At 36.8% G+C, this 72089-nt stretch overlaps 2 protein-coding genes and 2 long non-coding RNA genes across 11 annotated transcripts; 3 read left to right on the top strand and 1 right to left on the bottom strand.

The window, feature by feature from the left end:
- The first annotated feature begins 24287 nt into the window (after positions 1-24287).
- On the top strand, positions 24288-53063 carry LOC122313858. 7 transcript variants are annotated; one of them, XR_006243527.1, is made up of 8 exons: positions 24288-24445; positions 25412-25653; positions 29849-29951; positions 35513-35681; positions 35914-36040; positions 39439-39528; positions 47221-47382; positions 49355-49634. It is a non-coding gene; the product is annotated as an uncharacterized LOC122313858 (long non-coding RNA). The 7 variants fall into 7 exon arrangements; XR_006243529.1 differs by lacking the exon at positions 49355-49634 and adding an exon at positions 47616-47753; XR_006243528.1 differs by lacking the exons at positions 47221-47382; positions 49355-49634 and adding an exon at positions 52763-53063.
- LOC122313859 lies at positions 35542-36879 on the bottom strand. Its single transcript, XR_006243532.1, has 2 exons — positions 36011-36879; positions 35542-35788 (listed from the first exon to the last, which is right to left on the bottom strand). It is a non-coding gene; the product is annotated as an uncharacterized LOC122313859 (long non-coding RNA).
- A 6977-nt stretch (positions 53064-60040) lies between the features above and the next one.
- LOC122313231 (TOM1-like protein 1) lies at positions 60041-65175 on the top strand. Of its 2 annotated transcripts, none has more exons than XM_043128039.1 (4): positions 60041-60200; positions 61110-61691; positions 62166-62411; positions 64394-65175. In XM_043128039.1, the coding sequence occupies exons 2-4, from the start codon at positions 61173-61175 to the stop codon at positions 64811-64813; spliced, it is 1185 nt and encodes a 394-aa protein (XP_042983973.1). In that variant the 5' UTR covers positions 60041-60200; positions 61110-61172; the 3' UTR covers positions 64814-65175. The 2 variants fall into 2 exon arrangements, with proteins under 2 accessions (XP_042983973.1, XP_042983974.1); XM_043128040.1 differs by having other exon boundaries at positions 60058-60200; positions 61118-61691.
- Positions 65176-65387: 212 nt separating this feature from the next.
- On the top strand, positions 65388-70958 carry LOC122313230 (probable arabinosyltransferase ARAD1). The gene is made up of 9 exons (XM_043128037.1): positions 65388-65938; positions 66102-66275; positions 67109-67266; positions 67363-67510; positions 68761-68876; positions 68964-69102; positions 69521-69631; positions 69980-70048; positions 70693-70958. Exons 1-9 carry the CDS (start codon positions 65477-65479, stop codon positions 70813-70815), a joined length of 1500 nt encoding a protein of 499 aa, XP_042983971.1. The 5' UTR covers positions 65388-65476; the 3' UTR covers positions 70816-70958.
- The last annotated feature ends 1131 nt before the right edge of the window (positions 70959-72089 follow it).

Raw genomic sequence — 72089 nt, 5'->3', positions numbered from 1 at the left:
TTCCAAATCAATAACAAACTCCATTTCACGAACCGGGGGTAGCCCAGGCAAGTCATCCACAAACACGTCCGGAAATTCTTCCACAACTGGGATATCTACCAATGACTTCTTCTCAGACAGCGTAGACACCATTTAGACTAAGAAGGCATCCGCTCCACAAGCAATCTTTCTTTTCGCTTGAATTGTCGATTTAACTACCGGCTTTTCTTTTAGCTTACTCCCCACAAATTCCAAATAATCACCATCTGGGAGCTGAAAGCTAATTACCCGACTTCTGCAATTAATACTCGCAGAATATCGATATAGCCAATCCATCCCAAGGATGATATCAAATCCCAGCAGCTTAAACACAACCAAATCTGCATCCAGAAACCTTTCACCAAAATTCAAAGGGCAACCCAAAGCAACTTTGAAACACCACACCACTTCACCATTTGGTAGAGCCACTACCAATGACTTTGGCAAAGGTCCCGTAACCAAATTACATATCCGAGCAAAAGTGGAAGATACAAATGACTAAGATGCATACCTGTAATTCATATAAACAGACTCTCCCTGAACCAATCACATCAACCAATGAAATCCAAATATAAAGAAGAAACCAAATCACACCCAAAATCAAATCCAAAATTAAATTAGATCCATACCTGTAATCACTCCAGCATCATGGGTCGCTAGCGCCTCATCATCAACATCTCCTGGTGTAACAGCATAAACCCGGGCTTGCACTGTTTGCCTCTGATTTGTTCTTCCACCACATCTACCTCCACGGCTTCCTTGAACTCTAACAGGGCACTCACAGCGAAATGTCCCTCTTGGCCACAACAGTAACAATGGGTTCCACCACTTAGCCGACACTCACCCTCATGAGCTTTATTACATCTTCCACAAATTGGCACTCGTCCTCCCATACGTACACCTGAGGCTTCTTATGGTCGAGTCTCAGTCCGACAAATTTTTGAGGAGAACCAGAGCTACTTCCTTCGCCAGTAAAACTTCGCCTCTTTTGTCCTGGAGGGGAGCCCATACTCAAATTATTCTCTCGCTCTGCAATAGTGGCTAAGTCCACTAAATCCTGAAAAGTGGAAATCCAGTGGCAGACAACCATTCTACATATATCAGGATGCAGACCCTCCTGGAAACACTCAGCCTGCATCTCCTCCGTGGCGATGAGGTGGGGAGTAAATCGCCCAAGCTCTATAAGTCTTCGGGCGTACTGTTCCACGGTCATACTCCCTTGGACCAAGCTTGTGAACTCTCTTGCTTTTTGCCGCCTCACAAAAGCGAGAAAGAACTGATTATTAAACTCTTTCTTAAAGCGCTGCCAGGACACAGTGGCAAAAGACCCCAATTCTAACTCCAGCATTACTCTTTTTGTATCCCACCACTCAGAAGCAGTGCCTTGTAACAGATAGCTGGCATAAAGTACTTGTTGTGCCTCAGTGCAACCACATACTTCAAATGTTCTTTCTAAATCTCTGACCCACTTTCCAGCCCGAAGTGGATCCTCTTCTCCAGAGAAGGGTGGAGTTCTATGCGCTAGAAAGCGCTCATAGGTGCATCCAGCTTGTACCACTCCACACGGCCCTCCTTGTTGTGGCCAAGGACCTCCTTGTTGTGGCCTAAAATTTTGTTGCATGAACTCAGTCATTTGCCTTATCGCTTGGGCTATAGCATCATCTCTCGGCGTATCGTCCCGAGGCTCTTGAGTAGACTTTCTTGGCCTAACCATCTTCCTGCCACAACACAACCTTTGACCCCCTTTAAGAAATGAATAAAACCAACAACATAAAACCAAAACAAAAATCGAAACCACATAACAAGAAAATAAAACATACTGGCATGCAATAACATAACTAAATAAATAAATACAAGCAAACTAGCTCAAATAAATTCAAATCAAATCAAACAAATCAAATAGCAAACTTAATTAAAATAAATTTCAAATCACAACTTAGAAAACTTTCTAGTACTACACCTACGGGACTTGTGGTTTTACCCAGAGCCAAACCGCTCTGATACCACCTGTGACGCCCCCAAATCTCACGTACGGACACGGAAAAATCGAGATATCGGGATGATGACAACACAGGTCACCACCCTATCGCCAAGTGCCAAGTGTATGTACATGCAACAAGTGTGCAAAAGAAAACACGCAGCAGATAAACAAAGTCATATAACTAAGTATCAGAATTTTTCTATGTTTAATACAAACCCGTTCAAAATATGCATAATAAAATATTACAAGTCACAAATATTGTTTCAAACCAAACTACAAGGCATAAAACTTCAAATCAATACTCCAGCGGAGCCGCCTCCTCAGGCTCAGCCTCCTCCTCCTCCTTGACCTCTACATCAAAATCTACAGTACCAAAATTGGTGCTGCAGGTAAGTAAAGATTCAAACGCCACAAGATAAAAACATATTAAACTCAACAATATGCATGAAAGAATGCCAAATGCACATGTCCTATAAACCACATTTTTCCACGCACGCCAAAAACCCATTTTGGATCAAAACATATCCTTTAAAACCAGTCCTTGCCATTATCCCAGATAATGGCCCAAGACAAGAAACCACCATTTTCCTAGAAAATGGATCACAAAACCTCAAACATAACCTCGCCATTTTCCCAAAAAATGGCCCGTATCCGAAATCCAAAACAAAAGATCCAATTATCGCATGCACCATGATGTCTAACGCTATCTTTAGATGTCACACGCGTAGTCGTTACCTGCAGTGTGGTACAGGAACCAAAGTGTGTGGGTGATCCCTAGGGGAGATCATGGTGCATGCAATAATTGGAACGGGTTTTGGATTTTGGATACGGGTCATTTTCTGGAAAAATGGCAAGATTATGTTTGAGGCTTTGTGATCCATTTTTAGGAAAAATGGTAGTTTCTTGATTTGGGTCATTATCTAGGATAATGGCAAGGACTGGTTTTTAAAGGATATGATTTGGGCCAAAATAGGATTTTGACGTGTGTGAAAAAATGTGGATTTATGGGATATGTGCATTTGGCATTGTTTCATACATATTGTTTGAGTTTTAATATATTTTTATCTTGTGATGTTTGGATCTTTACTTACCTGCGGCACCATTTTGGTACCGTAGATTTTGATGCAGAGGTCGAGGAGGAGGAGACTGAGCCCGAGGAGGTGGCTTCGCCAGAGTATTGATTTGGAGTTTCATGCCTTGTAGTTTGGTGTTGAAACAATATTTGTGGCTTATAATATTTTATTATGTATGTTTTGAACGGGTTTGTATTAAACAAAGAAAAAATTCTGGTACTTAGTTATAAGACTTTTGTTATCCACTGCGTGTTTTTATTTACACACTTGTTGCATGTACACACACTTGGCACTTGGCGATAGGGTGGTGACCCGTGTTGTCATCATCCCGACGTCTCAATTTCAATGTGTCCATACGTGGGATTTGGGGGCATCACGTGTTCATATGCTTGTGTGTGATATTCAATTGAAATTGTATATAAGAGGAACTCAGCTTGGACACCCACAACGATGCAAAGGTATTGTGCCTTACTTTTTACCAGACTTTTCTCATTTTCTCTTTCTATTTATCTTTATTTGTGATATTTATTCGGTTAAAACTTTATCTTGGAGGAACTCCAATTAGGTGCATTTCTTTAATACAAGTACTCTACAAGGCAATTGCTTTTTTTTTCTTCATTACTGACAATAATGACAAGGAAAATATTTTTTGGCCTTTGTCCATCATATAAGAAGGTACATGAATTTTGCTAGAGTAGTCGCGTCTAACATTTTGATGGCTTCTTCAACAAGGTATAATTTATTTATCAATATTATTTTTCTCATCTTTTCACATTCTACGCCACCTTCATCGGCAACTCCTTCCTCAACGTCTTCTCTTTCTACTCCTCCTCCACCTCCAACTTCTACTCCTACGTCCACTCCAACTTTGACTCATACGCCTTCTCTTCATCTTCTTCTCATCCTTCTTCTACTTCTCCTCCTCTTGCTCCAACTCCCTACTCTAATTTCTTTGCATTGTCATCCTCCTCTTCATTTTGCTTTGGTTTTGGGTGGGTGTGTGTTCATGTGCGTGTGAGTGGGTGGGTGAGTGTGCATGCTTATTCACGTGTGCACGTGGGTGGTATTTGATGGAAATTGTATGTAGGAGGAACTCAACTTAGACATCTATAAGTTCTACAAACATGCAAAGGTATTATGTCTTTTTACCAGTCTTTTCTTATTTTCTCTTTCTATTTATCTTTAGTTGTGATATTTAATTTGTTGAAACTTTATCTAGGAGGAACTCCAAATAGGTAATTTTTTAATGCAAGTAATACTCTTCAAGGCAATTGTTTTTTTTTTTTTTTCCCTCAATTACTGAGAACAATGACAAGGAACATATTTTTTGGCCTTTGTTCCATCATATAAGAAGGTGCATGAATTTTGCTAATGTAGCCGCTTCCAACATTCTGATGGCTTCTTCAATATTGTATAATTTATTTATCAAGGCTACTTTTGAAATTATGTTCCTTTTTTATATAACGCAGTCTGCTTCAATAATTTTTCATTTATTAGGAATTTTATATTTATGTTATTAATCTAAAAATTCTAATTTTTTCTTCATTTTTTTCAACTTCTCCCATTCTCCACTGTCATCATCATCATCTTCTTCTTCTACTCCTTCCACTATATATTCTCTTTCCGCTCGTCCTCGACCTCATCCACCTCCTCCTCCTATTTAATCTCTAACTCCTACACCTTCTTTTACGTCCTCTCTTCATCTTCGTCTCATCCTTCCTCTACTCCTCTCCTCATCCTCCTCCTCTGACTCCTTTCCTATTCCAACTCCTACTCTCATTTCTTCGCATTTCCATCCTCCTCTTCATTTTGCTTTGGTTTTAGGTGGGTGTGCATGTGGGTGTATGTGCAGGGTTGTGTATTCATGTGCGTGAGTGGGTGGGTGAGCGTGCATGCTTATTCGCGTGTGAATGTGAGTTGTGTGCTTGTGTGTGGTATTCAATTGAAATTGTATGTAGGAGGAACTCAACTTAGACATCTATAAGTTCCACAGCCATGCAAAGGTATTGTGCCTTACTTACTAGTATTTTCTTCTTTTCTCTATCTATTTATCTTTATTTGTGATATTTATTTGTTTGAAACTTTATCTTGGTAGAACTCCAATTAGGTGTTTTTTTTTAATACAAGTAAATACTCTACAAGGCAATTTTTTTCCCCTGCATTACTGACGATAATGACAAGGAACATTTTTGTTTTTTTTTTTTTTTTTGCCTTTGTTCCATCATATAAGAAAGTACATGAATTTTGCTAGAGTAGTCGCATCCAACATTTTGATGGCTTCTTCAATAAGGTATAATTTATTTATCAATGTTATTTTTCTCATCTTTACCCATTCTGCGTCGTCATTGTCGTCATCACTATCTTCTTTGTCAACTCCTTCCTCTACTTCTTCTCTTACCACTCATCCTCATCCTTCCTATCTTCTTTGTCAACTCCTTCCTCTACTTCTTCTCTTTCCACTTCTCCTCATCCTTCTCCTTCCACCTCTGACTCCTACTCCTACTCCTATTTCAACTCCAACTCCAACTCTGACTCATACACCTTCTCTTCATCTTCTTCTCATCCTTCATCTACTTCTCCTCCTCCTCCTCCTCCTTCGACTCCTCTCCTACTCCTACTCCTGCTCCAACTCCCTACTCTCATTTTTTTGCATTCTCATCCTCCTCTTCATTTTGCTTTGATTTTGGGTGGGTGTGGGATCATATGCAGTGGTGTGTGTTCATGTGCGTGTGAGTGGGTAGGGGAGTGTGCATGCTTATTCGCATGCAAAGGTATTAGGTCTTACATTTTACCAGTCTTTTCTCATTTTCTCTTTCTATTTATCTTTAATTGTGAGATTTTTTCAGTTGAAACTTTATCTTGGAAGAACTCCACTTAGGTGCTTTTTTTAAAACAAGTGAGACAATTATAGACAAAAGCGACAAGGAACTTCTTTTTTGGCCTTTATTCCATAGTATAAAAAGGTACATGAATTTTGCTAGAGTAGTCGCATCCAACATTTTGATTGCTTCTTCAATAAGGTATAATTTATTTATTAATGTTAATTTTGAAATTATCTTCTTTTTTAGTATAACATAGTCTGCTTCAATTATTGCACATTTACTTAGAAATGTTTATATTTATGTTATTAAACTAAAAATTCTAATTTTTTCTTCATTTTTTATAAATATTCTCCCATTCTTCGACTCCGTCGTCGTCGTCCTCATCTTCTTCTTCTACTCCTTCCTCAACTTCTTCTCTTTCCACTACTCCTTCTCCTCCCCCTCCTCCAACTCCTTCTCCTACTCCAACTCTGACTCTGACTCCTATGCCTTATCTTCATCTTCTTCTCATCCTTCCTGGAGGGTCCAATTAGTATTTCTAGCCCAACGAAGAAGGGTCTCTAGCAAGCCTCAAGCTGAAGATCCCAGGCCCAATAGGGTTCTGGGTGCCGTCTTGCATGGAAGGATAAAAATACCATGCACGCGTGTGTACATGATCATTCTGGTTACTCAGGGATAATCCAAGTTGATGAACATCACGTGAGATAGGTATCACGTGAGCATGATCTAACTGTAGTGTTGATCTAATTCAACCTAATGCCTCTATATATTCCAAATAATTCCAAAGACAGCCTCAATCTAAATTTTTGCTTGGTCGTGTGTTATTTTTTACTAATTTAAGCATTAGAGTACTTGCAGGTGTACCACACTGACATCCTCTTTCATCTTGAAGGTGAACAGTTACGTTTGGGGTGGCGAGACACATCCTTAATGGTGGCAAGACACGTCCTTAATAGTGGTGATGTCTATGGGATTTGAGTCCAATTTCTCATTGCATACCAACGTGGTTCTCACATGCTAACCGTAACATGTTCCTTAGCAAACCATGAGATGAATATATTACCAATAACCTTGGAAGCACAACTAGCAATGACAGAAGAAAAGCTAAAGAAGACGTTGGATATCATGGAGGCTATGAAGAAAGAAAACGATGACTTGCAATGAAAGAACGTAGAACTCAGTGACACAACCATACCCGGCCACAGTGAACAGGGTGAAGGTGAAGCGCATTTCGATGCAGAATCGAGCCTAGGAGAGGCAGAGAAGAAAAAGAAGCACGGCGAACTGAGAAGTCTAGCAGGAAAATATGAAGAGATGGCAAAGAAAATGGGAGGGTCTTCCTCAATAAAATGCCTGTTAAATCAAACCGATTTGCCATACAGTGAAAAGATTATGGCCCTGCCGCTCCTACTAAAACTCAAGGTACCCCAAATAGATATGTACGATGGGTCCAAAGATCCAATGGATCATCTAGGGAACTTTAAAGCCCACATCACGCTCCATGGTTTTATTGGGGAGATTGTCTACTGAGCTTTCCCCTTGACCCTAAAGAGGACACAGCATGAGGGGTGGTTCGAAACCCTTAGGCCAAGGTAATAAATAGTTTCAAAGAATTGGCTAAGTAGTTCCTGACACAGTTCATGCCTAGCAGGAGACATTGGTTCCCAATCGCCTATCTGCTAATGGTCAAACATACCTTACCCATTTCATCAAAGAAAGGTTAATAACGGATGACTAAGATGAGCAGATTACCCTCACCACCCTCTTGGGTGGGATCTGGCCACGCATTCCCTTCATGGCTGAATTGGCTAGAAAGACTCCTTCTACCCTGATGGAATTTATGGATATGACGGACGATTTTGTTAACGCCAAAGATACATTACAAGCTTTGGAGGATCCAAGGAAGGAGGAAAACAAGACCAAACAGAGAAATGGGAAGGTTGACAAGAAGCCTGGATCAAATCGTCAAGATAGAAGGAAAGAAAGGCTGCTAGACCACAACCCAAATTGATACATAGCAATCTGAACTTTCGAGAAGATGAGAAGGACAACAAGGAACAACATCAAGCTAGGACAAGCAGTCATTACTACAAGTACCATCAAACAAACATTAGACTAAAGAGTGCAAAACTATGAAGAAGAGGGTGATTGAAATAGCAGGAACGGGATAGTTGGAGTGGATGATTGCAAAATGATCAAAGCCCAAAAGGTGCCATGAGTCTGGACACTGTTCTAGAATAAGCAACAGTCCTGACTGGCGACGCCAATACCAAATTGATACCCACAGAGACAATAGGGACAAGGCGCCCCTAATGGGTGATAGGAACAGGGCACCCATAAGGAAAATCCGAATGATAGCTGGAGGTTTCGCTGGAGGTGGTGTGTCCACATCTAGTTGAAATGTGCATGCACAGAAGGCAAGGTATGAGGAAACATATGTGACAAGCAAGGCCCCAAAACATAAAAATTTTGATACTCATGCAGTAATATCCTTCGAGGAGGAAGATCGAGAATGAGTATTATACCCCCACAATGATGTCTTGGTAGTCACTCCTGTAGTAGCCAATTGTATGACAAGGCATATACTAATTAACAACAAAAGCTTGGCAGATATACTATTCTATGAGGCTTTCACTAGGATGGGTATTAACACCAGTAAGCTAAAACTCTACCTGAACACCACTAAAGGTTTTTCTGGAGATACAATACAACCAGTCGGCACTATTACCCTCCCAGTGATCGCCAGGACAGGGACGCGGATGGCCACCACCATGTTGGCCCCGTCCTCCTATAACGCCATATTGGGGAGACCAATGCTCAACCATCTCAAGGCGGTTACATTTACTTACTAACTCAAGATGAAGTTTCCAACCAATGACGAAGTGGGGGAGGCATGAGGCGAACAAGCTCTAGCACGAGAATGTGACATACAAGAACTAAAGAGCAATCAAAATGAAATGTGTGCCATCGCAAGAGGAAATGAAACGCGGCACCACCCTTATCACCACCTTTGGTGGTGTCTCTAGAAAAGAGCGTGAAGGTCAGAGATAAACAGAGTCTGCAGTAGGCCGAAGCCAACAAGCCACTGGAACTTGTAACATTGTACCCTGAGCACCCTAGCACTACCACACTTATTGGGACCCAAGTCCCTCTGGGGGATAGAAAAACTCTAAAGCAATAGTTAATAGAGCACAGGGATGCTTTTGCTTAGAGCCATGAGGAGATGCTTGGGATAGACAATAGTGTCATCAAACATCAACTATGCATAGATCCTTTGCACAAGGTAGTGTGCTAGAAAAGAAGGTCATTTAGTGTAGAAAAGTATGCTACCATTAATGAAGAAATGAGACGTCTGCTCGCCGGTGGATTCATCAAGGAAGTCCATTATCCAGAGTGGTTGTCCAATGTTGTACTAGTGAAAAAGAAAAATGAAAAGCGGAGAATGTACGTGGATTTTACCAACTTGAATAAGGCTTGCCCAAAAGACAGTTTGAATGTTATCGTATTGATGTTATCGTAGACACAATAGCAGAACACATGATGCTGAGTTTTATGGATGCCTATTCAAGCTACAATCAGATCCAAATGCACCCAGCAAACAAGGAAAAGATGTTCATTACAGATTGAGAACTATATTGCTACCAAGTTATGCCATTCAGGTTGAAAAATCCAGGAGTAACGTACCTAAGGTTTGTTAACCGGATGTTTAAGGAGCAGATTGGGAAGCCCATGGGAGTATACGTAGAGGACTTGCTAGTGAAAAGCAAAGAACCTACCTAGCACCTTAGTGACTTGCAAGAGGCGTTCGAAATCCTACACTGTTATAAGATGAAGCTTAACCCCACAAAATGTGCTTTTGGGGTCAAGTCAGGAAAGTTTTTAGGATTTATTGTGTTTGAAAGTGGAATTAAAGCCTCCCCCAAAAAAATAGAGGCCATCCTCATAATAAAGCAGCCAAGAAATCTGAATGACACTCAGTGGCTGGCGGGAAGGATATCCGTCCTGAGCAGATTCATAGTCAGGTCAACAAATAAATGCCTCTGTTTCTTTTGGGTGCTATGCAAGACGCACCCTTGGAATGAAGAATGTCACAAGGCCTTTGAAAAACTAAAGCAACACTTGGCCAACCCACCACTCTTGAAGCAACCAGAGAAAGGATACATACTCTACGCATATCTAGCATTCTCCCTACATGCAGTTTCAACCATCTTAGTAAAAGAAGAAGGAGTCACCTAACTTCCTGTATACTATGTAAGTCACCAAGTGGGGATGTTAGCCTTCACTTTGGTGACCGTGGCCAGAAGGCTCCACCCGAACTTTTAGGCTCATGCAGTAAGGGTGGTTAAGGAGAGCTCGTTAGTAAAGGCACTATGGAGACCTGACTGCTCAGGAAGGTTGGCGAGGTGGTCAATCGAGCTAAGTGAGTTTGACATAGAATATATGCCAAGGAAGGTAGTAAAGGGACAAGCGTTGGTAGATTTTGTCACACTTGGGTTTCCCCCAAGAAGATGCAATAGCTCCGATAGGAAAGCCATGGGTGCTCTACATAGATAGCTCTTTCTGCCAGGCAGGCAGAGGCTTGGGTTGCATTTGCTAAGTCCCGACAGTCAAGAACGACACCACATGGCAACATTAACATTCAAAGTGACCAATAATGAGGTAGAATATGAAGCATTGGTGGAAGGGATTTTGATAGCTGCCGTAATAGGAGAAACTAAGGTAGAGGTGAAATCAAATTCGTAGGTAGTGGTCAATCAAGTGCTAGGTCTATACACCATCAAAGAGAGAGGTTGAAAAAGTACTTGGCCCAGGTTTGGGAAGCACGCAAACTTTTTTCATATTTTAATATATCTCAAATACCTTGGGGGTATAACGAAGTGACAGATAGACTAACACGCACAACATCGGGAATGGAAGAAGCACCCCTCCCATGGCAAGTCAAAAGGAGAGTCATCGAGGTCCTAGCCATTGGGAAGGAAGTGGGCATCCTAGGCTAGAACATTCCATAATGGGTTGGTGATGTGATCAAATATTTAAACATAGGTAAATTGCCCGAAGGAAAGGAAGAGGCGAGGAGAATAAGGAGAAGGGTGGCGAGATTCATGCTTATTGATGGGGTCCTTTACAAAAGGGGCTTTTCAACCCCACTACTGTGATGTATCTCACCACAAGAGACATAGTATATCCTAACAGAAATACACGAAGGAATATGCGGGAACCATTCTAGGGGAAAGGCCCTAGCCAGGAAAGCAATAAGGGCCGAGTACTATTGGCCCAATGCATTAAGGGATGCTCAAGAGTTCACTAAAAAATACACCAAATGCCAAACGTATGCACCAGTGCCTCATGCCCCCCAGAGGAGTTAACCTCCATGACTAAACCCTGGCCCTTTGCCCAGTGGGGCATGGATCTAGTTGGATCTTTCCCTCCAAGGAAAAAAGGCGTGAAGTTCATGATCATCGCAGTGGACTATTTCACAAAGTGAATGAAGGCAGAGCCATTGGCAACTGTGACAAGCAAGCCCATGACAAGGTTTTTGTGAAGAAATGTCGTTTACAGATACGAGATCCCACAAAGCATAGTCACAAACAATGGTGTGCAAGTTTGACTTGGACCATTAGAGGGAATGATGTGCAAAGCTAAAGATAAAAGTGAAATACTACTCTCCAGGTCATCCATAAGCAAATAGACAAGCAAAAGCAACGAATAAAGTGTTACTTTTAATCCTAAGAAAGAGGCTCATGGAGAAGAAGGTAGAGTGGACAGACGAACTGCCAGGAATACTTTGGGCATACAGAACTTCAGTGAAAACCCCTACGGGGATGTCCCTATTCACATTCACATATGAGTGTGAGGCGATCCCCCTAGTCAAAGTAGGGCTGCCAAGCTTTCGAACATGCTACTTCTCAGCGCCCCAAAACGACAAAATAATGGAGGAGTACCTCGACCTATTGGAAGAGGAAAGAGAAATAGCTTAAGCAAGGATGTTGTACGAAAAGATTAAGGCCAAGCAATATTTCAACAAGAGGATAAGACTCGGGACATTTAAGATAAGGGATCTAGTCTTGAAGGAAAGCGGGGTGACCACCAAAGAAGACAGCAAATTGGGGCCCCGATGGGAAGGACCGTATGTGGTGGTAGCAAATAACAGACTAAGGTCCTTCCTGAAGGGTAGTTAGGGCAAGGAGTTACCGCACCTTTTAAATAAAAAGCACTTAAAGAAATTCTACCCGTAGCAGTGTCATTTCTTTTGTTTTATTTATTATTACATTTACATTTGATTATTCTTTATCACTTTTTCGTGTTGTTATCCTTGCCTGTGAGAAAGTACCTCAGGGCAAGCAGTTTTGCTAAATGTAAGGCACATGTAAAAAGGGCATAGAGGTCATCAAATCACACCACCCTTAAACACCTGACAAGCCTTAGCAGCTTGTTGTACCATGTAAAAAGGGTGCAGAGGTTATCAGACTATACCACCCTTAAACACCTATGACAAGCCTTAACAACTTACAGTGCCATGTAAAAAGGGCTCGGAAGTCATCAGACCACGCCACCCTTAAGCACCTATGACAAGCCTTGGCAGCTTGTGATGCCATGTAAAAAGGTATTATGGTGAACCTTAGCGGCTCGCAGAATCGATCAAAGCAGACACGGCAGGCAATAGGGCACCACCCTTTTAAACCAAAATCATTGATAGTGCAAGTAGAACAAGAAGAAAGGGTAATTATGGCTAAAACGAAAAGCCAACGAAAAAAAGAAGAAATCCAAAAGGGTTACACCAGAATCGTCATTACAAAATTGAAAACAAACCAAAGTTATTATTACAAAAGTTTTAAACAAATTGCACAAAGTACAAAATGAAAGGCAAAAGTACATAGGAGATCAGGCAACATCATTTCCAGTAGGCGGTGATAGAGGAAGGATGTCCCTAAAGGCATCTAGCATTTCAACCCGCTCAAAGGTGTTAACGCGACGGCGGGTAGCTGCTTTGGAGTGAAATAAATTATGATCCAAAGCCACGAGGTCGGTAGAGGGGCCAATAATTAGACGAGACCGTAGGCGAATGTGCGATTGGTAGTTGCAGGCACAAAGGTTAATTAGGCGCGCAAGCGTGCAACTTTCACCCAGGCAGCAGCCAACTCATTCTTTTTCTCAGTCAGCTGTTGGTCCTTTGCAATGAGGGCCAACTGCAGTTTCCTGAGCTCCTCGCCAGAGTCCTTACGGCTCTCCTTGTACTGCTCATGTTGTTGCCTAAGTTCTGCCAAAGTCCCCTATGCCTCAAAAATATTAAAAGAGGTAAGGAGGCTCTTTTCCACAGCTACCGCCAACTTCTGGACCAGCACACAATTGCATTCCTGAAAATAGGCTAGCTCCTTGTTGGCAGAGTCTAACTCCCTAGTGCGAGCGAGAAGGTTAGTGCTAAGGTAGGCTCGTTTGGACTCAAAGTCCCTCTAAGGGTAGAAGAGCTGAGCCCTAGCAAAATCTCTTTCCGATTCCAAAAGCCTTGATGCCAAGTCATCCTGACCTATGCCTCTTGGGCACAAAGTACTTCATCGCGAAGCCCAAGGACTTCATTTTCAAGAACTTCTAGGTCACCGTGCAGGGAGTGAGAATATCTTTCTGACTGCTCTAGTAGTATTTCTAGCTCCCTCTTCCTCTTAGAGAACACATCCATCTCCACTTTCTCCACCCTCCATCTCTCAAAGGCGGCCTTGGCAACATAGCACAGCTGCTACCTTTCCCAGACTTCTTCCTCCAGGCGAGCCCGATCAGCCATAATCCAAGTCGTCAGGTCATTGATTCCCTACCAAAAGACACGATGCTCAAGTCAGAATTGCAGACAAACAAACAAGGAAGAAGAACAGGTCAAACTATGACATTACCTTATAAAGCCAGTCCTTTAGCTGGCTAGCCATCTTGGCGGTGGCCTCAGCTTGGGCCTTGGCAGAAAAGGAGGAAGCACCACCATGAATTTCCCCAAGATCATGGATGCCCCCCAGTAGAAAACTCCCGTCAGGTCCTGGGGTTGAGTCCGCCCCTCCCTCTAGGGAGGACTCGAGACCCTTAGATTGGCGGGTGGTGCTGGTATACACTAAGCCTGCATTAATCAAATGGGCACCTTTGCCCATCAGGCCACCCAAGCCCTCAAGAAAAAGGGATTCAGTCTCTCCACATAAAGAATGGGTGAAGGGAGAAGGGATGAAAAGGCACTCACCGTTGACATTCAAAGAAGGGGTAGTGCCCTTAGAAACTGTAGGTGGTGAGGCCTCGAGTAGGGGGTCGCTGGCCTTGGCCTCCTTATGTACTTCCTCATGATGAGGAGGAATGCTGCCACTCAAGCCACCTAGGCTTTCTCTCACATCGCCAAGGCTTTCTATGCTCGTAGGGACAGTATCCACCCCTCCACCTGTGCCAATACTTGTCTCTCCACCGTGCACATCCTCAGTTGAGGGTTGTGCAAGATCTTCTGTCACGGTAGGGCGGACTCCCTCACCCATGACAAGATCCAAGTTAAGGACGGCAGTGACTTTAGCATCCAACTCACCCTCCCCTACTAAGTCCTCGAACACAAGAAACTCAAAGATGGGGTTGGACATCATTATGTGCGTCTATTGGAGGGTCTAGAGGGTTAAACTAGCCAGACCCTTAGCATCTCCCCGGCCTAGGGAGTGCGACCACACAGGAGGGGCACCAAGGACAAAGGGTGGACTAACAAATGGCAGGTGGATATTTGTGAATGTTCACCCACTAGGGACGTCAAAACTCTTCTTTGCTTTAGGGCAACGGAAGGGGTGTCTTCGGAGCGGGCCCTCTTCTTCTCCTCTTTTCTTTTGTTTCTTTTTTCTCCTTCTCTTCTCTCGTCTTTCTTCTCGGACTTTTCCTGCATATCTTGGCCATCCTTCTTGTCTTTCTTTAGGGATTTTTTTGGCAGAAAGGGTGAACATGGGAGCAATTGGGGACAACAGGAAATGATCAATGTGGGCAGGAGTCAGCAAGAAATTAGTCCAAAGTCTTTCAGGGTGAGCCTCAGCCCAAGCACAAACAGTCTCAATTCGAGCCAGTTCCCAATCAAATAGGGGCTCCATACTCACCCACAAACTTTCTCCTCGGGGATTATGCTCCAATTAGCCCTAATGGGGAAATCTCATGGGGGGTGTTTGAGGTGAGGAAACCCAGCCTTTACTAGTAATATAGAAGAATTTACTTGTCCAGTTCTTTGCATTGGAATATTGAGTTTCGAACCAGGCCAACGTTTGTCCTGTCTTTCTTGCAGAAACTTAGAACGTTACCCTTGGTAGCTGGCCGCAAGTTGTAAAAAGATAAAAATTCTTGAGTAGTGAGGTCAGGGTAAAACTTCCCAAGGGGCTCCAGGGCCATGCCGAACACTATACAGACGCAGAGAAAGGCCCTCTATGCGAAGGGGTGGAATTCAGCTAGGGTTAAACGAAGGAGGTCCAAAATGTCACACAAATGGCGACAAAAAGGAAGCCTTAACTGGTGGGCTAGCAGGGCCACAATCAAGGTAACCTTGCCTGTGAAAACCTTGTCGTTAACACATCCTTAAGAGGGAATTTCCAATAGCGCAGCATTGGGAATGTGGTACTCTTCCTAAATTGCTGCCAAATCCCTTTGCCTGAGGGCTGAGTGCCACCCAAACCCTTCGAAAGTTGGGACATCTAAAACATAGGATGATTGCACATCAGTAAGATGAGCAGAAATGCCATTGTACTCAACCATGGGAAAGAAAGGCGAAGAGCAGTAAACAGTTAAAGAATGAGGTACAAGCTAGAAAGAGAGAGTCAGAAAGAAAGCACAAGCAAGGAGGCACATGCAAGAGGAAATTGTACTGAAAGAAGGAACAGTGAAAAGGTCAAGAGCAATATATTTGAATATTGAATATGAAGGGCCAATCGCCATAGGCATCATGACCTAACAGAGGAGCGGAATGGTAACCATTGCACATAATTCCATAACTATCGCCACATCAACCATAAGTCATCAGTATCCCTATTTCTCAAAAACTAGAAGTGGCGGGATGAGAAATATGATGGGAAAGTGGGGTAACCGTCGGGTTCAAAAATGGGCACGTGGGTGATTAAAAGGGCTTGAAATTCCCAATGCTAACCTATAACAGTGACAGAGTTCATATTTCAAAATCTGGTCTGCACAAAATCAATATCGTGAGGCAAAATTTACATCAATGAAAAAAATAGAAAGAAATTCCCCAAGCTTTGGAGTGAAGTGAATTAACAGGGTAACTGGAGGGTCCGTTTAGTATTTCTAGCCCAACGCAGCCCAATGGAGAAGGGTCTATATCACACGGCCCAAGCTGGAGATCCCAGGCCTAGTAGGGTTCTGGGTATCATCTTGCATGGAAGGATAAGAATACCTTGCACGTGTGTGTACATGATCATTCTAGTTACTCATAGATAATCCAAGTTGATGAATATCACGTGAGATAGGTATCACGTGAGCATGATCTAATTGTAGTGTTGATCTAATTCAACCTAATGCCTTTATATATACCAGGTAATTTCAAAGACAATTTCAATCAAAGTACTTGAAGGCATACCATGCTAATGTCCTATTACATATTGCAGGTGATCAGTTATGTTTAGGGTGGTGGGACATGTCTTTAACACTTCCTCTACTTCTCCTCCTCCTCTGACTCCTCTCTTACTCCTACTCATACTCCAACTCCCTACTCTCATTTCTTCGCATTCTCATCCTCCTCTTCATTTTGTTTTGGTTTTGGGTGGGTGTGGGTGTATGTGCAAGGGTGTGTTCATGTGCGTGTGAATGGGTGTGTGAGTGTGCATGCTTATTCGCGTGTGCACGTAGGTTGTGTGCTTGTATGTGGTGTTTCTACAAGCATGTAAAGGTATTATGTCTTACCTTTTTACCAGTCTTTTTTAATTTTTCCTTTCAATTTATCTTTATTTGTGATATTTATTCAGTTGAAACTTTATCTTGGAGGAACACTATTTAGGTACATTTTTTTTAATACAAGTGATACTCTACAAGGAAATTGTTTTTTTTTTTTTTTTCTCCATTATAGAGAATAATGACAAGGAACAAATTTTTTAGCCTTAGTTTCATCATATAAGAAGGTGTATGAATTTTGCTAATTGAAAGGTCACATCCTAAGCTGGTCTACAAGAGAGGGTACAACTGGTAGGTCATATCACCTGAATCTAAAGGTATGGCTCAATGCCACATACGAGACCCTTATTCAAGGAAGGATTGAGGATTGAGGATTGAGCATGCAAACATGCCCTGGCTATCTGTCTCTATCATACTTCAATATGACAATTAAGGTTAAAGGACTCCTATCCAAGCATATATAGAGTTAGAAGTATGTTAGAAGAAAGTTTAACAGTCTTGCCCTGTAAAAGGGATTTGAACATAGGACAAAATCTCACTTTTGAGATCTTAAACACTCGAAATATAGTGGAGCAAAATCCTTCAAAAGAAACAAGGAAGAAGCGGCGTAGCAACAAAGTGATCTCAACGTTGAAAGGTAGGTTAACTTCTAAGACAGTACTGGAAGATATTGGGTGAATGTTGTATGTAAAAGGCATATACGTATTATGTAATCTTTCCTCTTTTTGATCATGAATAAATCTATTTTTTCATTATTTTTATTCTTATATTTACTCCTTGATTTTTGAGACTTTGAATGTGTTTTCTGTTTTCATTGATTCATATATCTGTGTGAGAACATTATCTTTGTGGGAGAATGTGTAAGAACCTTATCTCTGTGTGAGAACATTATCTCTTTGTGAGAATATTATCTCTATGTGAGAACTCCTTAACGTGTGTAATATCATCATGGGATGTGATTGAGAATTCTCCTAACCATTCCTACAAAACATTGCCACAAGTTTCATGCGAGAATGAGAAATCCCCATGATGATTGGAGTGGAGTGATATCGTGTTGGTCTCACTTGATAGGCAGGAAGGAGAATCCCTTGGACATATCACGTATGGTGTCTTAAAGTTGGTTGGCTAGGTCGACGTTTCCCTAGTGCAATATGTTGCCTCTATGTGAGACATATGTGTGATGACAACTGTGCTTGACAACTTTACATACTATAGCAGAGGTAGATTCCTTGCCTTCATAATACCTATGTTTTACAATACATTGTGTAGAGGGTAACTCCTCAGATAGTGATTGCTCATCATGCTTATATGTGTGTATGTGTCACAAAGTGGGTGATTCCATGCATATGTATATGTGTCCTTTCATTGATACATGAAACTGGTCATTACATCTTCAGAAGCATTATCTCATTAGCAGTCTTCTCATAGTTGTCTAACCTACCTATGGTTTCATTCTCATAACCATAGACTTTTGATGCAAAATTAGATCCAGGGGTGGAGCCAAAGGAAGAACAATCTTCCCCTAAGCCTAAGTCTGTATTTTATAAGGATGGAACTTAAAAGGAATGATTTTGCTTATTTCTATGATGTGATTTAGAATTCTAATACTGCAAATTCTTAGTTTACTGATTAAATGCTATTCTTTATCATTTTTCATATATGTAACCTCACACGTGCACTCCACCTAAATGAGGCATGCCAAATCTAGACCAAACCCTGGGTGATGACCGTTAGGCTAGCACCCTTGACACCAAGAATCCACACCAGCTTCCATACCAAGGAACAGAGTGCCATAACTTGGTAGCAAAACGCACTTATACACATCTTTGGATGAACCTATATGTTATGTAGGATTAAGGGTGAAAGTTTAAACCGGAAAATCAAATTATCAGCCCGAACTAGACAGGACCGAACCGGACCAAGTGGCTTAGTTTTGAACCGGCCTGGTCCAAAACTGGTTCTTACATTTTAAAAATTGGCTAAACTTGGTCCAGTTTTAGTTCGTGGCTTTCCAGCACTAGACCAGACTAGTTTATAAAATATATATATAATTACTTTTTTTAATATTATATAAAATATTTTATATATGTATATATAATTTTTATATATGATATATAATTACACTGGCACTTGATTAAAACTAAAAAATTGGAAGTACCAATTTATGAGGGTAACCAATCCAAGATCAGTTCTTGAAAATGTAAAACCGGTGTATGCCAGTTCGGTCCTAAAATTTGTACAAACTCGGACCGAACTGGACCCGTTACACCCCTACATAGGATGGTACCATAAAAGTAGGAAATTTTAGTATTTTAGCTTGAAATTTTAAGGATCTTAGGTTTAGTCTGGATTTATAAACGAATGATGGGATAGAAAGTGATTTGTTTAGGTTATGTGGCAAGATTTGAGTATGGTGCGATCGAGAGCCCCATGGGGAGAGCAACCACCGAGTGGTCTTGAGGGACGATTGTCTAGTGAGAGAAGAGAGCTAACGAGAGCTTAAATTATATTTTGGATGTGTTGGAGCAGTAACATGAACAATATTCATGTCACCTGCAAGTTCAGTCACTAGGATCCCCCAAGGAGAAGCAGAAGGGATGTACATATGGATGATTCTTAACTTATCGCTACCCTAGATTTCCCAGTAACGAGGATCAGATGAAGATGTAAAGGTGGATAACATATATCGAAAAGGACTTTCAAGGTATGTGGGTGCACCAAGAGTTAGAAGGTATTCTATACAAGCTATTTGCTATTAGGAGAGACAGCACTGTGGTGGATTGCCAAGAGGCAATTACTTACCATGGAGATGGGAGCCATAGAAAGGATTTTGTGGGGGAGATTTAATAGAGAATTTGAAAATCGATACTTTCCTACTATAGTGAGGTAGAAGAAGTTAGAAAACTTCGCTAACTTGGTTCAGGGTAATATGATGGTAGAACAGTACGCTGCTAAATTTATGGATTTAGGAAGATTTGTCCCTCAACTTATCTCTATAGCGAGTATAAGGACAAAACTATTTTGGGACAGATTGCAAACTTGAATCTGGACCAAAGCAACTTATCCAGAAATTAGTGCACATAGCCTCCATTACCAAGCGTGAGCAGCGGAATTTGATGGTTGTGCCCATAGGTCTGAAAAGGATGACATTTTCTAGTGAGGGAAGAAGCTCAAGTGTCTCCCAAAAGTTTGTGTCAAGGACTGCCAACTGGTCCTAGAGTACGCATGGGAGGAAGGATGCCAGTTTGTGATAGTTGACATAATCACGAAGGGGATTGCCAACATATCTTGATCTCATGTTATTGCTAGAGAAATTATGCCAAGGAGATCATGGATAAGTTGTGCAAGCTAGGGTGCATACCCTTACTCTAGGAGAAGTCAACGAGGATGCCTCATAGATGCGATGTACGAAACTGTAACTTACAATTAATTGATTGTGTTCATAGAACTTAGTATAAGTAGTATGTCGAAGTTGGTCATTATAGGATGACTTTGGATGTCGTATATTTATGCGAGTATGCTATTTGACTTAGGAGCTTCCTAGTCCTTTGTGTCTACTACTTTCGTTAGGATAATTAGTCTTCAGACAAAACCAATGAGTCAAGGAGTCTCATTACCGCTACCCAATAGAGGAACATTGTTTTGCATAAAGGTAGTTAAAAAGTATTCTTCGGAGATAGATGGGATCCCTTGGGAAGTGGATCTAATAGTGTTCAACACATGGGGGTTCAATGTCATTTGGGAATGGACTGGTTCTTTAGGAACTTTGCGAGCATAGATTGTCGGTCGAGGACAATAACATTTTGCATACTGAGAAAGGAAGATAGGAAAATGGCCTGGTAGACACATCCCAACACGAGGTGGAGATGAACGTCTCGTTATGTGATAGGCGAGTTTGGAAAATGGCCTATTGTGAAGGCGAGAATGAGAAGCTGAAAAGGTCGGTGTCTCTAATGAGACAAGGGTTACCTACCCAAGGTGATTAACAATTACTCGCCCCAGGCAAGCAATGGTCTAGGAAAGACTGAAGCAGGTATGAAAGCCTTTTGGAACAAATAGAAATGCTTATAAGAGTTGTCTCATTCCATGATGATAGACAACTGTTAAAGATTTCTCACACAGAGATAATGTTCTCACACAGAGATAAGGTTCTCATACAGAGATACATTCTGAATAGAGATAATGGGAATTCCCATGATTATTGGGGTGATATGGTATTGTTTTGGCCTCACTTGATAGATATGAAGGAGAATCTCACATAAATATCATGTGTGGTGTCTTCGAGTTGGTTGATCGAGTAGACGTTTCTCCAGTGCAACATGTTACCTCTGTGTGAGACATCTGTGTGATGAAAAATGTGCCTAAGAAATCAATATTCATGTGATGATTTTATGAACTTTACATAATATACCAGTGGTAGATTCCTCACTTTGGTGATACCTGTGTTTTAAAATAGACGTAAAAGGTAACAACTTGGAGGGCGATTTCTCACCATACTTATGTCTATATATATGTGTGTGTGTGTATGTGTTTCACAAAGAGGGTGATCCCTTAACATGTTTTGCAGATCCAAGTATCTATGCTAGAGAAGGTGATTCTTCGTCATGCATATGTATATGTGTCCTTTCATTGTTACATGAAACTATTCATTGCATCTTCAAGAGCATTATCACTCATTAGCAGTCTTGTCTTCATATAGAAGCCCTGTATCATTTTGAATTATACATATTTGTTTCAAAATGGGTGACCACTTGTATTCCGTCTGCCGCCCTTTGGTGACATAAAAAGTATTTGGATTGTTTGTATTTCTAATGATGGAATTAATGAGGAATGATGTTGTTTATTTCTATGATGTGATATAGAATTCTGGCACTACAAGGTCTTAGTTTACCAACTAAACCGCTATGTTTTTTGTTGTCATTTCATATCTATAACCTCACATGTGCACTTCCACTTAGATGAGGCAAGCCAAATTCCAATGAAACTTTGGGTGTTGAGCATTAAGGCTAGCACCTTTGGCACCACAGATTCTCATCAAGTCCCTTACTAAGGAATAGGATGCCACATAAATATTGTATATTCATGTATTAGACATATTATACATTACATATAGTAAATTTGTCCAATAAATGCATCTAACCAATTTACACATTTACCCTATCCTATATCACCTAAAATCAACATACAGATCACCAATATTGATATATTCAACTCTACACATACTGCACTTAAAATCCAACCCATGACATCATACACCACTTCACATATAATTACAACTTCTTTTAATCCCAACACTTCACACGACCACATAACAAGTACACATCACTTCTTCTCAATTATCACAATCAACACAATCACATAAATATAATATTCTGTGAGATAAGAGGGAGGGATTTATACCACATCTCAAGGGACTAAGCAAAGAGGGAGGCACACGGCTTGCTCTATTTTAGGTGTGAAAAATAGGGACTACATGTGACAATTGGCAGTGGCAGTGATGTTCCCTAGGTGACTTACGGTGGTGTTTAAGCAAAGGATGTGATGGCAGTGAGACAACGTGATCGATTGATGGGATATAAAACCATGAATAGTGATTTTGCAAATGGGTGGTGCTTGACTTTTGTAGGAGCAATGGTGGTGTAGGTGATGGACATGCATGGTTGAACATCAATCTAGGTTGTTTGAGGCGCTTTCAACTTCTTTGACAGTGGCCAATGCTCCACTTAACCATCCTTTGTTGTTGCTTGCATTGATGACCAGTTCTTAGATGGCAGCAATTAGATCTCATGACAGTAGGCTTGGCAATGGCTGGCGGTGATGGACGAGAAAGAGATGGAAGAAACAAAGAAATAGGGAAAGAGGGGCGTCGTGGCTAGATGCACAATGGTGGGTTTAGGGTGGCTACGAGGCTAAGCTTTCATCGATGATTGGTCCTTAGCGACGGTTGCTAGGTTTCTTGGCCACTTCAATGGTGGTCAAGACTGGATTAGTTGGTGGATAACCCAATTCGGAACACCCTCATTCATGTTATTTGCCTTTTAGACATTAATACCTACACTTTAATTTTGAGCTTTTTATTTCATGATCTTTCAACTTTAATTAAATTAGTTTTTTATTAATACATCTTTAAAAATTCTTTGAAATATCACTTCATCAACAATAAATGGATGTCACTTGTTTTGTGAAAAATTAAAATGTTTAAAAATCAAACATTGTAAACTAAAAAAAGTGTGAAACTTGGCATTAGTGCAGCCCAGCATCAATCTCAGCCCTCTCTACTTGAATCACAAGTCTAGGTTCCACCACATTGCGTGGAAGAGATTTTTTATCACTAACCTCAATACAAAATAAGATTAATGTGCTTAATCAAAATTTTAAAGATCAAAATGTTAATATCGACACTCTCTTGAAAGTTATATTTATTGACATTATTGTATAATGACTAGCGAATATTGTACACGGCACGGACTAATACTAGTTCAAAAGAATTTTTAAGTTAAAGTTTATTTTTTTAATATGTGGAGCTCTTAAATTGTATTTTGATAATATATTTAACAACAATTCACAAAATAATAGTATTAAACAAACTTCAAACCTCAAAGCCCTTTTAGACCTAAATTTCAAATAAATAAACCCCTTATACTTTTGGCAATTTGAGATTCACTAGGCGTATTTTTTAGACTTAGTCCCTTATACTTTTAAATTATTTGAATCATACCCTTTTGTCCATCTTAATTAACGAATAACATTTGTCATCTTTTGAGTCGGCACTTGTTAATTATTTTTCTTATTTTCAAAATTAGAATAAAAACAGATAATTTGTAGAAGGGTTCCCTCTTCATCGGCCACCACATGTTTGGCCATTCCGGTGGTGGCTAAATTCAGCCATCTTCTTGTGGTTGGCCACTTTTGGCAAAGCAGACTCAGCCCACATTGTCGTGACCAGATATGGCCAGACACTAGCTATCATATGTGCTTTCTCGTGGGGAGGCTCCCCTCCTACAAACCACCTGTTATTTATTTATTTATTTTAATTTTTTATTAAAGAAATTATTAAAATTTATTTTTATTTTTTATTTAAATTTTAAAATATGAAAAAGATAGTTTAATTTGTGATGACCTCAGAAGTGATCAATAAGTTTTATCTGTTAATTAAAACAAACAAAAATGCGATGGAAGCACGTGAAAAAGAAAATTAGGTTCGTTTGGTGTTTAAAAATTTTCATCAACTCAAAATTCTTATTTTATCATTATAACTTTACTAAATCTTCATACAAAATATAATAAATAATTCAATTTTTTTTTTAATTTTTATAAATTTTAAAATAATTATAATATTAAAATCATTTTAATATTTCATCTTAAAATCCAAAATTCTCATTTACCAAACCTAACCTAATGACACTACAGTTTAATAGATTTATATATATATATAATTTATTTTAATTATAAGATAATTTATAAAAATAAACTAACAAAATTAATCAAAGTCAAAATATCAGAATTAATTTTCGTAGCTTGTAGGTAATGTATGAGACAGAGGCAGAGACAGAGGCAGAGACAGAGTGAGAGTGAGAGTGAAATTCCAATAAAGATCAAACTTTAGTACTTTACCTGTAGTCGTTGCGCGTCTTCGTCTCAACCAAAACCACCACTCGATCTCAATGGTACTCTCTCTATTTTTCAGTTTCCATTTTAAAATTGAAGCCTCCGTTTGGTATCCGAGAAAAAGGAAAAAGGAAAGTGGAATTGAACAAAATGTGCACTTATGATGTTTTGTGCTGTTAGTTTAAATTAATCAACCAAGACTAGGAGTTGGATGCTTAATTTTCTGTTTGACCGTTAGGAATTGATGTTATAATTTCTTTAGAAACTCATTTATGAAATTCTCTCTTCCGAATCTGTTTGTTTTACTGTGAAAGTCGAGAGAAAGGAAAAAAAATTACAAGTAATTGATGTTCGCGGTTTAGGTGTTACTGTTTTAGTATTGGTTTCTGATATCCGTAAAACTTATATGTGGTCAATGGCAGTACGTAGATGTTCAGCTGTGTTAAGTGCTTCTTCCTTGCCCTTGGTCTTAACTCTTCCAATTTATGGTAAAATTCAGGGCTCCTATTAACTGCTGTGTTTGATCTTCAGTGTATTTTATTTTGCATTTTCCAGAAAGCCATTTTTAGAGGGAGTTGAATGTATGAATTTTGTACATTTTTTTTTTTTTTGGTGAGTTGTATGAATTTCTTACCAGCATGTGGCAATATAATAAGAATTTAGTTACAATGGCTGATTCTGTTTGGTCGGTGTTCTCATATCATGAGTAAAAACTTATGTAAACTTTGAAATGGAAAAGCTTAAATAAATTTTTGTATAATTACAATTAAATGAAGTAAAAAAAGATTTAAAGGGATCGCATAAAGTTCCAGAACAGATAAGAAAACTTGTGTCCTAACCATGTTCCCATTAAGGAATTGTATGTACAATTTTGGTTCACGGGCAAGCAAGTCAATGCAATAGTTTTACCAAAAAAAAAATTTATTTATCAAAAAAAAAAGTTTTACCAAAAAAATCAAGTTTGTACTATCTCAGTGCAAGATTCTTGTCTTTAAATGTTTTCTTCTGGTGTCTTTCTTCTTCAGAGTTTAATATCAAGGGGGATTCAATTCCCCGGCCGAGACAATGAGAGTTTGGCAGCTATCTTTACTCCTTGTTCAGTATCAGATTCCGATTATGATGCTTGTCTTCCCCAGTAGATTCTGCGTGATTTTCCTGTGCAAAGCTTTACAGCTGAACAAACAAAGGAAGTCTTGATGTTACAAGAAACATTATTGAGCTTCTTACAACAGTCTTACACACTTCACCCCAACAAGATTCTTTGAAGGTGACTTTTTTCTTTTTTAATCTCCTTCTTTATTTTTAATTTTTTTTCCCTTAAGTGGACAATCTCCCGTAAACTTTGTTCAAAACCCTCACTTGTGGCGGAGGGATACTATGGTTACATGCATATTTAGTACATGACCAAGATGCACACACCTATACCATTTCCTATGTGTTCCTGTATGGAGATCAAAATTACCATTCATTTACCACGTATAATAATATAATCGGCAGCCCCACATTAGCCAAAAAGGCTAAGGCCTTGTTTGGGTAATAATATAATCTCAGATATTATCAAAACTTCTCATAATTTCCTTCCCATGCATCACTTAAAACACAAAACGCCTTTCAATTTCAAATCTTCAACTTTTTATCCAATCATTACCTAATCATTATCGAAACACAAAAGCCAAAAGAATTTCCCAAACTTCCAAGCAAAAAACAAAAAGCAATACAACGTTTTCAAATTTCAAAACAAAAAATTATATTAAACAATTTTTTAACTTCATAATATTTTTATTTAATTTTTTCTCTCTCCATTTTCAAAACTCAATAAAACATCTTAACTCAAACCATTTTACCAGTATTCATAGAATTCTAAGATATTCTAAGTGTCCAAATGAGCCCTTAGGGTTCTGGGTTAATTGAAAGGAGTCCATCTAGATTGTAATGTTATTTAAGGTTGAACATTTTGCTGATGCTCATCTAGAGTTTGGGGTTATTGAGGAATGGTTCTCAAACATTGTATGAACTTACTTTTGTACCTGAATTTAAAAATGTCATGGAGTAATGGAAAATATGTCACTTTTCTCCTGAAACATATTCAACACACACAATTGGATGGATTCTTGTAAAACCAAATGCCTGTGGTATTGGACATTTTAATTATTGGCAGCCGAAGAACCTAGTAGATCAAGCCATGGGGCAGCTCAGGTTACTGTTATACTAAACCCTTGTACAATTTGTCTGAAGAAACAAGAAGGAAGCTTAGAGCAATAAGATGTTTTGTTATGTTATTTGTGTGGAATAAGATCAAGACTTAGTTGTTTGAAGCCTCCTGGTATGAAGTGCTTGCTACTTGACCCTCTCTATAAACTCCACAAGACAATATTCAAAAATCTCAGAATATATATGTGACAGTGAACATGCGTGAGAGTGGACATCTAGTTAGATACTCTGGAACAGCCCCTATGGATTATAAAAATGTATATAAGATATGCCATGTTCCAGTTATATGTATAATGAATGCATTACATAATTCATGAACCACACCATTGCATAATGATCCGGTCTTTTATCGCTAAACATTTTACGTTATTATGTAAACTTTATCAGAGTTGAGAAAGACATCAAAAGATTTTATTTGGCATTAAATTTTTCACATACACAAAGTATCCCAAAAAAAAATAAAAAATGGTACATCTCCAATTTCAATGAGTTCATAAACTTCAAATGGCATACTAAAATAAATGAATATATCATCTCAAAGGTTTGTTTTTTGATGCATAATTGTTGTATTTGGGGCATATTATACTAATAAGAGACATCCGTACACAGATCTATGAAAGCATAATCCAAAAGCCAGCACAAAAACAAAGAGTGAAAAGCATGCAATTGATTTAGAACTAATGACAAGGAGAACAGCACAATGACTTTCCAAATATTAAACATGAAAAGTGCAAAGATAACAAAAGAACATTGATATCGAGAAAGGAACATTTTTTATTAATAAATTGTAAGATTTGCAACAATAATTGACATAGAAAAATGGAGCAAGAAAAATGTCATGATTCCCCATTTCTAACCACTTAATTCCCAATGCTGAACCCACTGTGAGTTCCAAATGCTATGGGAACTGCATCCAGAAAACACCTTGTGAAATAATTTTATCATCATGTATAGAGATCTATGCTAATAGAAACATGCATGTAGAGAATAATGTAACATGATTGGAGAGTAAGAGAGACATTACATTTCTCAGGTAATCCACTGATTCGATGAGACCATGAACCTTTTATTCGCTGATCTTGACTTTTGATTCTCTTCCTATTTGAGAATTTGAGAATCTCTAGATTCTCCTCCATTTTGTAGTTTAGATGTCAAGGGACAACTATACAATGCACAAGCTGTAGTGTGGCAGGTCATGAAGAGTGATCGAACGTTGGATCATCGAATTTGTATGCAGAGAGCTTCTTAGCCCTTTAAATTGTGCCTTCTGCTAAGTGCATAGAGGCCTTGAATAGAGCCAAAAAGAAGTTTCAAACCACGAATATCGTGTGAGACCAAAAAATGCCAAACGCCATGTGCCGTTTATAGATCAGATTTTTTCTAAGTAAATCTCATTATCCTTATCTTCACCTGCCTTTTATAACCAAACGATATAAATGAATATATTTTCCACTGATTTTTTATTTAATTATTTTACTTTATCCTAGGAATTAGAACCTAGGAGAAAGTCTAGAAATGCATGTACGTCTAAATGTCCAGACATGCACATACTCTAGACATGTACATGCATGTCTAGGCATGCACATACAATGCACATACATAAATGAACTATTAAGACAGAGAAACTGCTACTCATCCAAAATAGTGAGACAGCATATAAGACTCCAAATCATGACCACCATCAGAAGATCCAGCCACGACTCCTGTACCAATCAAACCAGTACACGTGGATATTGTCACATGAGGACCAAATATTCCAATGCTAATCAGATCTCACTAACTAAGGACATGTAGTTATTATAAATGGACTAAAGAACAATAATAAGTTTTAGTACTACTTTCCACCATGAAGACGGATACTTTCAAAACTTCAGATCTCATTCCCAACAGTTTTGGCTCTTCACAATACCAAGTGATATGATAGGTGCAAATACTTATTGTCAAATATGACAATAAATGAGAAATGAACTTGATAGCTTATCCATGCAGCCTCCTTGTTTAATGTCATTAATCAATTGCTCTCAACCTAATTGCTATCAAGTTGAAATGTTACATGACTATGACAATTTTTTTTTTTTAAAGGTAACTATGACAATTAATTGATCCAGGCTAAACCATCACTCCATGAATATTGAGTTAAGTATAGCTAGCATTAGCTGATAGTCTATTTGCAGTAATGCAAGATGACTATTAAAAAAACTTGTTTACACTAAATGAAAGAGAGTTAAGAAATGAGTGAGATTTACCAATTCCCCAATGAAGTGACAGCAAGTGACCTCAGTATGCCACTACAGCCTTCTTGACCTGAATTTCTGAGAGAAGTCATCTATGTCAAATTTTGCACAATGCAGCTGAGGGAAGCTACCTTGCCAAAAAGTTCTTGAACTTTCATTGGGACTAGTACTAGAGATTTTAAAGCTTCTAAACAATGAGAGAACCACACTTGAGAGTCTTGGTTAGTTTTAACAATCGGTAACAGCCAATGAGGGACCTGGTAAATATTCATCTTTTTCTTAATAGGTGTTTTTTTTTTTTTTTTTTTTTTTTTGCGTACATTATGCATGCTTGTAAAATCTATTGCTTGTAAAAAAAAAAGTAGCTGCTAGATTAACAATCCCTTTTCTTATGTGGAGGTTTGTAATACAAATGAATCCATATATAACACATGAAGCTTCGCCTTCATCTCTCAAAACAATAATAAATATTCTGCACCTATCTCTATTGACAATATAAACAAAGCAGTTACAATTTTCTTCCTTCTTGAATGCTCTAAAGAAATTGATCTGCCTATGCTTGCACTTGAGTTGGCTGCTTACTTCTTAGATCATGAAACCCATCTTTTTAGCCCATGGGCTGGATCCATAGCTGCCCCATAGAGGAGGGCAGACTGGCATTGCTGCACCTGATTGGAAAGCCCTAAACTTTAAATGTTCATGATGGCAAGACTTCGGTTAAGAAAGAGGAGCTTGACCAACTTAGACCAAGTTATTTGACTTGGCTTGCTAAAAAGCTGGTTGAACCTTATTTATCAAAAAAAAAAAAAAAAAGAAGCTGGTTGAACCTCTAAGCCTTCTATGAATTGGAGGAATTTCAAGCTGATACTGCAGGCTGGTTGAGAAAAGATTGCAAAATCAGTCAAGAGACCTAGCTAAAATATATGCATATAATGCAAACTGCTTAGATAATGGAAACAGTATTATGACATTGAAATAATGTTATATCATCTCATTCGAGCTATTAAAATGCTGTAGAGAATTGTCAGAATCGAACGGGGGCAACTTCATAGATCAGAGAGTAAGATGAGGGCAGAGGTGGGCTACTTACTTTCTCCAATAGGCACAACATTACATTCTGGTAACTCACTGACTCGATTTGATATTGATATGCAAAAGATTTGAACCAAATATTTTGGAACTCTTGTTTATTTTCCTCCATCAGTGTACAACTCCATTCTTCCATAAAATATAGGTAAAGAAAACCCTCAATGAGTATGAAGAAGATGAGAAGGTACCAAAGGAGCTAGTAATTATAAGTATGAGGGGCTAGAATTTTGCATATTGAAGAATTCCAGACACCCTCTAGAGAGAGAAACTAGGGTTTCTTTTCTATGCCTACTCAACTGCTCTGAAGAGCGAATTTATAGAGCTTGTAGGTGAGTGTAACTCCCATGGTTTCTCCTCAGCAGATCATATTTTCATAATTTCCATATTTAATATTGTATTGAATGTGGAGAGAGACACAAAACAAGTAATGCTTAATACAACATTTAATATAACGTTTAATTAGTACAATAATTAAACTCAATTTCCATTTCCATAACAAGGATACTCAATTGGTACAATAATTTAATGTCTTATGAACCTATTATTGCATATAAAAATTGTTGATTTCCTATTCAATTTTGAATTAATCATACAAAAAATTATAAATTTCATACCAATCTTAATAGGGTTTCATTCCAAATGTGCACATCCCATCCAAAATAAACAAACATTAAAGTCTTCCTCATTAATTTTTATCATTATCTCCACCTGCCTTTTAAATCCAAACGATATAAATGAATATATTCTCCATAGATTTTTATTTAATTATTTCACTTTCTCCCAGAAATTACAAATCTAATGGGATTTTTGTTTTTCATGTTGCATTAATTGGGCTGAATATTTTCATTTAAGCTAGCCAATCATATATCATTTGGGTTCCTATCACTCACTAGCTTGTTAAATGTGAACACCGAAAAGATAAACCACAAAAAAATCTTAGTAATCATGATACAACACATGATTAAAGTAAAATATAACAATGAGGTCTGTTGATACCAAAATAACATGCTGCAACTAGGGGTGTAACCGATCCGGTTTTGAACAAAATTTGGGACTAAACCGGTATACACCGGTTTTGCATTTTCGAAAACCGATTACACAGTGGTTACCCTCCTAAACCGGTACCTTCAGCTTTACTGGTTCTGGTCTGGTTTGGTCCTGTTTTTTTATTTTAATAGTATTAGTATAAATATTAGTATTAGTTATAGTGATTAGAATAACTGTATATTAGTATTTGTTATAGTGATTTTAAATTTATTATAACTATATAATTTGTAGTGATTTAGTATTACGATATCATGTTTCATATATAATTATTTAGTATAGTGATTTATATAGTAATTTATATATAGGCTTAAAATATATTATTAATAGTAATATAGTATTAGACTATTAGTATTAGGCCATGAAATGTAAATTGTAATTAATATGCATTATATACTAATATTAGTATAACTAATTTACTAATGTACTTATCAAACAGAATATATTGAGAATTTATTAGGCCATAAAATGTTATTAATATATATATTTTTTGATCAAAGCATATGATCAAATAAATTTTCATCTTTAAGTTTCAAGTTTACGTTATAAATTTTAATAACATTATCTTATATATAATTATAATTGATATTATTATATATATAAATTATATATAATATTAAAAAAAAATAATTTAAAATATATAATATAGCGAATCAGTCCAGTCCTAAAAAGCATAGAACCGGAACGGGAACCGTACCAGCTGGTTTTGAAACTAAGGGAATGGGTCCTGGATTGGACCAGTTCTACCTATTCAAGCCAGTCCGGTCCGGTTTTCCATTTCCTTGGTTAATTTTTACACCCCTAGCTACAACCTTTTTTGGGTGGAGGGAAGAGGCTTGTAATCATTCACAATAACACCATACATCATTACATAGTTCTAGAATTTCCTCCCGAATCTACAAGGATCCTCTCCATTTCAAGTTAAATTAATAATATCCACTAGACAAAACTTGGGATGTTTTCGCCATTTTGTTCTTCAACATAATGTGAAAGGATCAAAATAGCCATTATTTTATATTAAATGAAATACTCTCCCTTCACTTGAAAACTGAAATTGATAGGATCAAAATCTCTAAACTCTTTGAACGAAAATACATCCAATGACCATACTTCTAAAACCCGCATACCCAACTTCTGTAAGTGTACAAATCCGGCTTTAACACAGAAACCAGCAGCTTCATACACATCTACTCAGCAACACATCATTGGTCAAAAACCCAGCTTCCATCCAGCAAACTTATACCCAGCACATAGGAATAGTACCAAAACCACAACGGAAAGGCAGCCAGCACACTAAATTCCAATAGATACAAAACAGGCACCACAGAACAATAAATGCCATGAGCCAATAACCGTACCATTAGGCTGGCTGCACAATATAGTCAAAACCAAGACCGCCATGCAGCCAGTGGTTCGTTTGTTGTCAAGCTTGTAAACTTTTGCCCTTGAAGGTGCTGATCATCCACTGCATGCTATCATCCATGCTCCTTTGCACCCCAAGTAATGTTGCACCCGTTGCAAAGAGTTTGCTAGAGTCACTGAGAACATCAGCATTTAACCTTTTAAATGGTTAAAGAGGGTCATTCAAAAAGGATCTGAACTTATATGTTTGTTTGTGCATGTGCGCAAGCAGTGGACACCCATACAATCAATAGAGTAAATGGAAATTCTATTGAGCATCAAAGAAGTTTCCTTGTATCCTCTATGAAAGAAATGTTGTGTCTAATTGGGTAAGATCAAGACTAAGCTAGTGAGAAGCTAACCTTCACCAATAGTTGTAACCATGGGCCAAAGGTTCTTCCACTGCCAGATTGATCACCTGCTTTCCAAGAATTGTGATCTCGAAGCATGTCCTGACTTGGTGGTGTGTTTGCTACACTTTCCTAAACTAGCATCTCAACTTCAACAAACAATCGTGACAAAAGAAGAAAAAATCAACCCATCATTTATGAAACTATTCCCATTCAGCAATTAAAAGCAAGAATATTTGACTGAAGATAATTTTACGATGTATGGTAACAGATTTAAACGTATACGTGAAAGTTATTAGATTTGTGTTCACACATGCATACCTATGTGCGAGCGTGTGTGCTTGATTGTAGGTAAATCTTTAGGCATGCACGTACATCTAAATGTCTAGACATGCACGTACATAAATGAACTATTAAGACAGAGAAACTGATACTCATCCAAAATAGTGAGACAATATATATATATTTTTTTATAAGTAATAATCTTTATTGAATATGAAGAAACTAGGCAATGCCCAAGTGCACAGGGAGTATACAAAGTGAGACACCTAGTTACATTCGAGTGGACTATAAAGAAAATAGAAACTCATGAACATTCCCTCCCTTTAGAACAATAGCAGAAAACCATTGAAACAAAGAGAATACAAAAAAGTTCCAGATTTCCCCCACTCCACGCTCCTTAGCATTAAAACACCTCTCATTCCTTTCCGACCATAAACACCACATTAAGCACAAGGGCATCATCCGCCACACTGCTGCCAGTTGAGCGCTGTTGTGTGGTCTGTTCCAGCATGCAAGTACCTCCTCCACACTCCTAGGCATAACCCAATTTAGCCCGGTTCTACTAAGTATTCCAGCCCATAACTCCCCAGCCACCTCACAATGTAAAAGCAGGTAATCTATTGATTTCCCACTCTTTTTGCACATATAGCACCACTCCATGACAACCATACCTCGCTTTCTAAGATTATCAATCGTTAAAATCTTCCCCTGAGCAGCTGTCCAAGTAAAGAAAGCAACTTTAGAAGGTACTAACACCTTCCATATACTCTTCCACGGAAAGAAAGTTTGCTGTTGGATTGTCAAGGCCTTATAAAAAGATTTAACAGTAAACTTTTTACTCCCCGTGTGAGTCCACAACAGTCGGTCAATAGTGAGACAATATATAAGACACCAAGTCATGAACAACATCAGAAGATCCAGCCACGACTCCTATACCAATCAAACCAGTACATGTGGATATTGTCACATGAGGACCAAATATTCCAATGCTAATCAGATATCACTCACTGAGGACATGTGATATGATAGGAGCAAAACATTATTGTCAAATATTACAATAAATGTCAATTGATTAATGACATTAAAGAAAGGAGGCTGCATGGATAGGCTCTCAACCTAATTGCTATCAAGTTGAAATGTTACATGAAAATTCCAATTAATTAATCCCAACTAAACAATCACTCGAAACATGAATATACAGTTAAGTATAGGATTAGCTAATAGTCTATTTCCGGTAGTGCAAGATGATGCCTAAAAAAACTCGTATACACTAAATGAAAAAGACTTAATAAATGAGTGAGATTTACCTCTTATTGCATAGAGTATTAGGCTTAAGTGCCCAACAATGGACCAAAGAAAATTAAAAATTTACAGTTAGTAAAACTTTCTACCATTTACTTTTAAGTAAATATATATTGTCTTACCTATCAAAAAAAATTTAAGGTAAATATACAAGGGTCTAAAAGTATCAATAACATCCCATGCAAAGCACTAAATCAATCATTGTGGCTCTGAGAAAGCTTATATGCACAAGTGTGATACAATTCATAAAAACGAAAAGACAAGACTCAACTCTTCTCTTCTAAGGTATGCATCTCCAAAATTCTATAAACGCAAGTACATGAGATGATAAATTTGACAAATATCATACATCAAGAGTCAATGGCATTGCGATCAACATAAAAATGTATGGCTCTGAACATGTGTGCTGGGAAATTTAGTGAAAACCCACAGTTCTTTCTCGAAGTACATAAGAGAAGTCACAAAAGTCTTTTTTCCTTAATCAGGATGGGAAAACCTGTTTTTGAGTGTGCCTATAGCAAGCACATGAGCATATAATCCAGATTTAATTGACTATGTTGACTAAATAAGATTTAGAAACTTTAAAACAAAAACAGTATGTGTTCAGGTCAAATATCTTCTTCCTCTTTTCTTCAAGAAACAGTAAAGAATTTTATGTTTAGCTGTGTAACATTAAAGGATCTAATACTTGGACTCTCAGTGTTGCTTTAGAGCTGGAGATTTTAAAGGTTCTCAACAATGAGAGAAACAAACTTGAGAATGTTCGTAAGTTTTAACAATCGGTTTAGTTCAAACAGCCACTGAGAGACCTTGTAAATATTCATCTTTTTTTTAATAGATGTTTCTTTTGGTACATTATGAGTGCTTGGTTGCACCCTTGGTGATTTTTAATCAAATCTGTTGCTTGTAAAAAATAAAAATAAAGGTTAGCTGCTAGAATAACAATCCCATTTGTTATTGTGGAGGTTTGTACCACAAATGAATCCATATGTAACACATGAAGCATCATGTTCATCTCTCAACACAATAATATATATTATGCACATATCTCTATTGACAATATAAACAAAGCAGTTACAATGTTCTTCCTCCTTGAATTCTCTAAAGAAATTGCTCTGCCTATACTTGCACTTGAGATGGGTTCTATTTTATTTTCCAAGATTAATATTCTAGCTGCAGAACCAGTAACAAGTCACTTCATATGGCTGCATAGTTTGTAGGTCATGAAACCCATCCCTTTTCCCCATGGGATGGAGCCATAGCTACCCCATCAAGGAGGACAGATTGGCGTTGCTGCACCCAATTGGAAAGCCATCAATTTTGAATGTTCCTAATGAAGACTACGGCTAACAACAATGAACACCATGACTTGCTTAGACCAGGTAATTTGACTTAGCTTGCTGAAAGGCTGATCAAACCTCTAAACCCTAGTATGCAGTTTCATCTTGCCCTTCTGCGAACTGGAGGAATTTCAAGTTGATAATACGGGCTGGTTGAGAAAAGATTGCAAAATCAGTCACTGACCTAGCTAAAATATATGCATATAATGCAAACTGCATAGATAATGAAAACAATATTATGAAATTGAAATAATTTGATATCATCTTGTTCCAGTTATTGCAAATGCTGTAGAGAATAGTCAGAATCAAATGGACGCAACTTCATATGTATATAGCAGAGAACAAGATAAGGGCGGAGGTTGGCTACTTACTTTCTCTGTCCGGCGCAACATTACATTCTGGTAATTCATTGACTCAATGTGATATTGATATGCAAGAGATTTGAACCAAATATTTTGGAACTCTTGTTTATTTTCCTCGATACATTCATTTGGATTTCCTCCATCAGTGTACAACTCCATACCTCCATAAAATATAGGTAAAGAAAACCCTCAATGAGTATGAAGAAGACGAAAAAGTATCAAAGAAGCAAGTAATTATAACTAGGCAAGGGGCTAGAATTCTACATATTGAAGAATTCTAGACAACCGAGAAGCTAGGGTTTCTTTTCTGTGCATACTCAATTGCTCTAAAGGGCATATTTATAGAGTTTATAGGTGAGTGTAACCTCCCTTTATTTCTCCTCAGCAGGGCATATTTCCAGAATTTCCATATTTAATATTGTATTGAATGTGGAGAGAGATATATAACAAGTAATTGGTACAATAATTAATACTATATTTAATATAACGTTTAATTGGTACAATAATTCAACTCAATTTCCATTTCCATAACAAGAATATTCAATTAATGCAATAATTTAATATCTTATGAACATAGATGGCATATAAAAATTGTTGATTTCCTATTCCATTTTGAATTCTTCCTATATCTCATACCAATCTTAATAGGGTTTCATACTAAATTTGCACATCCCATCCAAAATAAATAAACTTTAATGTCTCTCTCTCATTAATCATTATCATTATCTCCACCTATCTTTCATAACTAAACGATATAAATGAATATATTTTTGACAGCTTTTTTATTTAATTATTTTACTTTCTCGTAGAAATTACAAAGCTTGGGGGATTTTTGTATTTCATGTTGCATGAATTGAAATGTTCATTTCAGCTAGCCAATCATATATCATTTGGGTTTCTATCAGTCATTAGCTTGTTAAATGCGAACACCTAAAAGATAAACCCTTAGAAATCACAATACAACACATAATTAAAGTAGAATATAGCAACAAGGTTTGTTGATGCCTGAATAACATGCGGCAACCTTTTTTGGGTGGAGGGAAGGGGCTTATATTTATTCACAATAAAACCATACATCACTTACATCGTTTGAGAATTTGCTTCCTACTGTATGACAAGGATCCTCTCCATTTCAAAGTTAAATTAATAATATCTATTTAGTACAAAACTTTGGATATTTTCGTCATTTTATTCTTCAACATAATGTGAAATGATCAAAATAACTATTATTTTATATTAAATGAAATACTCTCCCTTTCACTAGAAAATTGAAATTGAGAGAATCCAAATCCCTAATATACAACTCTCTGAACAAAACTACATCCAATGACCATACTTCTAAAACCCGCAGACCCAACCTTTGTTAGTGCACAAATTCGGCTTTAAGACATAAATCAGCAGCTTCACACACACCTACTCAGCAACACATCATTGGTCAAAAACCCAGCTTCCTGTTGAAATGTTACATGAATTACCAATTAATTGATCCCGACCAAACCATCACTCTAAACATGAATATACAAATAAGTAGTGCAAGATGGTAGTCTATCAAAAAAAAAGTATAGCTAGCATTAGCTGGTAGTCTATTTCCAGTAGTGCAAGATGACTATTAAAAAAACTTGTTTACACTAAATGAAAGAGAGTTGAGAAATGAGTGAGATTTAGCTCTTATTGTGTAGAGTATTAGGCTTAGCTGGCCTCCAATGGACCTAAGAAAATTAAATATTTACAGTTAGTCAAACATGCTACCATTTAATTTTAAGTAATAAACATTTTCTTACTTATCAAGTAAATATACAAGGGTTTAAAAGCTTCAAAAACATGCCATGCAAAGCACTAATCATTGTGGCTCTGAGAAAGCTTATATGCACAAGTGTGATACAATTCATAAAAATGAAAAGATACGACTCAACTCTTCTCTTCTAAGGTATGCATCTCCAGAATTCTATAAAAACAGGTACATTAGATGATAAATTTGAGAAATATCATACATTATCAAGAGTAAATGGCATTGCGATCAAAATAAAAATGTATGCTCTGAACACATGCGCTGGGAAATTTAGTGAAAACCCACAGTTCTTTCTCCAAGTACATGAGAGAAATCACAAAGGTCTGTCTTCCTTAATCAGACCATGGTCTTCAATCATTCGACCATGGTCCTCAAAACTTCTATTATTCCTTTTCCTTCAAATATACATAAAACCATGATCTTCCCATTTTTAAAAATGAACCAGCATACAACGAATATTGTCATTAAAAATACAATTGACAACATGTCTAAGAAATATGAAGTTGATTGATTTATATAATTCATCTTCTATTTTTTATATGCAAGCATGGAGAGAACATTTGTATATCCCCAGCCATATGATTTATACGTGAGGACCCCAAATAACCTTTAACCTTGTCTGCAGTATCAGCTAGTATCTGGTTACATAGGTAATGCACTTTTTCCACCAAGAAACAGAAGTTTTTCTCAGTTTGGAAACAATTATCTTTATAGCAGTTAAAATATACATATGACATGAGCTTCATTCTTCAGTTCAGCCAGTTAATTTATTTATTTTCATCTGAGGTAGTTAGTTGACTTGATCATGCTCTGGTTTCTTATTAGAGATGCCTATCTATGATAAAGGTAAATCTGTATAATTAATGCTGAATGCAATTATCCACCAAATAAAGGCATTGCCCTACATGCGTACAAATTAATAGTTATACAACCATAATTGTTTCAATGTCACTCAGTTATGAAGATACCTAGAGATCTTTCTAAAGAAAGATTATGTCCAGGAAACAAAAAAAAAGTAACATTGATAAGATTATGTCCAGGAAACAAAAAAAAAGTAACATTGATTACCTTGTTGTGGCTTACATTTATGGGAAACCCTCCACAACATCAAGCTTTTCTTTCCATCTACCAGCACATGCACAACATTACAAAATGATGATGAAACGCTCAATCTATCAGATCTCAACAGATTGTCAGATGTGATACAATTGCAGTGTGAGACAGAGAGAGCGATATTAAGTGTGAGAGACAGAATCTAGTAAATTAACATTCTAGTATAATCATCTATCGTTCTATGCCAACACTTCACTTCTATTACCCTGCTTTTAGAAATGCTACTTAACTTCCTGTAAGATCTAAGGTGGAGTAAGCCCAAAAAATTTTTAAGAACAAACTAAAGAGAAGTTAAGACTTCCAAACGAACAGAAGTGATAAAGAACACTATAGTTCAGTATTTTTTTTATCGGTAAACAAAACTATAGTTCAGTATTATTATCATTATCCAGGAGAACTGCTTGTAAGTGATTCCATATCTTCCCCTTGCATCTTGCTTAAAATATAGAAATCCTTTTACGTAAACCCCTGGGATGGTGGTTGATCTTCTAACTAGTTGGAGAATTCTTAAGTGCATACCTCCCTCATACTGCAGTTTTGTGGAAGATGGTACCTATTTGCCTACAGTCGTGCATTTGGCGGGAAAGGAATGATCGGAACTTCAAGTATCAGTAGTGCCCTTCAGGTGAGTTTAAAATTTCTTCTGTAAGACCTTATTTATGTGGCCACAGCTATAGATTTTAAAGGTCCCAATTTCCATCATTTTCTTGTATCTATTTCTAGATCCTAAGTAGGTGCATTCTCTTGTATATTTCTTGTGTATTTGAGTTATGCCTGTTTTCTTATCAATAAAGTTTCTCTTACTTGTCAAAAAGAATATAGCTTCAGTAGACATTTCTATTTTCTTGAGATTCCCAGTATTTACTAATAGTAGTCCAGTCCAGGAAACTAAAAAGGGTATCATGGATTACCTTGTTGTGTCTTACCTTTTATTGGAAGCCCCCTACTAAAGAGGTCCAATAAAACCGTGCTTAAAAACATTGCTTTACTTCCAATATACACACTTAAAGGCATACACATGTAAACTCAAAACCACAAAGTTTGACTGAAGAAACCCTACCGACTGAACAAAAGATCCACAAATTCATGCTTATCTTGTCATGAACCAGCCACCTGCCCACAACGTTACAAACTGCACTCTGAATATGGACAATATGTTGGATCTCAACAGAGAGTAAGTATAGCAATCATTCATACAGAACAGAATACAGAATTCTAATTCCAAAGAAGTAATACAGAGAGGGGTCGGGTTTTCTTTTCTGGTGGCTGGACTTTCTATGTCTGGTTTAAGTATAATAGAGCAGACTGTTTTAGTGTTCCTCATGCAGGGCATGGCGCACCAAATGTAGTTAGTCATATTTGTTGAGCTACTGAATACATGCCATACATTCTACAGTGGTAAACAAGCGGTTAACACCCATTCAATCAATAGATAAAATGGAAATTCTATTGGACATCAAAGAAGTTTCCATGTATCATCTATGAAAGAAATGTCGTGTCTAACTGGGTAAGATCAAGACTAAGCTAGTGAGAAGCAGGTCTTTCATAGATGATACATGGTAAGATCAAGACTAAGCTTTCCAAGAATTGTGAACTCAAAGCAGGTCTTGATTTGGTGGCGTCTTTGCTACACTTTCCTAAACTAGCATCTCAACTTCAACAAACAATCGTGACAAAAGAAGAAAAAATCAACCAATAAATTATGAAACTATTCCCATTCAGCAATTAAAAGCAAGAATATTTGACTGAAGATAATTTTACGATATATGTTAACAGATTTAAATGTATACATGAGAGTTATTAGATTTGTATTCGCACATGCGCATGTGCAAGTGTATGCGCTTGCATGTAGGTAAACCTTTAGACACACACACGTACGTCTAAGGCTTGGTTTGGATTGAGAAAAACTCTCAACCCATTTTATCTCATCATTACAATTTTCACGAATTCCCACATAAAATATAATAAACAATTCAACTTTTTTAAAACCCAATACAATAATAATATTAAAAAATAATATTCTAACAATATTTTATTCAATTTTCAACTTTTATCTCATCTCAACTCAACTCATCTCATCTCAACTCACTATCCAAATCTAGCTAACTGTCTAGACATGCATGTACATAAATGAACTATTAAGACCGAGAAACTGATACTCATCCAAAATAGTTAGACAATATATAAGACACCAAGTAATGAACAACATCAGAAGATCCAGCCACGACTCCTATACCAATCAAACCAGTACATGTGGACATTGTCACATGAGGACCAAATATTCCAATGCTAATCAGATCTCACTAACTGAGGACATGTAGTTATTATAAATGAAGTACTCTGGGATGTTAAAGAACAATAATAAGTTTAAGCACTGCTTCCCACCATGAAGACGGATACTCTCAAAACTTCATAGCTCAAGATTCCCAACAGTTTAGGCTCTTCACAATACCAAGTGATATGATAGGTGCAAAACATTATTGTCAAATATGACAATAAATGTCAATCGATCAATGACGAGAAAGGAGGCTGCATGGATAGGCTCTCAACCTAATGGCTATCAAGTTGAAATGTTACATGAAAATACCAATTAATTGATCCCAACTAAACACTCACTCTAAACATGAATTTGCAGTTAAGTATACCTAGCATTAGCTGATAGTCTATTTCCAGTAGTGCAAGATGACGATTCAAAAAACTTGTTTACACTAAATCAAAGAGAGTTAATAAATGAGTGAGATTTACCTCTTATTGCCTAGAGTATTAGGCTTAAGTGGCCAACAATGGACAAAAGAAAATTAAAAATTTACAGTTAGTCAAACTTTCTACGATTTATTTTTAAGTAAATATATATTGTCTTATCAAAAAAAAAATTAAGGTAAATATACAAGGGTTTAAAAGCTTCAAAAACATCCCATGCAAAGTACTAAATCAATCATTGTGGCTCTGAGAAAGCTTATATGCACAAGTGTGATACAATTGATAAAAACGAAAAGATAAGACTCAACTCTTCTAAGGTATGCATCTCCAAAATTCTATACACACAAGTACAGGAGATGATAAATTTGACAAATATCATACATCAAGCGTCAATGGCATTGCGATCAACATAAAAATGTATGCTCTAAACATATGCGCTGGGAAATTTCATGAAAACCCACAGTTCTTTCTCCAAGTACATAAGAGAAGTCACAAAGCTTTGTTTTCCTTAATCAGGATTGGAAAACCTGTTTTTGAGTGTACCTTTAGCAAGGACATGAGCATTTAACGCAAGCATCTAATTGACTACGTTGACTAAATAAGATTTAGAAACTTTAAAACAAAAACAGAATGTGTTCAGGTCAAATATCTTCTTCCTCTTTTCTTCAAGAAACAGAAAGAATTCTCAGTTTAGCTGTGTAACATTCAAGAATCTAATCTATGCACTCTTCAGTGTTGCTTTAGAGCTGGAGATTTTAAAGCTTCTAAACAATGAGAGAAACAAACTTGAGAGTGTTGGTAAGTTTTAACAATCGGTTTAGTTCAAACAGCCACTGAGAGACCTTGTAAGTATTCATCTTTTTTTTAATAGGTGTTTCTTTTGGTACATTATGAGTGCTTGGTTGCACCCTTGGTGATTTTTAATCAAATCTGTTGCTTGTGTTAAAAAAATAAAATAAAATAAAAATAAAAATTAGCTGCTAGAATAACAATCCCATTTGTTATTGTGGAGGTTTGTACTACAAATGAATCCATATGTAACACATGAAGCATCACCTTCATCTCTCAACACAATAATATATATTATGCACGTATCTCTATTGACAATATCACCAAAGCAGTTACAATGTTCTTCCTCCTTGAATGCTCTAAAGAAATTGCTCTGCCTATACTTGCACTTTGTTGCGCCTCTAGTCTGTCCAAAAATCATGCAAGACGATAGAGAGACAATATTTAAGTGGTTCGGCAACTTGCCTACGTCCACTGAAGTGGAAAATCAGTATTTTCAATATGTTTGTACAATTTTACAAACACTCATAAACAACCTCTCTATCTCTCAAATGGCATAGGTTCTGGGTTTCTCCAGAACCTATTTTCGCCCTCAGCTCTGTCTTGATCTCTCACCGCAGTGAGAATAACTTATCTTTAGCAAATGACCTCCTTTTATAGGAGGAGCCATGGGGGACAAAACTCCCACGTTTCTTGACCAAGATGCAGCCTCTTTTGATTTTGCTGGAGAGCTCAGTTGGTGGGTGGCCTAATAGAGCTAAGAAATAAAACGGTGCCTAATAATCCAAGAAAGAAAACGGTGCACACTTGGGTGGTTTTTCAACAATCTCCCCCTCCACCCAAGTGTGCCATACCAGGCTGCTTGCAAATGGTTGCATCATTCAAATGATTGCATTCCCTCATTGGAATGCTTGTTAGCCATGAGAGATTTCCGCTATCAAATGTATCTGCAAATACGTCTTCAAATGTATGTCCAAATGCCTCTTCAAATGCATCTTCAAATGCATTCGCATCATCTACATCCACGGAACTTGCAAGGGATTTTTTTCAGAGGAGATTTACAAGTGCTCAACTGTACAATCTTAACTCTCTAGGATTTTTCTTTTGCTCAAGTCCATGAGTCCACACTCATGTACACCTTAAGCAAACTAAGTTTCGCTCGAGCCACATCCGAGCGAACAATCTGCCTGATGCCTTTACAACTTTCAAAACCAAGCTCCATAATCCTTCAATCACGCCAATCTCCAACTTGGAGACTGGTTCTCAACATGCTAGCCTCTATCTCCAGCATGATCCCTTATCATCTATACAATTTTACAGCTCATGTCTTCAAGTTAGAAGACTAACTAAAGTGATGCATAACTTTAGTTTATCACGTACAGTGCCCTTAATCAACACATCTATATAGGGCAACACATCTCCCACTACACTGGGAATCAATGGTCTCGCACGGACCTTGACACATATCAGAGAACCTGTTGCTGAGGTCTCCATTTCTGATTTGGGCAACTGACTCCTCATCCTGCTACTAACATATCCTGTCTTCAGTCGATGTGCCATCTTGTGTGCAGTCTTTGCTAACTTTAACTTGCATAATCTCCATTCTTACAAGATTTTTCTTCATACCGTAATTCACTACCTTCATTCAGCAGGATATAGTTTAAGGTAGTAACCACCATGGAGGTCTAATCATCTTGGCAGTTATGCGATCATCAACTTTAGGTGTAGATATCCCTGGAACATCTGACGTTTTGTTCCCATCTCTCACACCTTTACTTCATGTCGTGGTCTAGGGAGATTTCTTCAAGTTTAGATGAGGAAAAGTAAAACTGAGTTCCTTTAACTTCCTCATCTAATTCACACGACCATTACCACGAGCCAAGACCAATGAATCATTCGTGACCTTCCACGCCCTTTTGAGAAAACACACCTGAATGACTGTTATCTTCAAGCTGTCTTTAACAGCATTTTGCACGGCAAGAAATACGACGTCATGTATTTCTTCAGTCATCATATTCACAACATCATCTTCAGTTTTCTTCTGATTTTAGCAGTCTCTTGTGGCCTGTCTTGCCACAATTTCTAGCGAGTTATCTGTTGTCCAGATCTTAACTTGCCTCTACCCTTACTATCAACATTCAGGGCCAACAACTCGAGATCTTGCCAGAATCTCTTCTGCGCACCTCTTCATCTAGGATAAGATCTCTTACATTAAGAAATTTCAACTTTGTTTTGTTTGCAGAATTACTCAGCCATTCTCATGACCTCCCAACTTTTTGACCACAACGCCAAATACTATTGGGCAACAATCGTACCTTCTGTATTTTTTCTGAAGTTGAACTGTTTCTTCATCTGCATTTTGTTATTTGCAATTGGCTTTTCAAAAAAAGCCACAATGAGATCCGTTGCGGTTTTCCTTTTAATAACATTATGCTCCATGAGTTGTATGACTGCCAATACCTGCTGATATAACAAGTTAATCAGCATCGTCCAATGATCTGAAGTTTGCTCCTCAAACTTCACGATCCCAACTGGCTTAAATCAAGCCCAAACGAACTGAGTCCAGCAACATTGGACTCCAACTGGCTGACATCAAGCCCAAAACCAATGAGTTTGGCACGACTCCAACTGGCTGAGATCAAGTCAAAAATAAATGAGTCTGTCATGACTCCAACTGGCTGCAATCAAGCCAAAAACAAACGAGTCCGTCACAACCCCAATTGGCTGCGATCAAGCCAAAAACAATTGAGTCCGTTACGACTCCAACTGGCTAAAATCAAGCCCAAAACAAATGAGTCCGTCATGACTCCGACTGGCTGCGATATAGCCAAAAACAATTGAGTCCGTCACGACTCCAACTGGCATAGATCTAGCCCAAAATGATCTGCAACTCGTGGACGGTTTAGATCAAATGTACGGATGGCAAATCTCAACATTCCCACCGTACAGATGAGTCCAGAATAATCCAAATAGTTTGTCAACACTATTTGATCATCGCAATTGAACTCCAACTGGCGTAGATCTAGCTCAAAATGATCTGCAAGTCGTGGACGGTTCAGATCGAATGTACCAATGGCGAATCTCAACATTCTCACCTTACATATGAGTCCAAAATAATCCAAATAGTTTGTCAGCACTATTTGATCATCGCAATTGAACTCCAACTGGCGTAGATCTAGCCCAAAATGATCTGCAACTCTCAACAGTTCAGATCGAAAGTATCGATGGTGAATCTCAACATTTCCACCGTACAGATGAGTCCGGAATGATCCAAATAGTTTTTCAACACTATTTGATCATCGCAATTGAACTCCAACTGGCATAGATCAAGCCCAAAATAATCTGCAACTGACGGACGGTTCAGATTGAAAGTACTGATGGCAAATCTTAACATTCCCACCGTACGGATGAGTTCAGAATTATCCAAATAGTTTGTCAATACTATTTGATCATCGCAATTGGACTCCAACTGGCGTAGATCTAGCCCAAAATGATCTGCAACTCTCAACAGTTCAGATCGAAAGTACCGATGGTGAATCTTAACATTCCCACCGTACGGATGAGTCCAGAATGATCCAAATAATTTTTCAACACTATTTGATCATTGAAATTGAACTCCAATTGGCGTAGATCAAGACTAAAATGATCTGCAACTGACAGACGGTTCAGATCGATAGTACCGATGGCGAATCTTAACATTTTCACTGTACGGATGAGTTCGGAATGATCCAAATAGTTTTTCAACACTATTTGATCATCACAATTGGACTCCAACTGGCGTAGATCTAGCCCAAAATGATCTGCAACTCGTGGACGGTTCAGATCGAAAGTACCAATGGCGAATTTCAACATTCCCACCGTACGGATGAGTCCGGAATGATCCAAATAGTTAGAAACCACTATTTGATCGTTGAAATAGGACTCCGAATGGCTTAGAACTAGCACAAAATCGATCTGCGACTTTTGGACGGTTCAGATCAGCCTTCTGCTACAGTAGTAGCGTGGGAGCGTGTGCCTAAGTGTGGGGGCACGTGGGAGAGTGTATCCCACGCGTCTTCTTCCTCCAGATGCAAGTGGGGGCGCATGGGCGCATGTTTCCCACTCGTCTTCTTCCTCTGACGCGATTTAGGCGCGTCTGTGCACTCTCCAACTTCTAGGTGCACGTACGGGCTCCTCTGGCATCCGTTTTTTATACTGTTTGCGGCAACGGATTTGTCTCTATGCGAGGAACATTACTGTGTGGTCAAAAGTTGATTTCGATCAACTTGATTTTTCTGGACAGTACGAAACCAAAGCTCTGATACCAATTGTTGCGCCTCTAGTCTGTCCAAAAATCATACAAGACGATAGAGAGACAATATTTAAGTGGTTCGGCAATTTGCCTACATCTACTGAAGCGGAAAATCAGTATTTTCAATATGTTTGTATAATTTTACAAACACTCATAAATAACCTCTCTATCTCTCAAATGGCATATGTTATGGGTTTCTCCAGAACCTATTTTCACTCTCAGCCTTGCCTTGATCTCTCACCGCAATGAGGATAACTTATCTTTAGCAAATGACCTCCTTTTATAGGAGGAGCCATGGGGGACAAAACTCCCACGTTTCTTGACCAAGATGCAGCCTCTTTTGATTTTGCTGGAGAGCTCAGTTGAAGGGTGGCCTAATAGAGCTAAGAAATAAAACGGTGCCTAATAATCCAAGAAAGAAAGCGGTGCACACTTGGGTGGTTTTTCAACACACTTGAGATGGGTTCTATTTCCAAGATTAATATTCTACCTGCAGAACCAGCAACAAGTCACTTCATATGGCTGCTTAATTCGTAGGTCACGAAACCCGTCCTTTTTCCCCATGGGATGGAGCCACTGCTACCCCATAGAGGAGGACAGACTTGCGTTGCTGCACCTGATTGGAAAGCCATCAACTTTGAATGTTCCTGATGAAGACTACGGCTAACAATGATGAGCACCTTGACTCGCTTAGACCAGGTAATTTGACTTAGCTTGCTGAAAAGCTGGTCAAACCTCTAACCCCCTGGTATGCAGTTTCATCTTCCCCTTCTGTGAACTCAAGGAATTTCAAGTTGATAATGCGGGCTGGTTGAGAAAAGATTGCAAAATCAGCCAGTGACCTAGCTAAAATATATGCATATAATGAAAACTGCATAGATAATGGAAACAATATTATGAAATTGAAATAATTTGATATCATCTTGTTCCAGTAATTACAAATGCTGTAGAGAATAGTCAGAATCAAACGGGCTCAACTTCATGTGTATATAAGAGAGAATAAGATAAGGGCAGAGGTTTGCTACTTACTTTCTCTGTCCGGCGCAATATTACATTCTGGTAATTCATTGACTCGATGTGATATTGATATGCAAGAGATTTGAACCAAATATTTTGGAACTCTTGTTTATTTTCCTCAATACATTCATTTGGATTTCCTCCATCAGTGTACAACTCCATTCCTCCATAAAATATAGGAAAAGAAAACCCTCAATGAGTGTAAAGAAGACAAGAAAGTACCAAAGAAGCAAGTAATTATAAGTATGAGGGGCTAGAATTCTACATAACGAAGAATTCTAGACAACCTCTAGAGAAAAGCTAGGGTTTCTTTTTTGTGCATACTCAATTGCTCTAAAGGGAGTATTTATAGAGTTTGTAGGTCAGTCTAACCCCTATGATTTCTCCTCATCAGGCCATATTTCCATAATTTCCGTATTTAATATTGAATTGAATGTGGAGAGAGAGACATATAACAAGTAATTGGGACAATAATTAAACTCAATTTCCATTTCCTTAGCAAGAATATCCAATTGATTCAATCATTTAATATCTTGTGAACCTATTATGGCATATAAAAATTGTTGATTTCCTATTCCATTTTGAATCATTTCAAAATTTCATACCAATCTTAATAGGGTTTCATACCAAACGTGTACATCCCATCCAAAATAAATAAACTTTAAAGTCTGTCTCATTAATCATTATCATTATCTCCACCTGTTGTTTATAACCAAACGATATAAATGAATATAGTTTTCACAGTTTTTTTTAATTATTTTACTCTCCTTGAAATTACAAAGCTGGTGAGAATTTTGTTTTTCATATTGCATAAAATAGACTGAAATTTTCATTTGAGTTAGCCAATCATATGATAGACCTAAAAGATAAACCACAACAAAATCATAAAAATCACAATACGACACATAATTAAAGTAGAATATAGCAAAGAGGTTTGTTGATGCCTAAATAGCATGCGGCAACCTTTTTTGGGTGGAGGGAAGGGCTTGTTTTATTCACAATAATACCATATATCATTACATTGTTTACAAGGATTCTCTCCATTTCAAGTTAAACTAATAATATCCACTTAGTACAAAATTTTGGATATTTCCGTCATTTTGTTCTTCAAGATAATGTGAAATGATCAAAATAACAACTATTTTATATTAAGTGAAATACTCTCCCTTTCACTTGGAAATCGAAATTGAGAGTATCCAAATCCCTAATGTGCATCTCTTTGAACAAAAATCCAAGGACCGGACTTCTAAAACCCGCAAACCCAACTTTTGTTAGTGCACAAATACGGCTTTAACACACAAACCAGAAGCTTTATGCACACCTACTCAGCAACATATCATAAGCCAAAAGAATAAATCTATTTGCGAATGGGGATTGCTTTGCAGACCTAAATGAAAGTATTTCATTACTAAATGAAATATTGTGTTTCATTACATGAAAAGAAAATGGGGACAGGACACACGAGGGAGGCCATCTAGCCCTTGGAGAAACTTTCCTTCTTTAGATGAAATCGCCCTCCCCTCGCCCCATCTCCCTATTGTGAAATGCACACGGTTGAGCTGTAATGACTTTTTCCCCCACGTCTCAACTGAACAGCTGATTTCATACGGAGAACTTTCTTGCTTGTTTTCACTGTCAGTGTCAATTTTTGCAGCTCAAAGCATTGCGATAGGTGTGATTGTATACCATGCAATAAGAACACGAATCTCTGCCCTCCCTCAAGACAGATCTCTATGGAAGTTACTCTTGGATGATCTTCTCAAGAATTCAGTCACCAACTTCAAGAATGCAGATGAATTCTCCTTGAATAACTGAGCTAGGGAGTCGTACTCTACAACCAAAACAGCAGCAATAATAAGCTAAAATCAATTCAATGATGTATGCAGTCTTATATAATTGATACTAATCTATATGATTCTTAGCAATTTTATAAATATGAAAAAGCCCAGAATTATATATAAATATATATATATATATCAATTATATATATTCTTAGCATCCCCTTGTTTCTTCTTTTATTGTTTCTTGAATTAAATTATCTATTGCAGTATCAATAGAAGCAGTAACTCCATCCAACACCAGATTCTTCTCTTCTTGAGGAGCACTCTGGCTAGGCAAACAAGCTCTGTCCAACGCTCCAATTTCCTCCATCTTCTGCAACTGCATAATCTAACTGCATTCCCCAAATTCCAAAACGAAAAACCCAAACAATGAAAGATAAGTGGTTTTGTGAAAGAAATGGAAAAGAATAAAAATTCGGGACAAAATATTTGAGCACAGAGAACACAGCATTTGAAAATATTTTTAAGTGGTGGAGGAGATTGGGTTGAGGGTGGTCGTCGATGGTGGAGGAGAGAGTAGTTCGGGTCGGGGGGGCATGCATAGTAGAGAGAAAAACAATTTTTTGCAATTTGAAATGTTTTGGGTTTAGGTTGTAGAAGAAAGAAGAGTAATGTAGTTAATTCATGCCTTGAGGATAAGGAGCGTTCACCGGAATGGCTTAGGGATTTCTTCTATCACACTCTAGTTTTATAGGCCTCCTCTATTGTATTGAATAGCACTACCTTTACTGAACTTCATGCTGCCATTCGCAGCATTTAGTCTGTAGCTAGGCTCTTTGTATAACCCCTGTGTACTCGGGCCTTGCCCTCTTTATGTTTTAATATATATCTTTTTACTTATCAAAAAAAATGTAGTTAATTCATACCTAAAATGGAGGACAATCTGGTCATTTCATACACTGTATATAGAACTAGTCAAGTCAGAAACCCAACTTCCAGTTGAAATGTTACGTGAATATACCAATTAATTAATCCCAACTAAACCATCGCTCTAAACATGAATATTGTTATTAGATAATTTTTTAATATTATTTTAGTTTTGAGAATTGAAATGGTTGAATTGTTTTGTGTTTTGTTTGAAAATTTGAAAATTTTATAATGATTAATTTGAAAATGTTTGTGTTTAAGTGATGTTAGAGAAGAAAATGAGATGGGATGAGATAATATGGAATGAAATGAAAATTATTTCCAAACAACCCCTAAATAAATTTAGAAACTTGAAAAAAAAAACAGTACGTTCAAGTCAAATATCTTGTTCCTCTATTTTACAAGAAATGGAAAGCATTCTAAGTTTAGTTGTGTAACATTCAAGAGCCTAGCTAATCTATGCATGCTTCAGTGTTGCTTTATTGCTAGGAAAGGTATGTAACATCCCAATAGAAAACCCAAACTACATAGCTCATACTCCAAATAATCTAGTCAATGATATAATTAGAGTGTCATTTGAACTCTATAAAGAGTAAGAACTTCTCATTCCTAAACAAATATCATATACCACATACCATTATCCTTATCATATGAGGTATCACAATCCTCCTTAAATTCTCGACATTCTCATCTGGGCAGTCCATCATAGGTGGCAGCTCAAATCTTATATTTCTGCTTGAGATAGACTTTGATACCATTTGTAATGTCTCAATACAAGACTCAAATCACATGACTTATACTCCAAAAGAACTAGTTAAAGATACAATTGAAACCCTATTGGAACCTTATCAAGAGCAATAACTTCTCATTCTCAAGCAATATGGAATCTCATACATCACCTACCATTATCCTTATCATATCCCAATGAAATGCTCAACCCACTTGGCCTATACTCCAAGATAACTAATCAATTATACAATTAGAGTTCCATTAAAACATTATAAATAGCAAGAAATTTTCTTTCTCAAGTAATGCAGGATCTCATACACTATTTGCATTTATACTTCTTATATGGGGTATCACAACGTATTCGAAATCAAACTCAAACATGAGGTGAAAAGAGTAGTAATTGGAGGTGCTGCTATGAACCAAAGTTATGGGATAGTATAGTGGGAGAATAATTTCACATTATGCCATAAACTATTTAATTTTATATATTATAATGACAAGTAATTAGAATTTCATTAAAAACCTAAAAGGCCTAATCAAAGTACACAGAATTCAGACAAGAGAGATACCTATCTACAAAGAGAAAAAGACATAAGAAAATCATGGAAAGTAGGCCCATTAAGTCTATAGCAGCGGTTCAAATGAGGAGAGCATTGAGAAATTAAGAATTGAGCTCCTCAATCATCCGACCATGGTCCTACAAACCTTCTATTATTCCTTTCCCTCCAAATATATATAAAACCATGGTCTTCCCATTTTTTAAAATGAACCATTATACAACGAATATTGTCATTAAATATACAATTGACAACATGTCTAAGAAATATAAAGTTGATTGATTTATATAATGTGTCTTCTATTTTTTATGTGCAAGCATGGAAAAGACATTTGTATATCCCCAGCCATATCATCTATACATAAGGACCCCAAATAACCTTTACTTCAAACCTATCTGCAGTATCAGCTAGTACCTGGTTACATAGGTAATGCACTTTTTTCGCCAAGAACAGAAGGTTTTCTCAGTTTCAAAACAATTATCTTTATATATAGCAATTAAAATATACTTATGACATGAGCATCATTCTTTAGTTCAACCAATTAATTTATTTATTTTAATATGAGGTAGTTAGAACGCTGGTATTGGCCTAGTCAAATTCCAGTGCCTAGTCAGATTTTAGCTAACTTTTACTAAAGTGGTCTTATTAGAATAGTCAAAACTCTAAAGCTCCACTTTTGAGTTACAATAAAGTTATTTCTTTCTTTAAATTTAACCAACTACTGTTCATCTTTGAAATAATATTTTATTCTAAAAATATTCCCAACGATCTTCTTCATTCCTTCGTTTTTAAGACCAAACTATTGAGAAGTTAAGACTTTCAAACAAGCAGAAGTAACAAAGAAAACTATAGTTTAGTATTTTTTATCGGTAAACAAAACTATAGTTCAGTTTATTATCATCATCCAGGAGAATTGCTTGTAACAATGTCTTGTGTCAAGTGATTCCATATCTTCCCCTTGCAGCTTGATTAAAATATAGAAATCATTTTGCGTAAACCCTTTGGGATGGTGGTTGATCTTCTAGCTAGTTGGAGAATTCTTAAGTGCATCGCTCCCTCATATTGCAGTTTTGTGGAAGATGGTACCCATTTGCCTACGGTCGTGCATTTGGCTGGAAAGGAATGATCGGAACTTCAAGGATCAGTAATGCCCTTTGGGTGAGTATAAAACTTTCTTCTTTAAGACCTTATTTATGTGGGACACGGCTACAGATTTTAAAGGTCCTAATTTCCATCATTTTGTTATATCTATTTCTAGATCCTAAGTAGGTGCATTCTCTTGTATATTTCTTGTGTATTTGTGTTATGCCTATTTTCTTATCAATAAAATTTCTCTTACTCATCAAAAACAATATTGCTTTAGTAGACATATCTACTTTCTTGAGATTCCCAGTATTTATTAATAGTAGTCCAGTCTAGTCGAGGAAACTAAAAAGAGTAACATGGATTACCTTTTTGTGTCTTACCTTTTATTGGAAGCCCTCCTACTACAAAGGTCCAATAAAACCATGCTTAAAAACATTGTTTTACTTCCTATATGCACGCTTAAAGGCATACACATGTAAACTCAAAACCCTACCAACTGAACAAAAGATCCACAAATTCATGCTTATCGTGTCATGAACCAGCCACCTGCCCACAATGTTACAAACTGCACTCTGGATATGGACAATTTGTTGGATAGTGGATTCATTCTATCCACTAGCTAATTGTGGAGGATAAGCTAACAGGAAATAAGTCTCATAAACACCGGCGAGTTCTTGTTTGGCTAAACAGCTAGCAACAAAAATGAAACACATTCTTGACTGACTAGAATATGCATTACTGATTCTTCCCGGAGTCTAAGTTCCAACGTGGTGAAGATAAATTGCTAAAAAAATTCATCACTAAACTATTTCAATAGTAACTACAAGTAAAATTAATCCACAAGAAGATAGTAAAGAAGTTACTAAAATAAAGCAAATCTTTCAACATAAGTATTGTAGCTACTCCCAAATGAAGTGACAGCAAGTGACTTCAATATGCCACCACAGCCATCTTAACCTGAATTTCTAAGAGAAAAGTCATCCATGTAAAATTTTACACAATGCAGTAAGGAAGCTGCCTTACCAAAAAGTTTCTAAACGTTCATTGGGACTAATATTGGAGATTTTTAAAGGTTCTAAGCAACAACAAAAGCACATTGGAGATTTCATCGTTTTCTTAATAGGTGTGTCTTTTGGGTACATTATGCATGCCTGGTTGCACCTTTGGTGCTTTTTAATAAAATCAATTGCTTTTAAAAATAAAGCAATTTAATAAAATCAGTATATCACCACAGAACTCATTGGACACACGAGAAGACGACGGTGGTACCGAGGAATTCATCAACGGCGATAGAGGACCGAGAGAAAAAGATGAAGAAGCCAAGGTGTCGAAAAATGTAGTGCAACAACCCAGTCCAATAATTCTAAAGTCAGAATATTGATAACTTTATCAGCCTAAATTATATTTAATGGGTCATATTGGATGAGCCCATTAGCGATAAATTTTTGAAATTGATTAAAACTTTTAATTAGACTCAATAATTAGATTAAATCTCATTTATTATTTATTGAACAAGTTAGACTCTTTGTAGAATTTAAAGATCGACTATTAGAAATTTCTTTCAATTTAAAATTATCACTAATTGAAGTTTTCTACACAGTCTCAGTCACTATCAATTCTATATTAAATGAACTACTAGAGTATGCTTTTTTGTCAAACACACTAAGATTACAATTCTAGAATCCTCTTCACCTTAAAATTCCTAAACCCAACTCATATCATTAGTCGCATGGTATGACATCTTATATATAGAATCCCATGCATGGTGTACTTGTAACCACCCCAAAATATCTAAGCCTCCTTCACGATTTCTTTTTCTTTCATTTTTCTCTCACCGATTACCACTGGCTTTCAATTATTCCCTCTAAAAAAAATTTTAAAAAAAAAATGTAGCCTTCCGTAATTAAGTATGTGGACTAGTATGATAAGTAACATCAGTCAAAATAAATCATGCATGTCATAAATATACGTATGAATAATCATGATTTTAAGTTCTCATCATAAAATATTTTATGAAAAACCTTATGTTAAATATGTTTATGTTATTATATGTTTTTTACTGAGTCATCAACTCATTTTAGTTTATTTTTATGTTTTTAAACCACCTTAAGTCAGAATGTTTATGAAGGTAGAGCTAGAGAATAAGACTTAGTCTAGGAGGCGTGACAGTGGCCTAAATCATGTACAAAGATTTTAAGTTATAATTTTTATGACACGAACTTTGAGGAATTCTAATAAATGCTTCCACGCAATCTCATTTATGATTTTAGTATTTTAATACAAAAGACTATTTATTATAATAAATCTTTGTACTTGGCGTTTCTTTTAGGGAAAAAAAAAAACAAATATACTTTTAAGTCAGGTTCAGTAGTAACACTCTGGCTCCCGTGATTTTCTAAAAAAAATAACGTCTTTCTTTATTGTGGAGAGCCGGGTGTTACACATAGTTCATGCATCAATCAACCCATCGGGATCGCGAGTAGCTAAGGAATCATCGACGATGGCCCAAAAGGTGATCTTGGAGTTGTCAATAAATGATCCAAAAACTGATCTCTACATTTTCTCACCGACAAAAGTGGAATATTAGTTACAGCATACACAAATAGGGCCGATGGGTAGGGGGAAAAGGCTCAGGCAATTTTCTTGCCAGCAAACATGGGTTCTCAGTCACAACACCTGCATACAGGACCGATGGGTAGTGGGGAAGAGGTTCATGTGATTTTCTCTTCGGCGAAGGTCTCTAAGTAGCTTCAATTAGTCTAAGGGAAGGTAGTGGGGGTAGAGAATGGCATGGGAATCTGTAAGATAATGTCAGTGCCTCTTGATTTCTTGAGCCAAAGGATGTGAATTACACTCTCTAGTTGATGCATAAGGAGGCTGAGTTGGACCTAAAACTGTTATGCTCTATGTCTCCCTTGCTTACAACATGAAGCTCACCATTGGACTGGGTGACTCAGAAAGTAAAGAATATTCAAGAGTGTGGGAATTTCTTGTGACGGGTTTGATGAGCAATTTAGGGCATTACTTATCGTTATTGAGGAGGGTTGATTTTAATCTCCTAGATCTGTTTCTAGAGAGAGAGAGAGAGATGAAGCGTCTCACTTGTTCAATCAATTATGATGGATGGGAGGGGAGTACTAGCAAAGGTAGATCCAAGGGAAAAGGTTGTTTCTACCCATATTCTTTCTTGGAACATTCGGTGATCCCAATAAACGGTTGCGGGTGAATAATCTTTTACAACATTGAAAGTTGGATATTGTGTGTTTGCAGGAAACCAAGATGGAATTCATGGATCATGGCATCATCACTAACATTTGGGGCTGCCCATTTGTGAGATGGGTGTACCTTTCTTCTGAGGGAGCATCTGGGAGAATCCTTATTATGTGAGATTTGAGGGTGGTTCATTCAAAAATGTGGAGAACAATTTTTGTTGGGCCTTTGCTAGTGTGTATGGGCAAATTATGGACACACTTAGGAAGGTTTTATGGGAGGAGCTTGCAGGTTTGGACAGCTGGTGGAATTTACAATGGTGTATTGGTGGTGACTTAAACATCACTTAGTTCCCTAGTAAAAGATCGGAAGAAGTATGGTATAGTCAGGCAATGAATGAGCTTTTTGAATTTATCTTCAATATGGATTTGATGGATTTAACACTTTTAGGTGGCAGACACACTTGGTCTAATAATTGGGCTTGATTACATTGGGACACATATTTGATGTCTCATTCTTGGGAGGCACATTACCCTAACTTGCTATTACAAATGATGTAGACAATTGTCAAAATCAAACGGGTGCAATTTCATCTATAACTCAATGAGTAAGATGAGGGTAGAGGTGGGCTACTTGCTTTCTCCGATCAAGCCGAATATTGCGTTCTGGTAACTCACTGACTCGATGTGATATTGATATGCAAAAGATTTGAACTAAATATTTCTGAACTCTTGTTTATTTTCCTCCATCAGTGTACAACTCCATTCTTCTATAAAATAAAGGAAAAGAAAGCTTTCAATGAGTATAAAGAAGACGAGAAAGTACTCAAGAAGAAAGTAATTTGCAAAATTCCAAACAACCTCTAGAGAGAAGCTAGGTTTCTTTTCTGTGCATACTCAATTGCTCTAAAAGGCGGATATATAGAGTTTGTAGGTAAGTGTAACCTCCCATGGTTTCTCCTCAGTATACCATATTTCCATAATTTCCATATTTAATTTTGTATTGAATGTGAAGCTAAACACATAACAAGTAATTGGTACAATGCTTAATACAATATTTAATATAACATTTAAATTGATACAATAATTAAACTCAATTTCCATTTCCAAAACAAGGATATTCAATAGATGCAATAATTAAATATCTTGTGAACCCTATTATGGCAGACAAAAATTGTTAATTTCCTACTCCATTTTGAATTTGTTGTACACAAAATTATAAATCTCATACCAATCTTAATAAGGTTTCATACCAAATGTGTACATCCCATTCAAAATAAATAAATATTAAATTCTCTTTCATTAATCATTATCATTATCTCCATCTGTCTTTTATAAACAAACGATATAATTGAATATATATTCTCCACAGATTGCATATACTCTCTACCTGGTGAGAATTTTGTTCTTCATATTGCATAAAATAGACTGAATATTTTCGTGTGAGCTAGCCAATCATATATCATTTGGGTTTCATATATAACTTCCTTGTTTCATTCCTACCTATTTTCTTGAAAGGGTACTTTCCTCCTCTTTTTCCCTTATTAGTGCATTCTATTATGTTTCTGTTTTGGTTTTTTTTTTTTTTTTAATCCTTCATAATTAATATATCTTATTGTAATCCTCCATGATTACAGCATTGATGGCCTTTATAAAATTTGTGTGATTTTCTATAATATTATAAAAAGAAGATCTCAGGAGCCTTTCAAGAAATTAATTAGAAATGAAACATCACTATCTTACTATACTAGTTTCATGTATTTCCATGGGAAATAAATTTGTTAACAATATTTCTTTAAAATGTCTTATAAATAAAATAAGATTTTAAAAGTTTTGTCTGAACTTTTAAATTTTCTCTTTCACTCGATCGCACTTAAACGAAGAGATTTCTCATCACTAAGATCATTGATGATCAATACAAAATAAATTTAAGGGAAAGTAAGACTAATGTGCTTAATCGGAATTTTAAAGATCAAAATGTTAATAATTAATATTGACACTCTCTTTTTCTTTTTCTTTTTTTTCTTTTTTTGAAAAGAAATTGATCTTTATTGCAATATGAAGACTTACAACATCTCACTAATGACAATGGACTGAATACATTGAAAAAAATCTTCCAAATCGTACATGACTTCATGTAGATTAAGATCATCTCTAGCTAGATAATGAGCAGCTATATTTCCACCTCTCTTAGTATGGGTCACTTACCAATTAGCAAATGAATTTAGGATTGTCTTTGCATCCTCAATCAATAAGCCCCCTAAGCTCCAATATGTTTTAGCCTTTTCTAGCATATTCACCACCTGAACGCATCCCCTTCTAAGATGATCTGTTTGAGCCCCATCTCTTTACAAAACACAGCTATTGCCAACAGTCCATATGCTTATGTAGTAAAGGAATTTTCACTCAGCTTTCTAGGAGATCTGTACCAAGAACCTGACCCTTAAAGTCCCTAGCAATCACACCAATCCCAATTATGTCCTCTGCATGTTTAGTAGTTACATCCCAGTTTAGCTTGTAAACTCCCTCCATTGGTTTTCTCCATCTGAGTGGTGATTGACACTCTTGAAAGATATATTTATTGACATTATTGTGTAATGACTCAAAAGTAAAATAAGTTAGTTATAAAAAATAAAAAATAAATAAAAATTAGCTAACATTGTGTATAGTTTATTTTCTTAATAAGTGCTGCTCTTAAATTTGTATTTTGATAATATAATTAACAACAATTTACAAAATAATAGTATTAGGCATTATTCCGGTAACAGGTTTCTTAAATACTCTCATTTATTATCATATGTTTTTAGATATTTTTATACACAAACTATTTCGCTCTTAACAAATATTCTGAAATATTCTAAATATCCAAACGAGCATTGGTAAGCTTCAGAATCTGTTACGGTCCTTAAAAGTAACACACTTGGCTTTTTTTTTTTTTTTTTTTAGTTACAAAGATCATATTTGAAAGGTCTGATAGTGACGAGTCTCGTGATCTGGCACGTGTGTCGAGAATAGCTATCCGAAAGAGTGGTGTGTGGGATCACACATGGTGATTTTTGCAAAACTATAACTTTCATTCAAAAGATTTTTAACCTTTAAATTTGCTTGTGTTAGGCGTGCCTCTTGGAAGTTGTCAAAAAGTTATAGATTTAACTTTTTTGACCTTAAAGAAAGGAAAATAAAATTAAGTTAAAGAAATATTGATAGACAATATGAGTGAAGGTTGGAATGAATGAATAATACCTCCTCCCCTCTAGTAAAAATCAGATTTGGAACACTTGATTTTTTTAAGAGAGAGAGAGAGAGGGAAGGATGTTTATAGGGTTTCACAAAGAACTTAATCAAAAAAAAAAATCACCTATTGGGAGAGGAACTTGTTCATCATGAGAGAGTTGCAAATTATCAATGTTGTATAGTATTTTGAAATATTTGCGATCCAAACGAGCACTTAAACAAACTTCAAAATCCTTTTAGACCTAAATTTCAAATAAGAAAATTTGCAATAAACCTCTTATGCTTTCGGCAATTGAGATTCATCCTACGTTTTTTTTTAAGAATTAATCCTTTATGCTTTTGAATTTTTAAACTAGACCCTTCTGTCCATCTCAATTAACGGATAACATTTGCCATCGAGCAGCTACATGTCAATCTATTTTTTTATTTTTCAAAAAATAAAAAATAAAAAAATTAGTGATTCCAGTGGCTTGTGGAAGGGCCTTCCCAGCCCACCAGACTGCGTTGCGTTGGTGGCTGAATCACAGCCATTTTGTGGTGGTCAGCCAACTCTGGCATGGTAGAATGAGACCAAACCAACCATGGTGACCAGACTTGGCCGGCCATTACACGGTGGTGCTGGTAGGACCCACCCCTCCTCCCCCAAACGAACCATTCCTTATTTATTTATTTTTTTCTGATATTCCTAATAAAGAAATTATTAAAGTTTTATTTTGAAAGATGATTTATAGAAATCTTAAATATAAAAATTAATTAATTAATTAATGGCACGGGCTCAATATTAAAAAAGAAAAGAAATCATGGGGCCGGTCAAAAATTAAATATTGGATATATCAAAAAATAAAATAAAATATAGGAACTAAATATTCGTAGCTTCCAGGTAACGTACCGGAGACTGAAATTCCAAGAAAGATCAAACTTTACTGAAAGTCGTTGCGCGTCTTCGTCTCAACCAAAACCACCTCTCGATCTCGAAGGTATTCTCTCTATTTTTCAGTTTCAATTTTAAAATTAAAGCCTCCGTTTGGTATCCGAGAAAGAAGAGGAAAAAGGGAAGTCGAATTCAACAAAATGTGTAATTATGATCTTTTGTGTTGTTAGTTTAAATTACTCAACCACGACTAAGAGTTGGATGCTTAATCTTCTTTTTGACCGTTAGGAATTGATGTTATAATTTCATTATAAACTCATTTATGAAATTCTCTCTTCCGAATCTGTTTGTTATACTGTGAAAGCCGAAAGAGGAAATACTAGTCATTGATATTCGTGGTTTAGGCGTTACTATTTTAGTATTGGTTACTATTTTAGTATTGGTTTCTGATATCCGTAAAAATTATATGTGGTCAGTGGCGGTATGTAGATGTTCAGCTGTGTTAATTGCTTCGTCTTTGCCCTTGGTCTTCACTATTCCAATTTGCGGTAAAGTTCAGGGCTCCTAATAACAGCTGGGTTAGATGTTCAGTGTATTTTAGTTTTCATTTTTAGAAGGAGTTGAATGTATGGAATTTTGTAATTTTTATTATTCATTTTAAATTCATGATTATGAGTTGGGTTGCTTAAAATAAATGGTAAAGCAAATAAATTATGATTTATACGTGGCTGTTGAACTCTGTTGTTAGAAAAAAGGAGAATTTTTTTTTTTAAAAAAAAAAAAAAAAAAAGGGATAACTTTTATGCTGTTTTTTTCTCATTTCAGAAATGAAAAATTTTTATTAGATTTAAAATATCCTCTAATGGAATTATCTTACTTTCCTGCCGGTTCTCTTCTATTGGTAAAATTTTATTATTTCCTATCAAAAAACTATTTTACTTTCCGTCCTTTCTTTTTGTTAGCGACCAAATATGGAATTTTTGTTATCTTTCTTCTAATATTTTTAAGGTTGTAGTCTTGTAGATTTTCAGGAGAGCTTTTTGAACATTTTGTTATAAGATTTTGAAGGAATTTAAATATGAGTGACAACTTGATGGAGAAAGTAAGTGCTTTCGGTGAACGCCTCAAGATTGGAGGTGCCGAGGTGAGCCGAAAGATGAGTGAAGGCATGAGCTCAATGAGCTTCAAGATGAAGGAGCTTTTCCAAGGCTCAAACCAGGCAGATAAGCTTGTTGAAGATGCCACCTCAGAGGACCTTGATGAGCCTGATTGGGCTATGAATCTTGATCTTTGTGACATGATCAATCATGAAAAAATTAACAGTGTTGAATTGATCCGTGGAATAAAAAAGAGGATCATGTTGAGGAGTCCTAGGGTTCAATACTTGGCTTTGGTGTTGCTTGAAACATGTGTTAAGAATTGCGAGAAGGCTTTCTCAGAGGTGGCAGCTGAGAGAGTTCTTGATGAGATGGTGAAGCTGATTGATGATCCTCAGACCGTAGTTAATAATCGTAACAAGGCTTTGATATTAATTGAAGCATGGGGAGAATCGGCCAGTGAGCTCCGCTATTTGCCTGTTTATGAAGAAACATATAAGGTATTGTGGAGTTTTGTTGCCAAAATTTTGCTTCTGCGACTCTTCCATTCGAAATTCTTCCTGCTCTTTTTCTCTAGAACATGAAAAATTATGTGAATTATGCTGTAAACATTTCTTTTTGGCTCAATCTACTGGAATTTCTTACCAGCATGTGCTGTATAATAGAAAGTTAATTTCAATGGCTGATTCTGTCTGATCAGTGTTCTCATCTCATGAGTAAAAACTTATGTAAACTCTGAAATGGAGAAGCTTAAATAAATTTTTGTGTAATTACAATTAAATGAAGTTAAAAAAGATTTAAAAGGGATCATATAAAGTATTACAATTAAGGAATTGTTTGCTGTGAACCAACAATTTTGGTTCAAGGGCAAGCAAATCAACACTATAGTTTTACCATGAAAAATCAAGTTTCTTCATATCTCAGTGCAAGATTCTTTTCTTTAAACATTTTCTGCTGGTGTCTTTCTACTTCAGAGTTTAAAATCAAGGGGGATTCGATTCCCTGGCCGAGACAATGAGAGTTTGGCACCTATCTTTACTCCTCCCCGTTCAGTATCAGATTCCGATTATGATGCTAGTCTTACCCAACAGATTCAGCGTGATTTCCCTGTGCAAAGCTTTACAGCTGAACAAACAAAGGAAGCATTTGATGTTGCAAGAAATACTATTGAGCTTCTTTCAACGGTCTTATCCTCTTCACCCCAACAAGATGCTTTGCAGGTGACTTATTTATTTATTTATTTATTTATTTATCTCTTTCTTTATTCTTATTTATTTTTCATTAAGTGGACAAGATCCCATAAATTTTATTCAAAACCCTCGCTAATGGCAGAGGGATACTATAGTTACATATCCAAGCATACTTGGTACATCACCAAGATGCACACACCTATTCCATTTCCTATGTATTCCTGTATGGAGACCAAAACTCACCATTCATTTACCACATATAATTAGCAGCCCTACCTTGTCCAGTCTCATAATAAGGTGACCTTTTTATCTCCTTGTTCTGGCTGTCACTTTCTATATCCGCTAATTTGGTTACTTCTAAGAGTAAATTTTCGATCAATATAAATTGAACAAATCATCACAATTGTTTGACTACCTTGATATCTGTTTGACCACCTTGATTGATTAGCCACATATGCTCTATAGACCAGTAGGAGTTTTAAATTCCTATATGACAATCAATGTTGGGTTGTTACATTGAGTTGGTATTGGTTTGGATGCCATATGTAACAACCCAAGGAAGGCCCTGTTACAATTGGAACCCTTTGGAATCATTATACATGGTTTGAACTTCTCCCCTTGAAAACATTGCAGGATCCTGTTAACCACCTTCCTATATACAATCCAAAGTATTAAATGTGTTTTAATGCAATCTCTAACTGATTGGAGTTATGAAGGAAAGCAAAGTTTATTCTTCTCGTTATAATGTCTTTTTATAATAATTTTAAAATCCATAACACTGAAAATGCACTTTTAAATTCCTAATAGATATGGTTATGGCTTCTGTACCTTATTAACCTAGCTTATTTACAAGTTTTTACTATTGTTGCTTACCCGGTTCACATATGACTTGTTAAATGATCTCAGAGGCTGTGCATTCTAGTTATTTCTTCACTGTTTATTCCTTCAACTTTATGATCCTAGTTACTGTAATCATATATTTTAGAATGGTCCTTAATATATTTACCTTCCATATAATGTTCCTTAAAATCTTAGTTTGTCTCCTATCCATATTCCCTTTGTTTGTGTATTTGACAGTGGATTAGAAACATTGGTATAAGGGGGAGAATGGGTGAAAATATTTGTAAACTAATGGCCTGATGGTGATAGGGACGGATTAAAAAAAATGTTGAGGTGGAGCCATGCTTGATGTAACTCCAAGAATCCTAGGATAAGAAGATTGATACATAACACAAGCATTCAGACATCCAAATGCATTCAACCCAACTGTTGCATGGGTTCGCATGAGAATTTCATGGTTTTTTTATAAATACAAGGGAAGTTTCTAGACCACTTAGAATGTTTAGTTCTTAGGGTAGGATTTCAATAGATCACATCGGAAAGGAAAATCCCTTATATTGTCCCAATTGTGGTTCATAGTTGATCTGGTGGTGTCAGATTTTTTCTGTTCTTTTTGCATTCTTCAGTAGCAAAAAGGGCTAAATCTTCTGGGTTGATTGAAAGGAGTCCATCTAGATTGTAATGTTAGTTAAGGTCAAATATTTTGCGGGACGCCCACCTAGAGTTTGGGGTTCCTGTGGAATTGGGATTGTATGAACTCACTTTTGTACCTAGATTTTAAAATGTTACCGAGTAATGGAAAATGTGTCACTTTTCTCTTGTATTGTATTCAACACACACAATGGGATGGATTCCTGTCAAATCAAACGTCTGTAGTATTGGACATTTTAGTTATTAGCAACTGAAGAACTTGTAGATCGAGCCATGGGGACAGTTCAGGTTACTGTATACTAAACCCTTGTACAATTTGTGTCTGAAAAAACAAGGAAGCTTAGCGCAATAACAACCTACTGCAATGCAGATATGTGATGCTTTATAAGGAACTATTTTGTCAATTTTAGTTATGTTTCATATTTTCCTGACTTGAGCATTCAGTATAATTGTTCCATGGTCGGTATTGATTGCTGGTAAGAACACGTAACATGAATGGAATGTTTTCTTCCTGTTGTCAGGATGACTTGACAACTACCCTGGTACACCAGTGTCGTCACTCGCAATCTACCGTCCAGAGAATCATTGAGGTGGCTGGAGATAACGAGCCCCTGCTTTTTGAAGCCTTGAATGTAAATGATGAAATCCAGAAAGTCCTCTCCAAGTATGAAGAGCTTAACAAGCCGTCAGTTGTTCGCATTGAGCAAGAGCCTGCTATGATACCCGTTGCTGTTGAGCCTGATGAGTCCCCCCGTCATGCAAAAGAAGACGCCCTGATTAGAAAACCAACTGGCTCTCGAGGTTCAGGCCAGGGCGGAGGCAACGATGACATGATGGATGATCTTGATGAAATGATATTTGGTAAGAAAGGAGGTGCTACTTCTGACGGTGGGCACAATACCAAGAAGCAACCACCAAAGGACGATCTCATAACCCTATGAGCTGCTTCACATGCTCCATTATTCCGATGATTTTAGGACAGAGCACGCCGGGATGGTGCTGATACTGGGATTTTTAGTTGATGAACATTTACGCTAGCTGTTTAAAAGCTTATCGAATTCATAAACATGGTTGTGGACTGTCTATTAAGAATTTGAATTGTTTCTGCACATCATGTAAGTAATAGACGTTTATATATGGTTGGGTACATGCATGCTGAGAGTATATAGGAGACAATGTGAACAATTACAGTTATCTGGTTGTCGTACGAGATTGTGCTGGAGAGTACGATCGTGTGTTTGGGTAAGAAAATTGTAGGAAAATTCCTATTTATGTTTTTATGATCAATACCTCCCCTTCAAAATTGGAATTAACCCCTAATCAATCCATCTACGCTCGCCCAAAGATTCGATGTTCTTAGGATTTGTTGGTTTGTTTAGAACACAAATGTTTTAAGATATTTTTTTTTTATTTTATTATTTATTATTATTATTTATAAATTATTTCATATCGATTCTGATTTCTAAAAAATAAATAAATAAATACCGAAACAATATTTATATATATATTTTCGAAGGTCTTGAAGATTGAAGGGGTGCGGTTACTTGAGGTAAAAGATGACACGCCGATCCAGGGCGAGGATCGAAATCTGAGAAAAAACGGAAATGGCAGGAAAGCAGAGCCCAAGATCCAGGTCCTACCCAATCCTCCTCCTCCTCCTCATTACCCTTTCTCTCCTTGCTCTCTGCATCCTCTACTTCCACTTCTCCCCATCCCATGGAGCCGGTCCCTCCACTCTCTATCACCAGACCCAGAAACCCGAGACCTCCTTCGTCGCTTCGCTGGAGCACTTCCTCCTCCACCGGTCCCCCAAATCCCCTCCTCCAGCCCGCGGGGTCATTGCGACTGACGACGTCGTTAGAGACCTCGACGAATTGATGCATAGGATAGAGAGCGAGAGGTTGTGGGGAGACCCGTACTTCCCCGCCGCAATGCCGATTAGGGTTTACGTGTACGAGATGCCGAGCAAGTTCACCTACGATCTCCTGTGGCTGTTTCGGAACACTTATAGAGACACCTCCAATCTCACCTCCAATGGCAGCCCCGTCCACCGCTTAATTGAGCAGGTTTTGTCATTTTAAAAATCAATTTTTATTACCTGTTGTTGTTGCTATTTTTTATCCTTTTGGCTACCGAGAAAAGAAACGAGGGAAAAGGAGAAAAAAGAAAAGAAATGGAAGGAAAATTGGAGAGGAATAATATTTATTTATTTTTTGTAAATACATGTAGCATTCAATTGATTACTGGCTGTGGATGGATTTAATTGCGCCCGAATCGGAGAGATTGTTGAAGAATGTGGTGAGAGTTGATAGGCAGGAGGAGGCAGACCTCTTCTACATACCATTCTTCACCACCATAAGCTTCTTCTTAATGGAGAAACAACAATGCAAAGCGCTTTACAGGGTGTGAGTGATCTTCCATGCTTTACGTTTCTTTTTCGTTGTCGCGTATTAAATAAACATTACTTTGTTGTTTCTGTATGCCATTTTGTATCGATTTTACTTAATACTTGTATATATGTTGTGAGATGGAATTCCTGAAGTTGGAATTGACCTGATAGAAGTTCATAATTACAAACACAAAGCCCCTACGATTGCTTCTTGTCTTTGGAAGTAGTAAAGTTGTATTTTTTTTTTTTTTTTAAATGGGTAGAAGTTTTATTTTTCTCTGTCACAAATATCATTACGTTAGTTATAGTCAAGCTTCAGCCTGGTAATCAAAGGGCTAGCTTGGGATGTGCCGTAGACTCTGACATCCTGGGTTCAATTCTGTGTTAAGATTTTTCCTGGATTACCTGATACACAATTCTGGAGGGTCTATCCAGGATATACTCCCCCAGAGGTGGATCTGAGGATTCCTACCTTGGTGAGTTTCAACATCGTCAAAAACAAGAAAAAAAAAAAAATTTATTTGGTTAGTCATGAGTTGGGACACTTAATTTGTATTTGATTTGTTGAATGGATATATGTAATTATGTCCTTGGCCAGAATTTTTCTAAAATCGTTAGATCAAATCACGTCTTGTCCTCCTCTTGTGAACAAGGAATGGAGCGTATAAAGGGAAAAACCTATCCACAGCCTGAGTTGTTGAAGATGAAACCTCATATATTGACATTTCAATAAGTTTTTGTGCCCTTTTGTATTTTTGGCATTTCAACCTTTGAGAATTCTCCTTGTAAAATTGTAAAATTCTGCTATCTTTCTTAAAGCTCCGACATACTCTTACCTGTGGTATAGGAAGCTCTGAATTGGGTGACCAATCAGCCTGCATGGAAGCGATCTGGCGGAAGGGATCACATACTTCCAGTTCATCATCCCTGGTCTTTCAAATCTGTTCGCAGATTCATGAAGAATGCAATTTGGCTGCTACCAGATATGGACTCTACGGGCAACTGGTGAATATTTAAGTTTCTAAGGAACCTATGTTTTAGAGGTCCATTATTCATTAATGCTGTGATTAACTATCGAGTGATTTTTTTTTCTTCATTCAGGTACAAGCCAGGACAGGTTTTTCTGGAGAAAGACCTAATTCTTCCTTATGTTGCCAATGTTGATTTATGTGATGCCAAATGCTTGTCAGAAAGTTATTCAAAGAGAACAACTCTACTCTTTTTCCGGGGTCGTCTTAAAAGAAATGCTGTAAGAATTTTTTTTATTCTATGATTATTTTAATTGGTTTATACATGAAATTAAGAAATTCTCCACTGTGATTTTGTTATTTATTCACGGCTTTGGCTGGGCACTTAACTTTTGGAACATATATAGCATGTGGTGACTGTACTGACTGTTTGAGATTTGGTCACTGCTGCAATTCTGAATAACGTCCCTTTTATAGAATCTTTTAATAAAGACAGGTTTCACAATCAATCGCTTTAAAGTATGACATGAATAAATATTTTAGGATATTTCTTGTATTGGGATGATTGGAATTTCTTTGGTTACTTTGAAACATGCTGAGGAGAATGGCTTTTCTGAGAAGGGAATTTTTTATAAGACTCAATCCAATCAAATTCCCTTCATTACTCAGGTTTAATTTTCGTTCATGAAGTAGTCAGACTTGGTTGCTACAAAAACCTTGAATGTGCAAATTATCCTCATCTGAAAAACCGAGATTGTAGAATTTTTATTATTTAGGCTGAGAAATTATGTCCCGACTGTTTTTTATAATATGACACACAAGTTTTGTGTGATTGACGTGTCTAAATCTTATAACTGCTCATAAATGATTATTGGCTGCAAACTTCTTACTTTGTGGGGATTGCAACTTTAATATCCATAAAACTTTTTTAGGCGTTGCTCTTGTATATGGCGTGTGTACTTGGGCTATGCCGACTTTCTCATTAATAAAGTTCTTATTCACTGATAAAAAAAATATATATATATATATCTGTAATGCTTTTCAGATGGCCCCAATTTTTTTTGTTTTTGGGATAAGTAAGATTTTGTTATAAAAAGGGTGTTGTCCAAGTACACAGGGAGACAGCTGAAAATATATTTGAATTGATGGTATTATTTTAGTTGACAGCCAGGATGTTATAGATCTGATGCTATTTTGGGGTGTCCAATGTGCAAACTTTAATGGAAGAATAAGGACACAGAAAAGAGGATAACAATCTAGGAGATATATTTTTGTAAATTTATTTATTTATCTGTTTTTATCATAATGTAAAAGTTCAGAACTGCTTTAAAATGTCTAGGAACTTGGTATTCATTGGTCAGAAATTTAGTTGGTCTTTTCATCTCTTCTTTTTTAACTCCTGGACCATGAATTATGATGTCTTTGATTATAGAATAAAAAATGTCCTAAAGACTACTCGTGTCTTGATATTTTATTTGATTGTACATATTTGATAGGTTTTAATGCTTATGCTGATTTTGTTCCTTTCTAGGGAGGAAAAATACGTGCTAAACTTGTAGCTGAATTAAGTGGTGCTGAGGGTGTAGTTATAGAGGAGGGAACAGCCGGAGAGGGAGGCAAAGCAGCAGCTCAGAATGGCATGCGCAAGTAATATAGATATATGTTTACTATGTTTCATGGGGTAACCACATTATATACTTTGTCAAGTGGTTGAATTCTTTCATTTGTAATCAGGTCTATCTTTTGCTTAAGCCCAGCTGGTGATACTCCTTCATCTGCTAGATTGTTCGATGCTATTGTTAGTGGATGCATCCCTGTCATAGTTAGTGATGAATTGGAGCTTCCTTTTGAAGGGATACTTGATTACAGAAAGGTATGTATGCTTTCTGAGAGATTGTTCTGTTATGGCTTCCCTTGATTCTTCTCATGACAGTATCAGGGAATACAAATAAAGGATCATCCCAAATTCAAAATGTACTTTTAAAGATTTCTACAATTGGATGGTGGAAGTGGTAAATTGTGAGCAATATGCCTACGAAAGACACAACATTCAATGGGTTGTCAAACAAAAGGAAATGACCGCTGTCTTAGCCTGTCTCAAATAAATTCTTATTGTTGGTCTGGTTATATATACATCGTATTGATTGAATGTTGTTTTGTCATACACAATGGAGATGATTTATGTCAATCCGTTGTGGAAGAAGAAAAGTGAATAACTTTGATGATGTTATTTTTTAGTGCGTCAGTGTTTGGATAATAGATGGATTAGATCCTGTTGTCCTTCTATGCAGATAGCTCTATTTGTTTCATCCAGTGATGCTGTACAACCAGGAAGGTTTTTAACATTTCTACGAGCTATTCACCCTGCTCGTATCAGAGAAATGCAACGAAATCTAGCAAAGGTTTGTGACTTGAATTTGATGTCGTCATGATATTTTTATATCATGTTAAATTGTTGAATTAGATGCAGCAATTTGGGGTTATGTTCTTTAACCATTCCGTTTCCATTGAATTGCAGAAAGAAATATTTTATGATTTTTATTTTCTCATTCTCTTGCTCTTTCCAAGATTGGAATGAAGGTTTTAGTAATTTGGAAATGCTGCTGCATTTTGCTTCTTAGTGCCATGGCTTTGCAATTTTATTTGTTGATTACGCCCACATATATTTGTTGAACATGAGTCGTTTAAATAAGGATTGTAATTGAGCTATTTATCTGAGGGGACCCATGATATTATCTTTATTTTTGCAGTACTCTCTGCATTTTATGTATTCCAGTCCAGCTCAGCCTTTGGGTCCAGAAGATTTGGTTTGGAGAATGGTTTGTTATTTCTCTTCCTCAATTAAGAAGTTATCCATTGGTTGTATTTTGTTTATAGGTATATTTCAGGGAGTAATGTTCAGAAACATTATTTGGAGTAGGAACATTTTTTTTTTAAACTTGATTCCAAGCTGACAAATATTCAGTCCGGCCTAGATCGACGATGCCCTTTTTAGGTGTAGCACCTGAAGTTTTGGCCAATACATCTTTTTTTTTTAATCATCAGTAAACAAATTTTTATTGATCAAAAGAGTAGGCATATGCCCAAGTATATGGGACATATACAAGAGCAATGCCAAGGTGTGCCATTTTAGAGATACTTTGGCCGAGACATCTAAAATCGTTTCAAGTTTGCAGCCCTCGTCGTGTGGGGAGACTGTAACGTCCCACTAACTCTCCATGTTGGATGAGAGCGGTAAATGAATATGATAAAGGCACACTGGATGTCAAGTCTCACATAACGTTCTTACTAGTTGGAAATGCATCTCATAATGCTTTGATTGAGCTCTTTATCACACCGTCACCAGTCCCTTTAAAGTAGAAGTGCAGATGTGGCTTGGGCTTTTACTTGGGTCGATTATAATGTTTTTTACTAACCCCCAAGTTTGAAATTATGATTTACCCTTGGTTTTTTCATCGAACAGATGGCTGGTAAGTTAGTAAATATCAAGCTCCACATCCGGAGATCTCAGCGCGTGGTAAAAGATTCTAGAAGCCTGTGCTCTTGTGACTGCAGGCAAGCCAACTTTACGAGCTCAGGCCTCTAATCTTAATGAATTGCTACTCTCTCCAGTGAAAATATTCTTTCCTGCCGTGGCATGGTTTTATTTTTTTGGTCTGTCGTTTGTTAATTTATTGGCGATAATCACTCTCTCATGCCCACATCTTGTGGCAACCAATCTTGGATTCAAATGTTGGTGGTGGTGTTATCATCATGTCTTAGCCTATAATGGAACTGTAAATATTTCATTGAAATATAAAAAAAGAATACAAGCTTACAAATAATAATAAAATTCCATGGTAAGCCAGCCTGTAGATCAAAATCCAAAATGAATACTTTGCCCTTAAAAGTTAAATCAATGCTCGAAAATTTGGAATCGGTTAAGGATTGAGCGATGGAATCATTTTAATGTTGATAAAAAAAATATTAAAAATTATATATAATGCAATTCAAAGATTTAATATTATGTGTAAAAATTATAAAATATAAATTCATTGATTAGTTTTAATAAAAATATTATATGAATCTAAATAATTTTAATAAACATATAATTTATGTATTTAATTTCAATTCTAGACTTTATTTTGCCTTGTATACAAAGAAGATAAACATTATTAAGTTATAAGCATATGGTAAATGTAAATATTAAAGTAAATAAAGAAATACATATTTTATCTTCTAAATTTTATGCGATTCTTATTGAATAATGATGAAAAAGTTTATATATCTTTAATTCTATCATATTTGTGTATAATAAATTAGAAATATAGTTTTAAATGGGTTGAAATTGGTTTAACTTGAATAAAATCGATTTAAATTGGCTTAAATCAGGCAATTAAAGCAACTTGGTGAATGATTAAAAAAGTTCATTAAAATCGAGTCGGTTTCTAACGATTGAATCGTTTTTACTTTATTGCGTTCGATTTGAAATGCACCAAAAGAATATGTTGTGTGGGCGATGTGGGCTCCCATCATGCTTTTTATGAAAGTATTGTGTAGTAATATTCCCGTGGTATGTATCAAAATGATCATTTCACCTTAATTTTGCCAAGAAAAATGATAAAAATATGGAGAGAGTAATGATTCGCGTACAATCATTTCTATAATATTTTTTATAATAATGTTTTAAAGTAGGAATATTTATGTAAAATAATATTATTTTTATAAGTTTTTATATAAAAGTACCTCTCTCAAAATATAATTGTATAAAAGATCGTAAAAACTATGATATAATTATTATAAATTATTGTAAAAATAGTTATATGCCCATCATTTTTCTTACGTTAATCCACAAACAAAAATTACTGATCTGGCACTTGT

Source organism: Carya illinoinensis, chromosome 6 (assembly GCF_018687715.1).
Source record: "Carya illinoinensis cultivar Pawnee chromosome 6, C.illinoinensisPawnee_v1, whole genome shotgun sequence".
Lineage (NCBI taxonomy): Eukaryota > Viridiplantae > Streptophyta > Magnoliopsida > Fagales > Juglandaceae > Carya > Carya illinoinensis.
Note: the sequence above shows the minus strand (reverse complement) of the source record. Positions and strands in the feature narration are given on the sequence as shown.

Excerpts from the sequence above, each read along its gene's own strand:
- LOC122313231 (XM_043128039.1), top strand. The coding sequence starts at position 61,173 with ATGAGTGACAACTTGATGGAGAAAGTAAGTGCTTTCGGTGAACGCCTC. Across the intron at positions 61,692-62,165 it reads TTTATGAAGAAACATATAAG|AGTTTAAAATCAAGGGGGAT; the intron begins GTATTGTGGAGT and ends TTTCTACTTCAG. Across the intron at positions 62,412-64,393 it reads CCCAACAAGATGCTTTGCAG|GATGACTTGACAACTACCCT; the intron begins GTGACTTATTTA and ends TCCTGTTGTCAG.
- LOC122313230 (XM_043128037.1), top strand. The coding sequence starts at position 65,477 with ATGGCAGGAAAGCAGAGCCCAAGATCCAGGTCCTACCCAATCCTCCTC. Across the intron at positions 68,877-68,963 it reads GCTCAGAATGGCATGCGCAA|GTCTATCTTTTGCTTAAGCC; the intron begins GTAATATAGATA and ends ATTTGTAATCAG. Across the intron at positions 70,049-70,692 it reads AAGATTTGGTTTGGAGAATG|ATGGCTGGTAAGTTAGTAAA; the intron begins GTTTGTTATTTC and ends TTCATCGAACAG.